The 69,790-nt window shown below is 43.1% G+C and overlaps 4 protein-coding genes across 4 annotated transcripts; all 4 read left to right on the forward strand.

The window, feature by feature from the left end:
- Positions 1-22,298: 22,298 nt before the first annotated feature.
- LOC306899755 (extracellular calcium-sensing receptor-like) lies at positions 22,299-25,446 on the forward strand (the record flags this gene model as incomplete). Its single annotated transcript, XM_079466226.1, has 6 exons — positions 22,299-22,507; positions 22,608-22,896; positions 22,981-23,736; positions 23,830-24,057; positions 24,273-24,396; positions 24,533-25,446. The coding sequence occupies 6 exons, from the start codon at positions 22,299-22,301 to the stop codon at positions 25,444-25,446; spliced, it is 2,520 nt and encodes an 839-aa protein (XP_079322352.1).
- Positions 25,447-28,042: 2,596 nt separating this feature from the next.
- Positions 28,043-31,175, forward strand: LOC306899769 (extracellular calcium-sensing receptor-like; the record flags this gene model as incomplete). The annotated part of the gene is made up of 6 exons (XM_079466240.1): positions 28,043-28,236; positions 28,337-28,625; positions 28,710-29,465; positions 29,559-29,786; positions 30,002-30,125; positions 30,262-31,175. Coding segments are annotated over 6 exons (2,505 nt in total), but the record flags the coding sequence as incomplete, so codon positions are not given.
- Positions 31,176-41,492: 10,317 nt separating this feature from the next.
- Positions 41,493-44,635, forward strand: LOC306899752 (extracellular calcium-sensing receptor-like; the record flags this gene model as incomplete). The annotated part of the gene is made up of 6 exons (XM_079466224.1): positions 41,493-41,701; positions 41,802-42,090; positions 42,175-42,930; positions 43,024-43,251; positions 43,467-43,590; positions 43,722-44,635. The coding sequence occupies 6 exons, from the start codon at positions 41,493-41,495 to the stop codon at positions 44,633-44,635; spliced, it is 2,520 nt and encodes an 839-aa protein (XP_079322350.1).
- Positions 44,636-57,394: 12,759 nt separating this feature from the next.
- LOC306899758 (extracellular calcium-sensing receptor-like) lies at positions 57,395-60,690 on the forward strand (the record flags this gene model as incomplete). Its single annotated transcript, XM_079466229.1, has 6 exons — positions 57,395-57,594; positions 57,703-57,991; positions 58,082-58,828; positions 58,923-59,150; positions 59,491-59,614; positions 59,777-60,690. The coding sequence occupies 6 exons, from the start codon at positions 57,395-57,397 to the stop codon at positions 60,688-60,690; spliced, it is 2,502 nt and encodes an 833-aa protein (XP_079322355.1).
- Positions 60,691-69,790: the final 9,100 nt, after the last annotated feature.

Genomic DNA, 69,790 nt, shown 5'->3' on the forward strand with positions numbered 1-69,790 from the left:
CGAGACGTTGTGTCGACAGAATGGGGTTTGACTCGAGAACCTACCTTCTCTGACTGACTTGAACAGGCCCATGAAAATTGGCGAATGAAATTTGCATGCCGGACTCCGCCCCCGGATATCCGGGTTTAAAAGGGAGCCGGCGTGCCGCATTCATTCACCTTTTGTGCTGAGGAGCCTGAGGATCTTGCCCCGACTGCTGCAGCGGGCGGCCAGCGTTGTGGCATGAAGGACACAACGTCTCGTTCCCTCCATCAGGGAACGGAGGTTACATACGTAACCGAGACGTTCCCTTTCTGTCGGTCTCTCGACGTTGTGTCGACAGAATGGGGTTCCTCGGAAAACGCCACAGCGCTGTGCCGCGTCACAATTCCTCGCGAAGCGACGTTGACTGGCGTTGACCAGTGGAAGGGAAGGGGTCCAGAGCTTTCCTAAAAGATGGGAGCCTCTTCCACCGGCCGTCACGGACGGCGGCCTAGTTCTCTTAACAGCGAGAAGCCGCCCGGCACCGTAAGGCCACTGGGAAGCGTCATTCCCCCCTGAGGGAACGCGCTACGGAGACCACTTCCTACCGCAGGGAGGAGGTTTGTGGAGATCCACAAACGGTCTCACCAGATAGGGGAGAGCACGTGGGAACATGCAGACACGAGAGGGTGTCGCGAGCAGGTGAAGTACACCTGGGAGAGGTCATGGGCCATCGATTGAGAGCCATTCATGAGAAGACAACAGACGGAACCGCCCTGTGGGGGGGTTACTACGTGTGGAGCACTAGGCCTTGTTTGAGTCACTGCTAGGGCTCAGAAACAGGCCAAGGGGGGCAGGGCTGCTCCGCCGAGCCCGCCGCCGAGGAGTGCTATCCGGGGGTGGAGTCCGGCATGCAAATTTCATTCGCCAATTTTCATTGGCCTGTTCAAGTCAGTCAGAGAAGGTAGGTTCTCAAGTCAAACCCCATTCTGTCGACAAAACGTCGAGAGACCGACAGAAAGGGAACTGAGGATCTCGTACAACAACAAAGAGTACTTTTTTAATTATGGCTATATATGTTATCCTTAAGGCATTTGTTTGGTTCTACTTTGACTGTATTTGATTTATATTTGTCGTAACTTGTTACACTTTTTGTCTAATTCCGTTTTGAGCTGCAAGTTTTAGTTAGTCGGTCAGATGACAGGATCACTGTTTAAATGGGGGATTTAACACTGTTATATGCTTTCTGACTTCATTTCAAATGTAAAACGTGCTGTTTTACAACACGCCCACGGCAAGGCGATAGTTCAACCGTCAAGCGATAAGAAGACCTGCCTACCATCAAGATGGCTGCGCTGCGTCATGATTGGCTGCGCTGTGGGGCTGCAGGTGCAACTCGTGACACTATCCATACGCTTTACGTCATAATAAACAAATTATTATGATGTCAAATGTAACAATCAATATAATAAAAATAATGTCTATATGAAGAGATGTGTGGGTTACCAGGTTGACTGTGAGCACTGTCAGTGCATACTCTTGTGTGCTGTCGCTGCATGGCCTGGGGTTTTATTTATAAAACTGTGCGTAGGATCCTTACTAAAAGTGTACATGCACCTGAAAGCCAAAAATGGCGTACACAAACAAAAATTGAGACTTATAAAACCGTGCGCACGCACACCTGCACGCAATTTTCCATTTATAAATCACAGTCTACCTGATAAATTGTGCACGTGAAAAAAATTGACATCCCGCACTTAACCCGCCCCTTTTCAACCATATATAGCCCATGCAAATCACGTCATGAATGGCCGTGCTCCTTAATATAAAGGAGCAAGAGGTTCTGTATGCGTAACAATAGCAGCAATGGAAACTAAGGGGAAAAAAATTAATTTCACAGACACAGAAATAGAGGTTCTTGTGACTGAGGTGGAGGAAAGGAAATTTATTATGTTTGGTAGCCATAGTATTGGCGTCACGAACAAAAAAAAAGTGTGGAATGGCAGCATTTGACTGCAGCTGTAAATGCAGTTGGTTCAGCTAACCGGACGGTTCCCGAAATAAAAAAGAAGTGTTCCGACTTAAAAGTGGGGGTAAAAAAAAAAGGCTCGCCAGTCAGAGTGTGTCTGGGACTGGTGGGGGTCCTGGGATGTCCGATCTGTCCCCCTTGGAGACCCGGCTGGCTTCTATAATTGGAGAAACCAGTGTGTGCGGTATTCTGCCTGACACGGAGGGAGACCTCTGTTACCTCTGGTTGACCTCTGTTACGAGGTCCAAAACAGACCAACAGTCGGTCAGATTTTCGTCATAAAGAAGACTTACGTACATATTCTTTTAATGCCCTGACAGTGCATGACAAAAATTGCCTTCGGTGATCCGCTTTCTCGTGAGGTGGAGGATGAAAAACGTTCAGAACTAAGGTCCTGAACACATTCCTAGGTACCTTAGGGACATATCCCGGTCTAGGGTGAAACATAGTCTTATTGCTGCCTGGAGCGAACTCCAAAAAAGATTGAGAAGCTGATTAAGCTTGAAGGTCGCCTACCCTCCAAAGAGAGGAAATGACTACCAAGAAGGCTAGCTTGAGGGATAAATGTTTGTCCCAGCTAGACTCAATGGGCTTAAAAGGCATCTGGGAAAGCCATTCTAGAACCACAGTCTAGAGCAGGAACTTTCACATGAGATGGAGGCCTCATCCTCAAGTTTCCATGCAGGAACCAAACAACTAAGGGATGTCTCCCCAGATAACCCTCGGGTAGAGGGGAGTGAAAGGCAGAGATAGCTGCCACATACACTTTAATGGGTATGTCGGACTCTTTCTAGAAGTCCTGGGAGCAGAGCGATCGGGGGGAAAGCATACAGATGCCGTCGTGGCAATGTCTGTACCAGGGCGTCCAGTCCCAAAGGAGCTGGGCGAGTAAGTGAAGCCAACAGAGGGCAATGAGATGTCTCTTGGGACGCAAACAGGTCGATTTTGGCTCGACCAAACCTTTACCAGATCTGCTCCACCACTTCAGGGTGGAGTCTCCTTTCCCTGAGCCTCAGCCCCTGCCTTGACAGCTTGTCTGCTCCCACATTCTGGACTCCAGGAATGTACACTGCCCTGAGCGATGTAAACTTCTCCTGGGCCCATAGGAGAACCTTGTGCGCCAGTCTGCAGAGAGGGCGTAATCTCAGGCCCCCTTGATGATTTATGTAAGAGAACTGTCGTATTCTGTTGTGACAAGAACATGATGGCCTCTGAGGACTGGGAGGAAGTACCTCAGAACTTGTAGTACAGCTTACATCTCCAAGCAATTTTTGTGCAGTTGGTCGGATCAACGCGCGCAAGGCTGCTGGCCCAGATGGCATCCCTGGTCGCGTACTCCGGGCATGTTCAGAGCAGCTCGCTGGGGTCTTCACGGACATCTTCAACCTGTCCCTCGCCCAAGCAGTGGTTCCAGCATGTTTTAAATCCACCTCCATTGTGCCCATCCCCAAAAATTCAAACCCAACGTGCCTGAACGACTACCGCCCGGTAGCACTCACACCAATTGTCATGAAGTGCTTTGAGCGGCTGGTCCTGGCACACCTAAAGGACTCTCTACCACCCACACTGGACACACTGGACTCGAAACAATAGGAGCACAGATGATGCAGTCTCCATGGCGCTGCACTCCATGCTCACACATCTGGACAATAAGGACACTTATGCACGTATGCTGTTTGTAGACTTCAGCTCTGCTTTCAATACCGTCATCCCTTCCAAGCCAATCATCAAACTTGGAAACCTAGGCATCAATAACCCTACCTGCAATTGGATTATGGATTTCCTGACGAACAGGCCTCAGCTTGTTAGGTTAGGCCCCATCTGCTCCACTACCACCACCCTCAACACTGGTGTACCACAGGGCTGCGTACTGAGCCCCTTTCTCTACTCCCTTTTCACACTCGACTGCAGGCCTGTGAACGGATCTAACTCCTTCATCAAGTTTGCAGACGATACAACGGTGATTGGTCTCATCAGCAACAACAATGAGACTGCATACAGGGAGGAGGTCCGGCACCTGGCCACATGGTGCACAGACAATAACCTGCTGCTTAACACCTCCAAGACAAAGGAGATCATCGCGGACTTCAGGAAGGCGAAAGGAGACACACACGACCCCATCCACATTAATGGAATGGCTGTTGAACGTGCTTCCAGTTTTAAGTTCCTGGGGACTCACATTTCGGAGGACCTGTCCTGGACCACCAACACCTCATGCCTGGTCAAGAAGGCTCACCAGCGTCTCTTCTTTCTGAGGACACTGAAGAAGAACCAACTGTCTTCAACTATCCTGGTGAACTTCTATCGCTGCACGATAGAGAGCATCCTGACCAACTGTGTCACAGTCTGGTACGGGAACTGTTCTGTTGCTGAGCGCAAGGCACTGCAGCGGGTGGTGAAAACAGCCCATCGCATCACAGGGACTACACTTTCTGCCATTGAGGACATCCAGAAGAAACGCTGTCTGCGTCGAGCTCGCTGCATTCTCAAGGACTCCTCTCACCCCGCTCATAGACTGTTTACTTTCCTGCCTTCTGGTAGGCGCTTCCGGTGCCTTCGGACAAGAACCAGCAGACTAAGAAACAGCTTTTTTCCCAGAGCTGTTTCATTATTGAACTCTGCCCCCCACTGATTCCACTACCTCTCATACCCTTAACTCCAATGCTGCTACAACATTGTTTACATTGCACTACAGGGCTGCATGCATGACTGAACTGTACACACCAGTACTTCATGTATCTGCTCTACCGGACTGTTTACACACACACAGCATCATTTGCACTCTATACTGCTCACTTGCACACCAGGAATATTTAACTGAATTCTCATTTGCACTAATGGACCACTTCCATAACTGCATTAACCCATCTACTGCACTGTAATTCTATTAACTGCATCTACTCTTCTATTGCACTGTAACTTCAATAACTGCATTAACTAATCAACTGCACGGTAACTCTATTAACTGCATCTACTCATCAATTGCACTATAACTTCAATAACTGCATTAACTAATCAACTGCACTGTAACTCTATTAACTGCATCTACTCATCAATTGCACTGTAACTTCAGTAACTGCATCCTGCATTAACTCATCTTCTGGACTGCAACCTATTAACTGCATTAACTCATATACTGCACCGTAACTTTAATAACTGCAACTTCAACAACTGCATTAACTCTTCTATTGCACTGCAACTTTAATAGCCAATGTCAATAAATTATGCATACCTAAGTCACTTGCACTATTTTAGTATAAATTATTATCTGTTCATATCCACCTGTACATTAATGTTCATAGTATATAGTCATCTGTATATATTGTTCATAGTACATACCTACTGTCATATTTTCATAGAACATTCCTACTGCAAAATATTTTTATAGTCCATGCCCACTGTATTATATTCTCACTATTGTATTCTGTATTTATTCTAACTGTATATCCTGCACTTGCTAACTGCACTTCTGGTTAGACCTAAACTACATTTCGTTACACTGTACTTGTATATGTGTAATGACAATAAAGTTGAATCTAATCTAATCTAATCTAATCTAATCTAATCTAATCTAATCTAATCTAATCTAATCTAATCTAATCTAATCTAATCTAATCTAATCTAATGCTGCACTCTACACAGCCCATTGGCTGAGTGACCTTCCACTATGTCCCCCAGCCTGTAAGTGACGCATCCGTTGTCACTACCCTCATGTGACATTACGTCCCCAATTGAGAAACCAAGGATTCTTCCATATAACCAGGAAACGAAGGCATCTGCGCGTTAACCTGATCATTCGGAACGGGTTGCCTCTCGAGGAAAACCTTTTGCCTTTTAGCCACCACTGTAAAGGTCTCATGTGCAGGAGGCCAAAGGAATCACGTTGGACGCTACAGCCATTAGACCAAAATATTTACCGAAAATGCTTGACAGTGTAAGCATGACCTTACTTGATCCTGGACACCGCTGTCAGGATCTATTCGACACATGCAGGGGACAATCGTGCCTGCATCGTGACCGAATCCTATACTACCTTTATTGAGGAGTTTAGTTGCTCTTTTTGCCATTGAGCCGTAACCCCAAACACTTTATATGGTCGAGAACGAGATCTCAATGTCGAATCGCCATCTTGTGAGACTGAATTAATATTAACCAGTTGTCTATGTAATTTAGTATATGGATCCCTTGAAGTCTCAATGGAGCAAGGGCTGAATCCATGCATTTTGTTAAGGTGCGTGAGGAAAGAGCGAGGCCGAATGGAAGAACTCGATATAGGTAAGCTTTGCCCCCGAAAGCTAACCTGAGAAACTTCCGATATTGAGGAAGGATAAGAAGGTGGAAGTATGCATCTTTCAGCACTATTGTGGTTAACCAGTCTTCTGATCTGATTCCGGCCACAATAAAAGGGAGAGTGAGTATCTTGAACTTGTATCTCTTCAGAGATTTGTTAAGATTCTCAGATATAAAAATGGGCCTCAGCCCTCCATCCTTCTTCTGAACTATGAAGTACCGGCTGTTAAAGCTGATCTGACTCTCGTGGGGGGGGACATATTCTATGGCCCCTTTCAGTACCTAAACTCTGGAATAGCCTTCCTGATATTATTCGAGGATCAGACACACTCGCCCAATTTAAATCTAGATTAAAGACGCATCTTTTCAGCCAAGCATTCATTTAAAGCAAATATGCTAAATAAATCACCAGGAGATGCTGACATTAGATATTATTTACTAGAATAATTTGATTTATTTTATAACACACCATGTAGTGTGTTTTACCCTTTCTTGGGTTTTTCGTTTTTCCCCTGTAAAGCTGCTTTGGAACAATTCAAATTGTGAAAGGCGCTATATAAATAAAATTGAATTGAATTGAATTGAATTTCACCAAGAGAGACAACTCTTACCCTTCTAACACCCTATTAGAAATTTTTTAAGCTTTCTCCACTCGTGGAGAAAAGTGTGCTAAGGGGTCAACGCCCTGAAGCGGCTGACCGGCAGGGAATGGTCGAACTGTTGTCTTTATTTGCAGATTCACTAGGTCTACAGCGTCTTCGGGTAGACTCTGATGATTCCATGTAACAGAAACTAACGTGCCTCGAAACGTCATGGACGGCGGGGTTAACGTAAAGATTTCCTGAGGACTTCTCGAAAGGACCGAACTTTTCAGTTCTCCAAGAGGGGGCGCCCTCGGATGTCCTGAAAACCCATCAGGACCTCTTAGCAGCAGCCTTCCGATTTGTGACTATAACATTCCTTAGATCTGGTTTCACCTGCCTATCAGGTTTAGGAGGTTGCTGCCTCGACCCCCAAGCTCTCTGAGGGGGGGTACGAGTAGCTACACTCTATTTCTGCTGCTGCCTATGTAAGGAGCTTGTAGATGGCTGGGGCTGTCCTTGGACTGCAGACCCCTGGGGATAAGAGCGGAGAGGTAAATATTTATGAAAAGCAGCAGCCTGCCGTTTTGTCTCCTGGAAACAGTCAACTACTGTCTTGACCGCACCACCAAAGAGGCCTTCCAAAGAGAGGGGTGGATCAAGCAGCACAGTCTTTTCTCTGCCTGATAGATTTATCCAAAGGTGTCTCTCTGTGGCTACCAGTGCTGACATGGAGCGCCCAACAGCTCGGGCTGTCTCCTTAGTAGCCCGCAGAGTAAGATCTGCTGCTGTTCTCAACTCGTTAAGCAGACCTGGATCTATGAACTCGCCCTCTTTAATGTCCCCCAGCAAGTCGGCCTGGTATGCCTGCAAGAGACCCATGGTGTGTAGGCATGACCCAGCCTGACCTGAAGCCATATACGCCTTGCCCACCAAATTTGACGTGATTCGAAAAATTTGTGGATGTGGAAGATATGCGAGAAGAGTAAGTTTTTTTCCACGATTTGGACACCTCTGAATGTAAATCGGGAAAGAATGGCAACCCCGAAGCTGAGGCTGTACCCGTCTTTTCAAGAATCTTTCATCTAATTTACTGACAGACAAAACCACTTGTTGTTCTGTGGGCCAGTCAATGCCAAGTCTGGCTACTGCCCGCTCAACAACTTCTAACAGCTCCTCATATCCAGGGGAAAGGGGAGTTTCATTGGGCTCATCTATGTCCCGTGTATGAAAACCAACACTCTCTAACTCCTCAGAACTAGAGCAGTGCATTGGGCTTCTGGATGGGGCGGGAGAAGCCGCCATGCGGGCTCCCAAATCCCTTCCAGAGGCGATGGAACTAGGGGGCTGAGAAAAGGCCGAAACCGTCTCAGCACCCTCATTAATTTCCATCTGCTAGCCCCACGAATGGAGACGCCGCGCTGCCTCGGCAATGGTGGGTCCCGATCCGTGAGGCTGGTGAATTTTGCCTGACTCATCAAACAAAGCAGCACAAGAGTTGAGTATTCTCAGTGATAGCCACAAACAATGTTCACAGGGATCCCCTTTAAGAGCTGCCTTAGCATGCTCAAATTCCAAACACTCAACACAGAGTTCGTGTGTATCCCCATCCGTAATAAAACGAGGACAAGGGGAAACACACGGCTTAAAGGTCTTTTGTCTACTCATTTCTAACTTAGTTTACTACAAATAACTTAGACAACGTTGTAAACAAACAGACAATACACTTCACAAACACACAGAGCGCTTTGCTGAAATGTCAGAAGCTGATTTGCACTGCGTCCGCTTCCTATTTATACCTTCCGGTACCGCGTCACTCGTGACGTCATATCCTTTGGAAGGGCAAACAAAGAAGCTTTATTTTTTCAACAAAACACCCAACATCTCCACAACATGGCTGCGCCCGCGACAGACTGGTACAATGAGAATAACAAGACCGCCCACCTTTCTTGTGTTACATTTGGGCGGTCTTAGTCAAATCATACCACGAGCTGACATCAATTTGCCGGGGTGTGGTCTGGGTGAGCATTCGCTTCTAGATAAAATACATATTTTGTTCCGACACTTAAATGTTTTGTATTTTACGTGTCTGTTGTTTCATTTAAGTCATACAATGCATTAAAGGTGTATTTAACAACAACAACGAAAAAAGTTTATGTAATTCGTTACTGTACTTAAGTAGTTTTTTGTGTATCTGTACTTTGTAATAAAAATGTAATATGTGTTTTCTAATATTTTCCTAGTGAGGTTAACACTATGATAATGTAACTTATGATTTGAGTCACCTGTAAATGTACAGTTAGTGTTAGGATCAGAAATCTGAGTCAGATGCGGGTTTCAGAAATGGTTGGTTTAATCAGTAAACAGGACAGCAGAATTTCAACAAAGTCAGAGGTGTCTGGAAAAACCCACCTACAAGGATCCTTAAATACCCCCAAAATAAAGGCTTGAGCGCTCAGCAAAAAACTTCAAAGGAATAATTATACACAACACTGTCCAGACCCGTAAGGTGAGAATGGTTGAAGAGAATGACACAAGTTCGTGCAAAGTCTTAGATCCTACTGTTCTCAGACAAGGGGTCTTTTAACCTCTCGAATGTGCATGAGAGGGATAATCCGTATTAGGGAAACAAATCCTTCTGAAGAGGGTTTGAAGGTAGAAAATGGCTGAGGTAAATGCCACAAACCCAAACGAGGTCTAGGTCCATGAAGAAGTGCAGGGTCTCTAGCCTATTGAATGTGCGTGAGAGGGATAATCCGTATACAAGAGGTGAGCCCTTTAGAGAAGGACTTGAGTCGTCCCTCCGTCCGTCACACCTGTGGTGAATCAAAGACTAGACGAGGTAAACAACAAGACTAGACAAGGTAAACAACAAGACTAGACGAGGTAAACAACAAGAGTAGCTTAAACTAAACTGATGCAGGGAAGCCTGTAGTCTAGCAGTCAACCACACAAACAAAGCAAACGATCTGACAACTGGTAGGAAAATTGGTTGAGGAATAAGTAGTGAAGGAAATAACCGGAAAAGTGAAAGCAGGTGCGCGTGATTAGTGAGAAGGAGCGTCTGGTGTGCAGAGACTAAGTGCAAAACACGAGGCCGGGGCAGAAACGGACACCACGGGCCTGTACCATGAAGCTGGTTTAGGTGGCTAGCTAGCTATGTTTCAGTTTAGTTTGTGCCAACCCTGGGTTTTAGGTACCATGAAAGTAGCTCGGCTTTAATCGGTGTTCGTCGCCATGGTATCTTACGCTGCATGGCTAACCTGCTCCGGGGCAGGATATGTTCTGGATTCAAGATCTCAGACTGAAGTTTGACCAATCAGCTGTGAGCAAAGAAACATATAGATGACGTAACTGACTCACAGTGCGTGTTAGAATGGCTAGTTATTTTTCATACTGTTTAATAAAATAAAAATATTAATATACAAATATAAAAATATATATTACAAATATAAAATCAAATATTGGTTACTATATAGGTAAAATCTGATTTTACAGATTTGCTGGCTTTCCCTTACACTCACATGAAATTCAATTTACTTACTTATATTCCACTTTTATTGTATCACGTGTATTTGCATTGCATTTTTTACATTCTTATCTGTGGTGCAGAACATCTAGGAACACTTTCAGTTTCACTGTATTAGGAAATTTTTCTTTGTCCTGAACCGTAGTTTTTATTAAGGCTTCAATGAAATTACTGACCTGGTTAATGGCGCAAAGACTAGTCTATTAAAGGTAGAGGCTTATGCATTCTGTTGTAAAAGCAGGCCGTTTTATTAAGTGTAATTCTTATATTTTCTTCCGCTTCTCTGTGTTGCAGAACACACCGCTATTTTATAATTCTGAGCTCCGTCTTCTTTCTGCAAAATAAAACTAGTTTTTATCATATCAGACTAAAAGGAGACCAACATGCAACCAGTCCGCGTTATTTTTTGGGGCAACTTGTTTGACATGCACCATCAGTACACGGTGCATGTTTCATTGATTTTAAACACGTAAGATGTCAGAGTTTCAATGCAGAAGCAGTGCGTGTCATTTGCCAGTCAAATTAGCCGTTTGCAGCTTTAACAAATTTGTACAGAAGTTCAGAAATATATGAGAATGAACTTTATTTGCACCCGACTCCTCTCATGTGTACTCGGAAGGGAAATGATGAAGCAGATGTAAGGTTAACTTTCTTGCTTCTGCTGCCTGAACGGATGTTTTTTGTCCGCGCGCAGGTTAAAATTGCAATATGCGGGAGCTTCAATGAACATTGTTCTAATATTTCTGTACCCATGCCTTACATAAAAAAGTTGCCCGCAAGGACACGTACCTTCCATCGAGGACCCCGCGATCCTGTTTGCCTACAGCACTACAGTAAATATGTGTACTATATAGTCTTGCGCATTAACGCAATCAGCAGTGTTTCTGAAACACTTCTCTCTTGCGTAGACAGCAGAAACATATCACTCCATGGCTGAAATTCATGTTTGTGTTCATATTGTGGAAATCGCTTTATCCATTTATAATGCGATTGGTTTAGCCATGCTGACCTCACTCGTTCATGTGCACGCTCGCGCAAACTGATCTTAGCTTCAGGATCAAAGCTTGAGTTGACAAAGAAACTCCATGAGCTGCTTCATGGTACCAACAAAGCTTGATCATGTTGGTTTGGTTTTGTCAACCCAAAACTAATCCAATTACCCTGAGTTTGTTCAGCTACATTCATGGTACAGGCCCCAGGTGTGATAAAAATAACGGAACACAAACACAACAAGAGGGGTTCAAACCCGAGTCCTGACAGTTAGAGGTATATTTCTAGTGAAGAAATCTACTAAATAGTCTGTTCATAAAATTACAAGCATACTTTAACTAGTAGTTTACTAAGAATACACCTTGAAGTGTTTTTACAAATGTACTACAAGTATTGATCTAGTTAACTATCAGTATATCGGCAGGTTCACTTAAAGTAACCTTACAAGCCTACTTGGGATAAATCAGTTGCTTACTGCGAGAAAACTTTAAAGTCGAATTTTATAAATGAAACTGTGCTACAAGTAATGAACCAGTGGACCTAAGAAAACGTAAAATTATACTGGGAGTGTACTTTCATAGACTAAACGTGCTAAAAGTATTAAACTAGTGAACGATCAGTATAGAGACAAGCTTACTTGGAGTATAGTTCTAGTACAAAAGAAGACTTAAATGTTAAGTTGTTGTCTTCTCAAAAGTTTACTACTGTTACGCTTTAAGTAAACTTAAAAGTATACTTTTATAACCTAAAAAGTGGGCCAATTTCCTCCCAAGCGGTATTCAAATAGTGCACTTTCAAGTATACTAGTCCATTGATGTAAGTTTAATTACTACATAAAGTATACTAAAACATATACTTTGAACTTTAGTCAAGTGTACATAAAAAAATGAACATCAAGTATACTTATTTTTGATAAGAGTGACACAACTTGCCACTTCTGCTTGTAAATATTTGTTTGTTTTGTTTATTCCTGGTGCAATAAGAGAACTGTGTTCCTGTCATGATTCTGCCTTATCATGTCAGGTTTCTCTTGGTCTAGTGGCAGGATCATGACAGAACCTTATGTTTAATGTGGAAGAGACATTTATGGTTCTTATGGCTTGCCATACACTCTCTCCGGTCTCGTATCTGTTCACGCACTTTCGTCTCCTCATTAGTTATTTAATTCCCTGCAGCTGTCCCTCTTGATTTGTTCCCTTATTTAATACCCCTGTGTCTTCTGTCTTGTGCCAGATCATTGTGTGATTTTGTCCTTGTCACATCCCACCCAGCACCAGACGTCATTTTGATGTCTTTTTTTGGGCTAAATCAAGTCGGCCCGCCCATGCCGTCTTTTAGCCCAAATATCGACGTCAAAATGTGGTCTTTTTTTGGTCCGTCTAAATTTGGTGCAAGTTTAGCCCTAAATATGACGTCAAAATGTGCTATTTTTTGTCTATCTAAATTTGGTTCAAATTTAGACGAAAATGGATGTCAATATTTTTATTTTGCTCCGTCTAAGGGTCAAAATTTAGACCAAAAATAGACGCAGAATCGTTTTATCTTTTTAAAAGGTTGATTTGTTGCTTACAATGTTTTTACACATATTGTAACAGATAATGTTAAATAAATATAAAGATATATTTAAACAAAGCGATGGCAAGTGCAAGTTAATGTCCACTATCACCAGCTAACTTATTTGCGTATCGTTGGATTGCTTTAATATTTGCTATAAGTACCGCAAATGGTATTTATCTTTAACATGTTCTCTGTATGGAACTTTACATCTGGGACCCATTTCAGAAAGCAGGGTAAGTGCAAACTCAGTGTTAGTTAACCCCAGAAAACGGGATACTCTGGGTTTTCTGTTTCAGAACGCGAGGTATATCAAACCTGTGACCGCGGGGTAAGTCAAGCCCGTTTCAGAAATCAAGGTATCTTATACTTAGAGTGAGTAACCATAGTAACCCACTCTGTGAACCTAACCTGGTCAGGAGCAGGTTTTATTCCACTAACCCGAGGTTTGTTACAATCTCCGCCCCTTTTAGAAGCGCGAGCGGTGTTGAAATTGCCTTCGCCGTTTGTTTATTCATTCGTTTTCCTTAATCGCGCACAAGTTACACCGACGTCCGTTCATTCAGAGAGAGTTACATTTACGTCGGGAGAGAATATATGGTGAAGCCCCGTTTGGATGTTTTATCATATCCGGAAGATTCTTTATTTGAGCGATACCGTTTTTCTTTACAGTCCATTAAATATATCCACACTCTGCTTCATCCTTACATCACAAACCTCACTCGTGGCCGCGCTCTTACATCTGAGCAGATTCTCTGTTACGTTTCTTTGCTAATGGAAGCTTTGTATATAACACGGGGGATGCAGAACACGTTAGCAAGGCAACTGTATGTAGAGCAGTAAGAAAAGTGTGCATCGCTCTCACGCACTTTTTATATATTTGTGTTAAGTTTCCTGTGAGAGCCATCAAAGAGGAGTTTCATAGGATTGCAGGTGAATGGTGAACGTCTATCTGAATTAGGCTAATCAAATAAATGTGGTCTTGCTGCCACCTCTGGAATTAGATAATAATTAAAATACCCTTTAGGATTTCCCATTGTGATTGGGTGCACATTTAAAAGGTCCCACTCGCCCACTTCTGCGCGGGCTTCGAACTGCCGTCGGTCCGAATGAGAGACGGGCGCTCTAACGAGGAGCCTAAAGACCGCAGTCCCTATTGCGTCTGTCAGTAGAGCGTCTCTGTTGTTCGGGGAGTGAGGATCACACTGCACAGCTCTTCACTAGCTGGCCTCCGTTACACATAGCTGGAGCAGGGGCGAGCATGGCCAGTTTTCTGTCTTCTACAGCCACAGTGCTCGGTTCTCAAAGAGCTGTTCCGACCGTCTGAATAGGGCGGAGCACTCAATGTATATTTTTAATGCTCTGACTGGGCAGAGCAGACTAAGCTCTGGGTCCCGCTCGGAGGAGGGGAGATCAGAGAGCGAAATAACCTGTGCTCTGAACGGAGTAGAGAGCACCTTAGGTACATAGCCATGCCTTGGTTTGAGGACGACCCTGGCGTCGTTAGGCCCAAATTCAAGACAGGATGGGCTCACAGAGAGAGCCTGTAGGTCACCCATACGCTTCACCAATGCTAAAGCGAGAAGCAGAGCGGTCTTGAGCGTTAATGAACGGAGGTCCGCAGATAGCAAAGGCTCAAAGGGAGGACCCTTTAGAGCCCTCAGGACCGTGGGCAGATCCCAAGTGGGAACTGTAAGAGGGCGAGGGGGGTGTAGCCGCCTGGAGCCCTTCAAGAAACGAACGATAAGGTCGTTCTTGCCCACTCCTTTTCCTCCGATGTGGGTATGTGAGGCTGAAATAGCTGCCACATAGACTTTGAGCGTGGAAGGGGCACGGCCGTTATCCAACAACTCTTGTAAGAATGACAGTATCAGCGATATGTCACAGGACACTGGGTCAGCGCGGCGTGGTTCACACCAGGAGGCGAAGACAGACCATTTGAGGGCGTAGAGACGTCTAGTGGACGGGGCTCTAGCCTGTGATATGGTGTTCAGTACGCTCTCGAGGAGGTCCGTAGGCTCCCGTCGAGAGGCCAAAGGTGCAGAACCCACAGCTCTGGTTGGGGTGCCATATCGTGTTCCCTGCCTGAGAGAGGAGGTCCCGCCTCAGGGGAATGGGCCACGGGGCTGCTACTAGCAGCTGGGAGAGATCTGCGACCCAAGGCTGGTTTGTCCACAGAGGGGCTACCAGTAGCACTCGGTGCGCTTGATCCCTGATTCTCCTGATCGTCTGCTGCAAGAGCGCGATCGGGGGAAAAGCATAGAGGAGCCGGTTGGGCCAAGCGTGGGCCAAGGCGTCCTTGCCCTTCGAAAAGTACGTCGGGCAATAAGTATTGTCTTCTGAGGCGAAAAGGTCGACTTCTGCCTTGCCGAAGATTTGCCAGATTTGCTGAACCGACATGGGGTGGAGCGTCCATTCGTCCGAAGGAACATTGCTCCGAGATAGCATATCTGCTCCCCGGTTCAGTTTGCCTGGAACATGAGTCGCCCTCAGTGAGCGCAGATTGGACTGGGCCCATTCCAAGAGATGAGATACTAGGGAAAAAAGGCGTCTTGAGGAGAGGCCTCCCTGGTGATTTATGTAAGATACAACCGTCATGCTGTCTGATCGGACTAAGACGTGACGATCTTTTAGCACCGGTAGGAAGTGGCGGAGAGCCAACCCTACTGCCTGCATTTCCAGGTAGTTGATATGGAGGCTTCTTTCCTGGTTCGACCAGAGGCCGAAGGCCGGTTCGCCATCGCACAGAGCCCCCCAACCCGTGTTGGAGGCGTCTGTCGTGACCACTTTCTGGCTGGATGTGGAGCCCATGGGCATACCCTGCTCTAGCCAAAGGGGATCTATCCACGAGGCTAGGGCGGTTACGCAGGCTTGGTTCACCAGAACACGCAGACGTCCAAGACGCCAAGCGTGTGGAGGAACTCTGGGCTTCAGCCAGTACTGGAGGGGGCGCATCCGGAGGATGCCCAGACTCAGCACTTGGGATGCAGAGGCCATAAGGCCCAGCATTTTCTGAAAAACCCTGAGGGGGCGTGAAACCCCGGGTGTGAATGAGGCCGCAAGCCGTCGAATGACCAGAGCTCGTTCTGGCGATATTCTGGCGGTCATGCGTTTTGAGTCGAAGACTGTTCCTAGGAACAAAATACGTTGGCTGGGTGACAGTGCACTCTTGGCAAGATTGATCCTGAGTCCCAGGCACTCCAGGTGGCTGAGGAGGAGGGATCTGTGGGACCTTAGCTTGTCCTCCGACTGGGCTAGGACAAGCCAGTCGTCGAGGTAATTCAGAATGCGGATTCCCTTCTGTCTGAGAGGGGAAAGAGCCGCATCCATGCACTTCGTGAAAGTGCGGGGAGCTAGAGAGAGTCCGAATGGAAGGACCGTGTATTGATAAGCAATTCCCTGGTAGGCGAATCTCAAGAATCGCCTGTGACGGGGGGCTATCTGAATGTGGAAGTAAGCATCTTCCAGGTCCAGAGAGAAGAACCAGTCCTCTGAGCGTATTTGCGAGAGGATCTGCTTCACCGTGAGCATTCTGAAGCGCCGTTTCATAAGGGCGCGATTCAGATGTCTGAGATCGAGGATGGGGCGGATGCCGCCGTCCTTCTTTGGTACGAGGAAGTACCGGCTGTAGAAGCCTGACTCGATTTTGGTCTGGGGGAACCATTTCTATGGCTCCTTCTCCCAGTAAATTCCTCAACTCTGTGCGCAGAACGTGAGAATTTGAGTCCTGTACTCGGGTGGGGACGACCCCGCGGAAGCGCGGGGGTCGACGAGCAAACTGGAGTGAATATCCTCGGGATATTATATCCAGAACCCAATTCGACACAACGGGGATGGCTCTCCAGGCCTTGGCCCGGGTGGCAAGGGTTTGGGTGCAATGAGGAGGTACGCCGCCTTTTGGGGGCTTTGCTCCCAAGGACAATGGAAGAGGAAGTTCGCTCTTTTTTAAACAATGTTTGTGTTTTATTAAACATTTTGCAGAATGTGGTGTGGGCGTTAGAAAAGGCCCCGCACTTACAACATTGCACATCCTCAACATATTTTTGCCGGCACCCGGAACTGAACGGGGTGACCGGGCAGACATGAGAGCGGTCTTTGAAGGAGTGCCAGCCGGAGCGGGCCCTGTAGCCTTCCTCTTCTTTGCATAATGCGGGTGGCGCCGTCCCGATCGGGAGCGTTGACAGCCGTCAGCTCCCGGAGCCTTCTGAGCAGCAGGGGTTCTCACCGGCTGTTGCGTCAGAGCTAGATTGGGACGTTGGGTCGCCACCGGTCTTGATCCGGGTCTTTTCGGCAGAAAGTGTTTCATGGCCTGTGAAGACTTCTGCGCAGCCGTGAAGCGTTCTGCAAAACCCTCCACCGCCGGTCCAAAGAGGCCGGTAGTGGAAATAGGAGCATCCAGGAAGGGGACTTTATCCGCATCCTTGATCTCCGTAAGCGTCAGCCATAGATGACGCTCTAGCACTACTAGGCTGGCCATGGATCTTCCTATCGCCTGGGCCGTGGCCTTGGTGGCGCATAGAGCAAGATCCGTTGCGCTCCGTAGCTCTCTGAAGAGCACAGGGTCAGGGTCGGACTTATCCATTCCTTGGAGGAGCTTGGCCTGGTACACCTGGAGCACTGCCATGGAGTGTAGTGCCGAAGCCGCCTGACCTGAGGACGCGAATGCGCGTCCAGCGAGGGCCGAGGTGGTTCTGCACGGCTTAGAGGGATGAAATGCCTTTTCCCTCCATCCGATGGCAGTGGGCGGACACAGATGTGCGGCCACAGACTCATCGAGGGGGGCAGGTTCTCATACCCTTTGTCCTCTGCGCTGTCCACGGAGGAGAGAGCGGAGGAGGAAGAAATTCGAAGACGGGCCGAGTAGGGGGCGCGCCATGACTTTGTGAGTTCGCCGTGAACTTCTGGAAAGAACGGTGAAGTTCTTTGATGAGGGGCCTGACGGCGCCCCAGCAAGAACCATTCGTCCAGGCGGCTGCGAGAGGGCTCCCCTGGGGGAGACCACTCTAAACCCAGCTCGTAGACTGCCTTCGTGAGGACCCGGAAGAGCTCGGAGTCCGCCCACGGCACGTGTCCGCTGGGTTCCGGAGACGGAGAGGGGGCGGGGTCATCTACCGAGCCCGCTAATTCCTCCCTGTCCGAAGCCGCTAACGACATGGTGTCGTCATACTCGAGTTCGTTTCCACCGAACGAGATCATGTCACTGGCGGCCGCCAGTGGACGCTGATCCGTTTGGGTGAAGCAAACCGGAGAAAGCTCTCTCTCTGGAGAAAACGAGGCACGCCGAGTGGGCGTGAGTTCTCGCTTCCCCGAGCGCTTAGTTCCTCTACCCCGCTGCGTCATTCGCACAGTGGCCTGTGCGGGCAGAGGCGGGGGGGATCGAGGGGCGGAGTCACTCTCTGAAAAGAAAGTTATCCGCGAGCGCAGAGAGGAGAGACTCATACTCTCGCAGTGAGAGCATTCCGTCTCTTTGAGCGCGTTCTCAGCGTGGGCGTGACCCAAGCATGAGATGCACTCGTCGTGCCCGTCAGCAGCGTGCAGGAAAACCCGACACGAGTGACAGGGACGACGCAGCATTTGTAGCGCAGTGAAAACTGCACGTAAATACCGCAGGAAATTTGCTCAGAAAATATGCTCTTTTAGCGTCGCCGGATAGCAGCAGGGAAAAGACCGTGCTGAGTAGCGAAACCGCTCGCTAGCGAAGCCGGCAACAGAATCCGCCGGAAGCGAAGCCGCTGAACGAAGCCGCTGGAGCGAAGCCGCTGAGCAGGAGGTTGAATCCGCTGCAGGTGCTCTCTCGACGGCGAAGCAGTCAGTCTCTCGGGAAGCGAAGATCAGGTCGTCGCTGAAGGAGAAGAGATCTGAAGACCCTATGGCGATGTGTCTGCTTATATAGCCATAAGCCCCGCCCATTTCGGCGGGTGCCATCGCCATTGGTCCGGCAGCTCCGCTACGATTGGTTTAAAGTTTTACTTTTTTCCAACCAATCACCGTGCAGTTTTCACTGCGCTATTGAATTGCTTCAGTCATCGGAGAAAAAGGAGTTTTCCCCATAGCGTCCTGCTACGCAGTACGAGTGAAGTATCGATAGGGAACTCAGAGTAGCGATTATCTGAGTAAATCAACTCCGAGTTCATATTTTAACTCAGCGTTGCTTGAACCTCCTCATTGAAACGGGTCCCCGATCTTTGTAAGTCCCGTTGTTATTCTTATTGTGTACTGCTAGTATACGTAGAATTCATGGGGGAATCTTCCCAAAATGCAATGCGCAATGACGTAGTTTCATGAACTCATGGAGCTGCAGCGCAGATTAATTTTTTAATGCGTTTACTTTTTTGGTCATTTGGTAGTATATCACAATGTTTAATCGTATAAATGTACAATAAAATATCCCAAAATAAAAAATATATTATATAAAAAACTTCTGTCAGAAGTTCTTGCTCGCATGCCCAGACGGCGAAGCTAGGGTCTGTGACCATGGTGACTGACCATCGCGCGCACACCGCCCTGACTGACTTCTCTGTTGACACCACGTACTGCCGTTTTTCTGAGGTAAAAATATTTTTACTTTATTTAAATTCATTCTAAAACATGAGCCCACAACTAAACAAATAACATATTATGTACAAAAGTAATAATAAAAGTACAAATTAATTAAGAAATAAACTCTCTTCTCTATTTTTTCAGTGACGATTTTCAAGTGGTGAACTAATCCTGCATTTTTCTCAGTCTGTTTCGCATGGTTTAATTAGCCTAACTAAAAATCGACACTAACACTGCTGCTCCCCAGTTTATTTCTAATATGCCTAAAAGATGCAGAAGATAGTGAAGTCAAAACGGCATTAATTGTTTCAATTTCTCTATTTATTTAAAATACGAGACAGTGTTCCACAAAATAACAAAACAGGAAAGTAACCAAATAGCTTATATTGTGAGTTGACGGAAGTCGCGGCTTACTTTTACCTAAAACAGAGGATAAAGACATTTCTTGTATTGGCTACGACGTAGAAATAAACCATGTATCAACTCTAATTACTTTTATGCAGTGAAAACAACACAAGTGTATCTTTGTCATTACAGATGCAGTCTGTGGGACAGCAAGTCCGCCGAACACACGATAACCAAAGCCGTGGGAGACCTTAAACATGCCCTGATGATCTGGCGGTTGTATTTATTTTGGTTTATAATCGATTTACAATTATTTGTTTGTAATAATAATAAATGTTTTGTTGTTGCTTACTTTTTTGTCAGTTGTCTTACTTTAAAATTATAATAATGTATGATGAAATAATGATTTTATGCTTAATTCAAGTCTAAAAAATACCACGACTTTACCTCGACCAAATAGTCTTAAAACGGACGTCTTTTTAAAGGCGTCTTTAACAGTCCCAGTTAAATAAAGATTAAAATAAATGAGTGGTGATTGAATTGTTTTTTTTGTAAACCTCTGTGTATGACTAGTCATATGTTTCAAGAAGGTGGAGGACCTGTTTCTTGTACCAGTTAACTTACTGTAGCTTCGTTTATGCCTCTAAAATAAGTTTGAATTTTATGTTGAAAAAAAACCCACAACAACCACATTTGGACTATATCTAGACCATATATAGAGGTCCTGTGTACGTCAATACTGGACGTTCAGTAGACGGTGAAAAAAAGACGTCATCTGGCGTCACAGTCTGCACCTGCAGGTAACCCAAATTGGACGTGCAAAAAGACGTACAAAAGACGTCGTTTAGACGTGTCTTTGCGCAGTGGGATGCCTTGTCTTGTACTGATAAGTAAGTCTAGTTTAGTTATTAGTAGTATTGCCTCGTATTCCAGTTCAAGTACGGCCGCAGCACTGAATTCCGTGTCCGATCCAGTCAGCCATCCAGTCCTTGTCTGTCGGTAGCAAGTAAGTATCAGCCGGCATCCAGTCTGTGGACTTGTTGGACTCTTGTGTTCCCCTGTTTTGCCCTTGTATGCACTTTCCCCCCTTGTGTCCCCGTGTACCCTTCCTGTCCTGTTGTTTTACCCCCTTGTGGGTTTTTGTTTTGTATTTATTATTAAATATCCTTTGTAAAAAAACCTTAACCGCTCTCTGCACTTGGGTCCTCTGTCCTTGCTCCCTCACTGTTCACGACAGTTACTGTGGTGCAAATTTGAATCACATATTGATCTAAGAATTGAAATGTTAATCCCAGGTGGCCTAAACTCATTGTGGTGCCTTAACGGGTTTGAGAGTGCTCGAGGTTTAAGTGGTTGGTTTTATATAAATTTTTTAATTTTGGTTTATTTAATGAATATTACTTGTTAATTAATTTAAGGCAAGTGGAAGCCCAGATACCCATATTTATTAGAGTTGATCTCCTGCCGGGGCTATGTCGAGGGGCAGGCCACCATCTGGTCCTCCGCCAGTTGAATGGCCAGGTCCAGCGACATTGGTCTTTGGCATTGGACCCACTTTGCAGTCTTCCTCGGGAGATGTGTTAATTGTTCAAGCACCAACTGGTCGATGTTTCACTCAACACTGGTTCCACCGGCCAGCATCAATCCTGAAAAAATCCTTAGGGCAGCTCCATTCTCTCTCTGGTTCCCTGCTGCTTTTCACTGATCTCCTCGTGCCACTCACCATAACGAGACAAAAGCTTCTGGTATTAAAGGGGAGGTCTGATGGAATTTCACTTCTTTAAAATGTGTTAGTGAGTAGAATAACTGTTTGAGCATAAACAACATCTGCCAAGTTGCAACGCTCAAAGTGCATAGAAATGTAAGATGTTTTCTTTAACAGAATAAAGACTAATGTGCATTGAACAGCTCGTTGTGACTACAACAAGCTACTTCCTGCAGTAGTTAGATCATGAGGGGCAAATTTGACTTAAACCCTTACCCCTGGAACATGGATAGGGTAATGGGCAGGACATCTCAACACACACTCTAAGCGGTACACAAATCACAAAAGACAGTCTCAGCTTCACTATTCAGACTATTACGGAAGGAGAGAATAAAACTAAAGCATAGGTGAAATATGTAATATAATGCATTTTTTTGAAGATCGAAACATGAGCACCTATTGTTTAGCAAATCAAAACATAATGAAGACTTTGAAAAAAGTAGGCAAAATAGGACTCCTCTAATAAGCTACTTGTCAGTCGCTTTGGATAAAAGCGTCTGACAAATGAATAAATGTAAATGTAAAGAACACATTTATGTTTAAATGTTTATTTTCCTTTCTGAAAAAATATAGTTATTATTCCACCCCTGATTGACATGGCTCATGTTCTGCCCCATGAGGTCATTGCGTATTTTGCGACTGTCTATAAAAGTACAACCATTAAAGAATCAGGGTCAATTGTATTTTGCACCTGCTGTGAGTTCAATCGTTGGGATGATTTTTTTTCTATACACACTGCTGTTGTTCCATCACCTTAATACACAGGCACAAAATACTGTGTGCCAAATGATTGGAGACCCTAAATACCCGCTATTTTCAAAGACTGGAGACGTAACTATTGGTGCGATTTTTGCAGTCCATGGTAAAGAAATATTACCTTCATTTGAGTTCCTTCAAAAACCCCAGCGTCTCTCATGCTCCAGGTTTGTTACTTTGAAAACTATTTAAAAAATGTTAGAGCAGACTATGTACAGTATTTATTACATGCTAATGTTTTACCCTACTTGTGTATTCTTTTTACAGTGTGACACTGAGAGATTTCCGGTTGGTTCAAATCATGATTTTTGCAATTGAGGAAATAAACAGAAATGAAACATTGCTCCCAAATGTTTCTATTGGCTATAGAATTTATGATACTTGTGGTTCAAGACTGTCTTCTATGAGTGCAACTATGGCATTACTAAATGATGAAGAGTTTACAGCAGGAGAAAAATGCAATGGACAGACTTCGGTACATGCTATCATAGGAGAAACAGAGTCTTCTGCCACAGTTATTCTGTCCAGAACAACAGGACCTTTTAAAATTCCAGTGGTAAGAGGCAAAATAGTCGAATTTAGCCAAAATTAAAGCAATCCAAACTCATGAGTCTTTTAAAATGTCCTGTAACTTTTTCAGATAAGTCACTCAGCTTCATGTGAATGTCTCAGTAATAGAGAAGATTACCCCTCATTCTTCAGGACTATTGCTAGTGATTATCACCAGGGAAGAGTACTTGCACTTATAGTTAAGCACTTTGGCTGGTCTTGGGTAGGAGCTGTGAACAGTGACAATGACTATGGAAACAATGGAATGGCCATATTTCTAAATATGGCCAAAAAAGAAGGGATTTGTATAGAGTACTCTGTTAAATTCTACAGAACAGAGCCTGAAAAACTCCAAAAAGTTGTAAACACAATGAAAAAAGGAACTGCAAAAGTGATTGTTGCATTTGTTTCATTTCTTGAGATGGGATTACTTATCGAGCAACTAAGTATTCAGAACATTACAGGTCTACAAATTATTGGTGTGGAGGGATGGATAACTTCGAAGAATTACATCACTCCAAACAGCTTTCATGTGATGAGAGGGTCACTGGGGATTGCATTGAGAAAAATCAATATAGAAGGGTTTTCAGATTATGTTATTAAATCATTTTGGGAAACAGCTTTTCCATGCTCACAAAAGGAAGTGAATTCTTTTCAAAATGAATTAAAATGCAGCAGATATCAAGATCTGCTGGTGCTGAGAAATAACAATGAAGATGTGCCTGAACATAGATATTCAAGTAATGTCTACAAAGCAGTTTATGCTGTGGCTTATGGACTACACAGTCTCCTGAAATGCAAGGAACAAGGCATCTGTGCAAATGCCCTGACAATAAAACCACATCAGGTAAAAATTGGAATGTGTGAAGAAAATGCATCCGCATTTCAGTTGTATTATGTTTTATGCAATTATAATGCTCAAAATCTGTATTTTCACTAGGTTGTTGAGTCTCTAAAAAATGTGAATTTCACTGTAAAGTTTGGAGATCGTGTGTGGTTTGACAGCACGGGTGCTGCAGTAGCCCAGTATGAAGTTGTGAACTGGCAGCAGGACTCTGATGGATCATTCCAGTTTAAAGCAGTCGGTTACTATGATGCCTCACTGCCCCCTGACCAGCGCTTTGTGCTAAACACTGAAAACATCATCTGGGCTGGAGGACAGCTGCAGGTAAAAAATAAATCAATCAATAAGAAGTACAGTGATAAATGTAAAAAGCACTTGTATACTGGACACATTACTACAGTGATTTTTCATTAAATCTGAGTCAATAATCCAGAAGTAAAACAGTATAAGGATTGCTTAATATTATTGGTATACATATTTTCATTCAATAGAGATGAATGGCAAAAGGTGCAGATGTTATGTGTTTCCATGTAACGTAGAAGCCAAGGTCTGTGTGCAGTGAGAGTTGTCCTCCAGGCACTAGGAAGGCTGTACAGAGAGGAAGACCTGTCTGCTGTTATGACTGTATTCAATGTGCGGATGGAGAAATCAGTAATGAGACAGGTAAACTTCAGCCCAAATCAAAGATTCAAAGGAAAACTGTTGTTTGCTGTTTCCTTTTACTGTTCAGGATGCAGTTTCTTATCAAAGGTGTTTGTTGAAGTAGAATTTGTCTAATCAGATTCTCTAATTCTTCCAGATTCAAATAACTGCAAGCAGTGTCCAGTGGAATTCTGGTCTAATGCTGAGAGAAATAAATGTGTTTTAAAGTCTGTAGAGTTTCTGTCATTCACAGAAGTTATGGGTATAGTGCTGGTCTTTTTCTCACTGTTTGGTTTAGGAATAACTGTACTGGTCACAGTCCTGTTTTACAGTAAGAAGGACACCCCCATAGTAAAAGCCAACAACTCAGAGCTGAGCTTCCTGCTGCTCTTCTCATTGACTCTGTGTTTTCTCTGTTCACTTACTTTCATTGGTCGCCCCACTGAGTGGTCCTGTATGTTACGTCACACAGCGTTTGGGATCACTTTTGTCCTCTGTATCTCTTGTGTTCTGGGGAAAACAATAGTTGTGTTAATGGCCTTCAAGGCCACACTTCCAGGAAGTAATGTCATGAAATGGTTTGGGCCTCCTCAACAGAGACTCAGTGTTCTTGCCTTTACACTTATACAGATTCTCATATGTGTGCTTTGGCTAACAATGTCGCCTCCTTTTCCCTATAAAAATATGAAATATTATAAAGAGAAGATCATTCTTGAGTGCAGTCTGGGTTCTACTGTTGGCTTCTGGGCTGTGTTGGGTTATATTGGCCTTCTGGCTCTTTTGTGCTTCATTCTGGCTTTTCTAGCTCGGAAGCTCCCTGATAACTTCAATGAAGCTAAATTCATCACATTCAGTATGCTCATATTCTGTGCTGTATGGATCACATTTATTCCAGCTTATGTCAGTTCTCCTGGAAAATTTACTGTAGCTGTGGAGATATTTGCCATTTTAGCTTCAAGCTTTGGTTTATTATTCTGTATATTTGCACCTAAATGTTACATCATCCTGTTTAAGCCTGAACAAAATACAAAGCAACATATGATGGGAAAAACACAAACTAAGTCCTACTGAGTAATGAACAAACATGCATTGTAACATTGCATTAAAACAGCCATGTTTAATTTTTATTTGTTTTTGTTTAGAAAACTACTATGAAATTATATAATATAAATAAAATAACACAAATTCACCCAAAAACTAATGGATTACACACAAATAATTATACTTTAATACTAAACATTACACAGTATTATGCAACTGTGTAAGAATCAGAGACTTTACTAAAAAGCTGTGCCCCCATGAATACAATGCCCCCCCTTTGGATCTAAATGAATCATTTGAGATTTCTAAAGAAAGACCCAGAGTTTTTGGGTGATTGCTGCTCTGCAGTATTTAAACAAAGCACTGCTAGTTAAAGAATATGTATATTCATTCGTAAGAAATTACACTGATGCACTAGTTCATAAACAAGTCATGCTCTAAACCATGTTTTTGAGCTACCCTGGTTTACTGTAGCAAACTTAAATAACAATTTATAATACAAGCTGCAAACAGTAATTAGGTCCTATCATATATACATACATATTTTGTAGGATGTCGGGCTAAAAGTTGTTTGATATATTTGACTAAAGGTAGAACGACTGCTAACACTTGAGAACGAATCCTTGGATCATTTCATTTGGATTACAAAATTTACTAATATGGCAAATTAAGTTGATTTTATGTACGGTATATGAACTTTGTGTGCATAAGAACTTTAAAAATTGTATTTCAGACACCTTACATTTATATTGTCTAAATATATATATAGTATAACTATATTTTATAGTTGTTTTGTAAAGGCAGGGTGTCCGATTTCTGAATTACGCTTGTTTAGACAAAGTTGGGCAGAGTACCAAAACAACCTTGTAGCCAATCTGCATTAAGGTGCACAGTGCACAGGACGGACATTAGTCAAGCCGAGCGCTGACGAAAGCGGAAGATGGGGTAGTGGTGTGTTTGTTTGTTTTTTGTGATTTCTCTTTAGCTTTATTGTCATTAGACAATTAAATGACACATTTCAATACAAATGATGTAAAAATAATATTATTAAACTTTAAAATAATTTTCATTGTATCATGGTTCCTTAAATTTATTTCTATGCATTTACTGTAAATGGCAGGCTTAGGGAAAGATTTACCAACATTTAACTAACGCCTCTTTTGGCATAAAAAAACGTATTTACTAAAGACGCGCAGTTAAAATTAGCATAGAATGGAGTAGACACATCTTTTTTTGCATATGCATTTGTAGGAGTTTAACAAGCAAATGTGGCTCTATTTTAACGATCTAAGCGCATGGTCTAGCATGCATAGCACAGGTGCACTCAGGGCGTGTCCGAATACACTTTTGCTAATTAAACGACGGCGCATGATCTAAAGGGGTTGTCCCAATTATCTTAACTAGTAATGGGTATTTTTTGGGCGTAACGTTCAGTAAACCAATCAGAGTCCGTAAGAATCATTGTTGCCATATTAGTTTGTAATAGATACTGCAGATGATGTGCGGAGGTATTTTCTTTTCGTGAGATTTGATTCAGCATTGCTCACCTGCACGGATGAGTCTGATGTTTTGAGTCGTATGTCACGTGTGGCCTGTGACAGTGCACCCGTGAGAATCTTCACTGTACATCAGTAGCTCATAATAAACATAAAAGATAACATGGCAGATGATATAACACGAAACAAATTTGAACACAAACAGACCCAAATAGTGCAAATGGATGCTGTATTGAAGTGTTTTGATATTATTTCGTATTTAGTTCTGGGTCATATCCATACCTGCCAACTCTCCCGTTTTGGTACTTCTCATGGAAACTCCTGTAATGCAAACCGGACAGAAGATACCCGAACGGTCTCAAATGTATATATATATATACATATTTAAAATATACGCAAAGCCTTGCCCTCATATCCAGGAAATAAATGATGTTTCCTTTCTGTCGGTCTGGTTGGAAATGTAAGATGTTTTCTTTAACAGAAATCACTTTTTAAAGACGAATGTGCATTGAACAGCTCGTTGTGACTACAACAAGCTACTTCCTGCAGTAGTTAGATCATGAGGGGCAAATTTGACTTAAACCCTTACCCCTGGAACATGGATAGGGTAATGGGCAGGACATCTCAACACACACTCTAAGCGGTACACAAATCACAAAAGACAGTCTCAGCTTCACTATTCAGACTATTACGGAAGGAGAGAATAAAACTAAAGCATAGGTGAAATATGTAATGTAATGCATTTTTTTGAAGATCGAAACATGAGCACCTATTGTTTAGCAAATCAAAACATAATGAAGACTTTGAAAAAAGTAGGCAAAATAGGACTCCTCTAATAAGCAGTCATTTTGTTTTCTAATTGAACTTTAAAAAGTAAATCAGCAATCAGTTGTTTGGTTTTGTATTATTTAGGAATGACAATAAATAACACATTTATGTTTAAATGTTTATTTTCCTTTCTGAAAAAATATAGTTATTATTCCACCCCTGATTGACATGGCTCATGTTATGCCCCATGAGGTCATTGCGTATTTTGCGACTGTCTATAAAAGTACAACCATTAAAGAATCAGGGTCAATTGTATTTTGCACCTGCTGTGAGTTCAATCGTTGGGATGATTTTTTTTTCTATACACACTGCTGTTGTTCCATCACCTTAATACACAGGCACAAAATACTGTGTGCCAAATGATTGGAGACCCTAAATACCCGCTATTTTCAAAGAATGGAGACGTAACTATTGGTGGGATTTTTGCAGTCCATGGTAAAGAAATATTACCTTCATTTGAGTTCATTCAAAAACCCCAGCGTCTCTCATGCTCCAGGTTTGTTACTTTGAAAACTATTTAAAAAATGTTAGAGCAGACTATGTACAGTATTTATTACATGCTAATGTTTTACCCTACTTGTGTATTCTTTTTACAGTGTGACACTGAGCGATTTCCGGTTGGTTCAAATCATGATTTTTGCAATTGAGGAAATTACCAGAAATGAAACATTGCTCCCAAATGTTTCTATTGGCTATAGAATATATGATACTTGTGGTTCAAGACTGTCTTCTATGAGTGCAACTATGGCATTACTAAATGATGAAGAGTTTACAGCAGGAGAAAAATGCAATGGACAGACTTCGGTACATGCTATCATAGGAGAAACAGAGTCTTCTGCCACAGTTATTCTGTCCAGAACAACAGGACCTTTTAAAATTCCAGTGGTAAGAGGCAAAATAGTCGAATTTAGCCAAAATTAAAGCAATCCAAACTCATGAGTCTTTTAAAATTTCCTGTAACTTTTTCAGATAAGTCACTCAGCTTCATGTGAATGTCTCAGTAATAGAGAAGATTACCCCTCATTCTTCAGGACTATTGCTAGTGATTATCACCAGGGAAGAGTACTTGCACTTATAGTTAAGCACTTTGGCTGGTCTTGGGTAGGAGCTGTGAACAGTGACAATGACTATGGAAACAATGGAATGGCCATATTTCTAAATATGGCCAAAAAAGAAGGGATTTGTATAGAGTACTCTGTTAAATTCTACAGAACAGAGCCTGAAAAACTCCAAAAAGTTGTAAACACAATGAAAAAAGGAACTGCAAAAGTGATTGTTGCATTTGTTTCATTTCCTGAGATGGGATTACTTATCGAGCAACTAAGTATTCAGAACATTACAGGTCTACAAATTATTGGTGTGGAGGGATGGATAACTTCGAAGTTTTACATCGCTCCAAACAGCTTTCATGTGATGAGAGGGTCACTGGGGATAGCATTGAGAAAAATCAATATAGAAGGGTTTTCAGATTATGTTATTAAATCATTTTGGGAAACAGCTTTTCCATGCTCACAAAAGGAAGTGAATTCTTTTCAAAATGAATTAAAATGCAGCAGATATCAAGATCTGCTGGTGCTGAGAAATAACAATGAAGATGTGCCTGAACATAGATATTCAAGTAATGTCTACAAAGCAGTTTATGCTGTGGTTTATGGACTACACAGTCTCCTGAAATGCAAGGAACAAGGCATCTGTGCAAATGCCCTGACAATAAAACCACATCAGGTAAAAATGGGAATGTGTGAAGAAAATGCCTCCGCATTTCAGTTGTATTATGTTTTATGCAATTATAATGCTCAAAATCTGTATTTTCACTAGGTTGTTGAGTCTCTAAAAAATGTGAATTTCACTGTAAAGTTTGGAGATCGTGTGTGGTTTGACAGCACTGGTGCTGCAGTAGCCCAGTATGAAGTTGTGAACTGGCAGCAGGACTCTAATGGATCATTAAAGTTTAAAGCAGTGGGTTACTATGATGCCTCACTGCCCCCTGACCAGCGCTTTGTGCTAAACACTGAAAACATCATCTGGGCTGGAGGACAGCTGCAGGTAAAAAATAAATCAATCAATAAAAAGTACAGTGATAAATGTAAAAAGCACTTGTATACTGGACACATTACTACAGTGATTTTTCATTAAATCTGAGTCAATAATCCAGAAGTAAAACAGTATAAGGATTGCTTAATATTATTGGTATACATATTTTCATTCAATAGAGATGAATGGCAAAAGGTGCAGATGTTATGTGTTTCCATGTACCGTAGAAGCCAAGGTCTGTGTGCAGTGAGAGTTGTCCTCCAGGCACTAGGAAGGCTGTACAGAGAGGAAGACCTGTCTGCTGTTATGACTGTATTCAATGTGCGGATGGAGAAATCAGTAATGAGACAGGTAAACTTCAGCCCAAATCAAAGATTCAAAGGAAAACTGTTGTTTGCTGTTTCCTTTTACTGTTCAGGATGCAGTTTCTTATCAAAGGGGTTTGTTGAAGTAGAATTTGTCTAATCAGATTCTCTAATTCTTCCAGATTCAAATAACTGCATGCAGTGTCCAGTGGAATTCTGGTCTAATGCTGAGAGAAATAAATGTGTTTTAAAGTCTGTAGAGTTTCTGTCATTCACAGAAGTTATGGGTATAGTGCTGGTCTTTTTCTCACTGTTTGGAGTAGGAATAACTGTACTGGTCACAGTTCTGTTTTACAGTAAGAAGGACACCCCCATAGTAAAAGCCAACAACTCAGAGCTGAGCTTCCTGCTGCTCTTCTCATTGATTCTGTGTTTTCTCTGTTCACTTACTTTCATTGGTCGCCCCACTGAGTGGTCCTGTATGTTACGTCACACAGCGTTTGGGATCACTTTTGTACTCTGTATCTCTTGTGTTCTGGGGAAAACATTAGTTGTGTTAATGGCCTTCAAGGCCACACTTCCAGGAAGTAATGTCATGAAATGGTTTGGGCCTCTTCAACAGAGACTCAGTGTTCTTGCCTTTACACTTATACAGATTCTCATATGTGTGCTTTGGCTAACAATATCGCCTCCTTTTCCCTATAAAAATATGAAATATTATAAAGAGAAGATCATTCTTGAGTGCAGTCTGGGTTCTACTGTTGGCTTCTGGGCTGTGTTGGGTTATATTGGCCTTCTGGCTCTTTTGTGCTTCATTCTGGCTTTTCTGGCTCGGAAGCTCCCTGATAACTTCAATGAAGCTAAATTCATCACATTCAGTATGCTCATATTCTGTGCTGTGTGGATCACATTTATTCCAGCTTATGTCAGTTCTCCTGGAAAATTTACTGTAGCTGTGGAGATATTTGCCATTTTAGCTTCAAGCTTTGGTTTATTATTCTGTATATTTGCACCTAAATGTTACATCATCCTGTTTAAGCCTGAACAAAATACAAAGCAACATATGATGGGAAAAACACAAACTAAGTCCTACTGAGTAATGAACAAACATGCATTGTAACATTGCATTAAAACAGCCATGTTTAAATTTTATTTGTTTTGGTTTGGAAAACTACTATGAAATTATATAATATAAATAAAATAACACAAATTCACCCAAAAACTAATGGATTACACACAAATAATTATACTTTAATACTAAACATTACACAGTATTATGCAACTGTGTAAGAATCAGAGACTTTACTAAAAAGCTGTGCCCCCATGAATACAATTCTCCCCCTACGGATCTAAATGAATCATTTGATTTCTAAAGAAAGACCCAGAGTTTTTGGGTGGATTGCTGCTCTGCAGTATTTAAACAAAGCACTGCTAGTTAAAGAATATGTATATTCATTCGTAAGAAATTACACTGATACACAAGTTCATAAACAAGTCATGCTCTAAACCATGTTTTTGAGCTACCCTGGTTTACTATAGCAAACTTAAATAACAATTTATAATACAAGCTGCAAACAGTAATTAGGTCCTATCATATATACATAAATATTTGTAGGATGTCGGGCTAAAAGTTGTTTGATGTATTTGACTAAAGGTAGAACGACTGCTAACACTTGAGAACGAATCCTTGGATCATTTCATTTGGATTACAAAATTTACTAATATGGCAAATTAAGTTGATTTTATGTACGGTATATGAACTTTGTGTGCATAAGAACTTTAAATATTGTATTTCAGACACCTTACATTTATATTGTCTAAATATATATATAGTATAACTATATTTTATAGTTGTTTTGTAAAGGCAGGGTGTCCGATTTCTGAATTACGCTTGTTTAGACAAAGTTGGGCAGAGTACCAAAACAACCTTGTAGCCAATCTGCATTAAGGTGCACAGTGCACAGGACGGACATTAGTCAAGCCGAGCGCTGACGAAAGCGGAAGATGGGGTAGTGGTGTGTTTGTTTGTTTTTTGTGATTTCTCTTTAGCTTTATTGTCATTAGACAATTAAATGTTTGTCTAATTTCAATACCAATGATGTAAAAATAATATTATTAAACTTTAAATAATTTTCATTTTATCATGGTTCCTTAAATTTATTTCTATGCATTTACTGTAAATGGCAGGCTTAGGGAAAGATTTACCAACATTTAACTAACGCCTCTTTTGGCATAAAAAAACGTATTTACTAAAGACGCGCAGTTAAAATTAGCATAGAATGGAGTAGACACATCTTTTTTTGCATATGCATTTGTAGGAGTTTAACAAGCAAATGTGGCTCTATTTTAACGATCTAAGCGCATGGTCTAGCATGCATAGCACAGGTGCACTCAGGGCGTGTCCGAATACACTTTTGCTAATTAAACGACGGCGCATGATCTAAACGGGTTGTCCCAATTATCTTAACTAGTAATGGGTATTTTTTGGGCGTAATGTTCAGTAAACCAATCAGAGTCCGTAAGAATGGCCTCATTGTTGCCATATTAGTTTGTAATAGATACTTCAGATGATGTGCGGAGGTATTTTCTTTTCGTGAGATTTGATTCAGCACTGCTCACCTGCACGGATGAGTCTGATGTTTTGACTCGTATGTCATGTGTGGCCTGTGATAGTGCACCCGTGAGAATCTTCACTGTACATCAGTAGCGCATAATAAACATAAAAGATAACATGGCAGATGATATAACACGAAACAAATTTGAACACAAACAGACCCAAATAGTGCAAATGGATGCTGTATTGAAGTGTTTTGATATTATTTCGTATTTAGTTCTGGGTCATATCCATACCTGCCAACTCTCCCGTTTTGGTATTTCTCATGGAAACTCCTGTAATGCAAACCGGACAGAAGATACCCGAACGGTCTCAAACGTATATATATATATATATATATATATATATATATATTTAAAATATACGCAAAGCCTTGCCCTCATATCCAGGAAATAAATGATGTTCCCTTTCTGTCGGTCTGGTTGGAAATGTAAGATGTTTTCTTTAACAGAATAAAGACTAATGTGCATTGAACAGCTCGTTGTGACTACAACAAGCTACTTCCTGCAGTAGTTAGATCATGAGGGGCAAATTTGACTTAAACCCTTACCCCTGGAACATGGATAGGGTAATGGGCAGGACATCTCAACACACACTCTAAGACACAAATCACAAAAGACAGTCTCAGCTTCACTATTCAGACTATTACGTAAGGAGAGAATAAAACTAAAGCATAGGTGAAATATGTAATATAATGCATTTTTTGGAAGATCGAAACATGAGCACCTATTGTTTAGCAAATCAAAACATAATGAAGACTTTGAAAAAAGTAGGCAAAATAGGACTCCTCTAATAAGCAGTCATTTTGTTTTCTAATTGAACTTTAAAAAGTAAATCAGCAATCAGTTGTTTGGTTTTGTATTATTTAGGAATGACAATAAATAACACATTTATGTTTAAATGTTTATTTTCCTTTCTGAAAAAATATAGTTATTATTCCACCCCTGATTGACATGGCTCATGTTCTGCACTGTTAGACCTTTCAAGGCATTTCTACAGTAAAATACTGGCAACACTGTTGCCAGCTACTTACTGTAATGCAGATTCAACAGTTATTAGCTGGCAACAGTGTTGCCAGTATTTAACAGTAACTGAGACTTTACGGTGACTAACTGGCAACAATTTTGTCAGTATTGTACTGTAAATCAAGAATAACAGCTAATTACTGGCAGGAGTAGTGGTGATAGTTATTTACTGTAATGCATTACAATCACAGTAGAATACTACATATACATTGTGCTCCATCAAATATGCTGCATTTTATTTGATGGCATTATCTTCTAAAAAGACAAAGAAATTCAAAAGGTTCAAACAAACATAATTTATTACTTTAGCATACAAAACACAAGAAAATCCATAATTACATAAGACAATTGAACAAACCTGAAAGTTTTTTCTGAAATATAACATCCACTGCTAGTGTATGGCAATGTATAAATCACATTAAAGGAAAATAAAGAAAACAATTACACTATATTGTAGATATGGGATATCAATGGCAAAGATTACTCAAAATGTTAACCAAATACATTCTATTTTCTTTTACAATATAAAAAATATAAATAAACAACAGAAACTGTGTCACTTATCAATTCATTAAACATTTTCAACACAACTTTGCAAATGAATAGTAGACCATAATTAATGTCACTAATAAACTAAAGTATTAACTTACAATATTACACAAACACACAAATACATAAAAAAGGCTATTCTTCAAATGCATCCCGATACAAGATCATTGATAACGATGATGGATTCTCATGAAAGATGGCATTTTGCGTGATGCATGTGCCATCCTTATATCCTCCATTACCTTGTCATCATGATCAAGCATTTTTGACTGGTTGTACTGCTCCCTCACCGATGCTTGCTTAAACAGAGATTTTAGGGTTTCTATAACTGGCACATAATGTCAAAAGCGATCTTTACCAGCTGTGTCACTGTCAAGTTATCAGGGTTTGTTTGCCTGCATGTCTGACCAAACTTGAAAAAGGCTCCAATCAACTTTAAGAGGGTGCATAGAATAACTCAAAGCATAGATTTCTTCATCATCAAATCAATGTATTATATGTTTCAATGAATATCTCAGATGATTAGCTTAATAACCTATAGGCCTACAGAAAACATAAATATATAAGTCACTGCACACAGTATTCAAAGATATTTTAAGTACAAACAACATTGTTAAAATATTTGCAGTTTATGTAGCAACTTAACAGCAATGTAAAATCAAGAACACTTCATAGCACACGTCCAGTTAGCATGCTAGGTGCTAAAACTACTAGCATAAACTACTCTCAAGCATCCAGTACACAACGAGTATTTGTCCTACCAGTAGCATCTCTAAGTTTATGAACACATTGTGGCTTTTCCCAGCAGTCTTTGGACAAACTCAATTGACCCAATGCTGATTTCCAATCTTGGGTAGGAGAAGCACATTCACTGCTCACAAAGATCTTTCAGCATGCTGGCAATCACACACATCTGGTACTTTGTGCCATGTGCAGTTCCAATGCAATCAGCTTCCTTGGTTGTTCCAGGTAGCACTGTGCTCATACCCTTCTTCTTCTTCTTCTGATGTTTATATGGCGGTTGGCAACCAACTAAAGGTGCATTTCCGCCACCTACTGGGTTGGAGTATGGAGCACGACTTGGTTGAATAAATATATATATATAAATATATATATCAATTATATCTTATTTACCAGTTCTGTATCCTTAATAAATTTTAATAATTTCTCGTGTATTTCATAATTTGTTCCTTCTCCTAATAATTCCTTTAGTGAATAATTGCTTACACCCCTATCCTTTAGTGACTGAATTAATTCGAGTCTTTCTCTATTGTATGCTGTACATTCTAGTAAAATATGCTTTACTGTTTCAGAATCTCCACATTTATTGCAGTTACCAGTTTCGTGTTTTCCTATTTTATGTAGACTTTGGTTTAGTGAAGTATGCCCAATACGTAATCTCGTAATTATCACATCCATTTTCCTGTTATTTATAGTTGTTCTTTCCACCCCCACGTTTCTTTGAATGCTATACATGTGTCTTCCTCTTATTTCATTATCCCATAAACTCTGCCACCTCTTTTTCATTTCAGTCCCGATCATCCCCTTAATTTCTGCTTTACTCATCTGAACTCTGATGTTGATCTCATGATCTTTCAAAGACTCCTTTGCCAGTTTATCTACTTCCTCATTTCCCTTTACTCCGACATGGGCTGGAACCCACAGAAAACTCACCTTTATCCCTAATTGCTTTATGTTATATAGCTTCTGTAATGTTTCATTTAAAATATCTTGTCTTGCTAAAGATTTCCCACTTTCTAGACTCTGCAAAGCTGATAGTGAGTCTGTACATATCACGCTACTGTTAGGCTGCTTTTCTTCTATCCATTGTAACGCCAATAACACTGCTATCAGTTCTGTTGTAAAAACAAATATATGATTTGTTGCTCTTTTTGATATTTTAATATTGTACTGAGGAATATATATTGCTGCAGCTGCTCTACCTGTTTCCGGATCTTTTGATCCATCTGTAAATATTTGAGTAATGTTGTTATATGCTTGAATAATGTGTTGTTGAACGATTTCTTTCGGTGGCAGATTTAATTCATTCTTATGTATCTCATTATGTATGAATAGGTCTATTTCTGGCATTGGGAATAACCATGGGGGTATAGATGAAATTGCTACAGAAGGAGCTACCTCTATCTCAGTTATACCTGTTTCCAGTGCTTCCTCATTTGCTACCCAGCCAAAACTCCTTATATTTCCATACTCATACTCCCAACAGTTTTCAAGCACCTTTTTTACTGGATGCCTTTCATCATGTCCTTTTACATTGATCCAGTATCTCATCCTTAACTTTCTCCTACGAACTTCTAATGGCATTTCTCCCATCTCTACTTGAATAGATGGTACTGGAGATGTTCTAAATGCACCACAGCTAATCCTTAGAGCTTGAGTCTGTATTACCTCAATCTTTTTGAGCCATGTTTCTGATGCAGAGCAGTATATTAAACTACCATAATCTATTGCCGGTCTTATTAATGCGCTATATATTCTTCTTAAAGACTGTCTACTCGCACCCCACTCAATCCCAGCCAAGCACCTCATTACATTTATTCCTTTTTTACATTTATCTATTAGCTTTTGAATGTGAATACCAAATGTTAATTTAGAGTCCATCCACATACCTAAAAATCTTAACATTTTAACTTGTTCCAATTCATGACCATACATTTTTATACTTACTCTACTATCTTTCCTCCTTTTTGTAAAACAAATGACCTGCGTTTTTTCAATTGAAAACCGGAAACCCCACTCCTTTGCCCAATTTTCTACCTTATTTACTGCTCCTTGCAGACTTTTTACTACAAATATTTCATTCCTTCCCTTTTTCCATAGTGCACCATCATCTGCGTACAGTGACCTCCCTATTCCTGAGTCTATTTGAGTATATATATCATTAATCATGATGTTAAAAAGTATTGGACTACACACGCTACCTTGGGGAGTTCCATTGTCTATTGTATATATTTGTGAATATGTTGTCCCTATTCTAACTTGTATTGTCCTATTCAATAAGAAGTCCATGATCCAATCATACATCCTTCCATTAATTCCCATTCTATCCAGTTTCATTAACAAACCCTCTTTCCATAACATATCGTATGCCTTCTCAATATCAAAGAACACTCCAACTACTACCTCTTTATTTACTTGAGCCTTCCTTATTGCTCCCTCCAGACTAATTACAGAATCCATTGTGCTACGCCCCTTCCTAAAACCACTCTGGTATTGTGAAAATAACCCCTTTTTTTCAATAAAATATACTAACCTTGACATTACCATTCTCTCCATTAGCTTACATAGGTTAGATGTCAGAGCTATTGGCCTATAGCTGCTTGGTTGCGCTTTGTCTTTTCCTGGCTTTCCAATTGGTACTATGACCCCATGTTTCCACTCAGAAGGAAGTTTCCCTGTTTCCCATACTCTATTAAACAATCCTAGAATTGTATCTAATGATGTTACTGATAAATTTTTTATCAATTCTACACAAATGTCGTCCTTTCCTGGAGAAGTTTTCCTTACCCCTGAGAGTGCTCTCTTCATTTCATACATTGTAAATGCTTCCTCTATTACATTACCTGACTGCCCTCTTTTTTCCAAAATTTTTGGATTTTCTCTAATGCATTCTCTCCTGTGTCGTCTCATTTCCTCAGTAATATTCTCATTACTATGCACCTTCATAAAAGTTTCTGCTAATACTTCTACTTTTTCTTTATCTGAAACTGCTGATTTTCCTTTATCTATTAAAACTGGAATGCTACTATAACTCTGAATTCCACTCATCTTTCTAATCATCCTCCATATTTTATTAATTTCAATATCTTCACCAATACTTTCACAGAATTTCCTCCAATATTTTCTCTTAGTTATTCTTATTACACGTCTCACTTTTGCTTGTGCTTTTTTATAATTTATTAAATCATTAAAATTGATACTTCTCCTTACTTTTCTAAGAGCTTTATTTCTTATATATACTGCTTCACTACATTCCTCATTCCACCAAGGAACCACCTTTTTCCTACACCCCGACTTCTTTTTCCCTACTGCTTCTACCGCTGCCATCCGAATTGCTCTACAAATATGTGTATTCAACTCATCTACATCATCTATTTCTCCCAGAAAACCCTCCAAATACACTTCACTAATCTCCTTGAATTGTTGCCAATTTGCTTTTTTAAATGCCCATCTTTGTATTCTCTCTCCCTTTTCTTTTTGAATATCTATTCCTATTTTGCATAATATTGGAAAATGATCGCTTCCCATATTGTTGTGATTTATTACCTTCCAAGTACTTTTCCTTGCTAAATTTTCTGACATCAAAGTTAAATCTATAGCTGACATCTTTCCACTTCCAATATCTATTCTAGTGCCCGACCCATCATTTATACACACTAATCCTCTTAATTCTAACATTTCTTCCACTACCAATCCATTATGATCTGAATATTCACTCCCCCACAATGTATTATAAGAATTAAAATCTCCACACCATACCATTTTTTGTCTACCGTTCTCATCTATTTTTTCCAAATCTCCTATATTTAGTTTCTTACATGGATTATAAAGATTCACTATTTTTAACCTTTCTGATCCTTCCCATATTTCAACTACTATTACCTCATGTTCCTCATTAATTTCTACAATCCTGTATCCTATATCTTGTTTTATGAAAGTTACTACCCCCCCTCCGTTTCCACCTTGTCTGTCTCTACGTATTGCGATATATCCTAATATTGTAAAATTAAGACATGGTTTCAACCAAGACTCCTGTACACATATTATATCTGGGCATCTTTCTTGTTTTAATATAAAGTTCTTAAATTCCTGTCCGTTCGCAATCAAACTTCTTGCGTTCCATTGTAATATTATTAAACCATTACGAGCCTCCACGGAGTGGTGTCTGGGTGTTTCCTACCTGTACTTTTAGTTTTTCATTGATCATCTCCACATTAATTCCCTCTATATCCAAATACTTTTCTGCTGCTCTCACTATAATTTTAATTCTCTCGGTCCGACTTTCCGTTTGTGCTGAGCAATTTACCACTTCAACCATAAATGCTACAAAAGACACTTTATCAATCTTCACTAGATCCCTCTCATTTCCTTCAATGTCTTTGTTCATTATCTGAGGTGCAGCTTTCTTAATTTCTTTTGTTTTTGTTTCCTGTTCCACTTTCTTCAGGGCCTCAGCATATGTTAATCCATCTTCCACTCTTACATTTTGTACTTTCAGGACTTTTTGTCTCGCTTCACATCCTCCGTACCCTGCGCTGTGCTCTCCCCCACAGTTACAACATTTGGGGTTTACTCCTTGTTCGCATTTACCGTAATCGTGCTCTCCTCCACATCTTGCACATCTTTGCTTCCCTCTACACACTGCCGCAACATGACCAAATCTTTGGCATTTAAAGCATCTTAATGGTGGAGGTACATATGGTCTAACCGTATAACTCATATATCCTAAATACACCCTTTCAGGTAATTTGTCCTCATCAAAATGAATCATCACAGATAAACTATCCTTCTTTTCTTTGTCTTTGAGATACTGTAGTCTTCTTACTTCCTTAACTTCTGCTCCAGAGATATTATTTTTAATTCTTTCTGTTGTCATGTCTACCGGGATTCCTGTTATTACTCCTCTTACCCAATTTTCCTTTTCAGGAATTGAACTTGTTACTTTTTTCCCCAGTATCGTTTTCAGTCCTAATGTCTTTTTCTGTTGCTTATTATCTTTACAGAATAATAACAACTTACCGCCTCTTAACATTTTTGCATTATCAATTGGCCCTATCTCGTCATTAATAGCTTTAGTTAATTTCAGCGGATTTATTGCCGAATCAGATTCAGATACGAATTTTATCATTACCTTATATTCCTCCTTTCTTCTCCTTAACTGATGTTTTCCCTTATCACTATCAGAATCTGACGACTTCCCCCAGTCTGATTTTCTTTTTCGATTTTCAACTACCTTCCATTTATTACCTCCATTTCCCACGCCTGACTCTTCCTCCTCCATTTCCGGATCGCTTCCAGAATCCCCTGCGCTTCCTACCATGCGCACTCCACTCTCAACCCAGCCGGCCAACCCGACCACCGTACCGACACTTCCGTTCCGTTCAACCCTGCCTCGTGCTCATACCCAATAGGCTTCACTCATTTTTATCTCAAATCTTTTTAATTTAACAATGATGAGTATATATATTTTCCTCTTTTTCTTCCATTTTAACTTTACCTTAACAGTCACTGCCCAGATATATTGGTTTTGGGGGAACAAAGTTGAAGTTCTTTTTGAAGTAGCTTTTACAACCTTCGTTGTACAAAGTTAACAGATCTTGTGCAAGTAATTCATCAATAATTTTGTCAATCTGCATGTGTGACCTTAATGAGGAGAATTTCTTACAAATACAAGGGCACTGAAACTCAAACTGAAAATTCGCACTGTGTTGGTGTTTTTTTAACATGTGTATAAAAAAGGCCTAGTTGGCGTAAAGGCAATTCTCACAATTCACATCTGTACATTGTGGGTAATGTGACTACACAATAAAAAATAAACAGGAAAAATAAAAAAAGAAGCGGTGGGGTGATAAATTATTTTCAACTCTAAAGGCTACTGAGAGTTGTAAGATGCTAAAAGCTAGCTAACAGGTAGCTTATGGAATCAAAAGATACAGAGCACATAATAAGAAATGATTAACTTATCTACGTTTGCAGTATATTTAACAAAAACCTTCTAAATATTTGAAATGTTTAATCACTCATTGTTGGGGATTTCATTTTAAGTTTCAAACCATGACAATCAAAGGAAAGGAACATAAACTCAATGATCACACACACCTGGCTGCCTTTAAAGTGGCAACACCTTTGCGTAAACAATTAAGCAGTCAGCGCACATATGTGTGTGTATGTGACAGTTTAGTAAAAAAGGCAGTATTTTACAGCTGAATATTACAGCTGTTCTCTGTAATGTGTTAATATAGTTATTAACTGTATTATATTATCTGAGCTACAGAAATGGACCTCATGTTTCAGTTAAATACTGTTTCCCAATGTTACTGCTAAATACTGACTATTTTAAAGTTATTTACCCTGTAATTTACAGCGAGGTTTAACAGTGTGCCCCATGAGGTCATTGCGTATTTTGCGACTGTCTATAAAAGTACAACCATTAAAGAATCAGGGTCAATTGTATTTTGCACCTGCTGTGAGTTCAATCGTTGGGATGATTTTTTTTCTATACACACTGCTGTTGTTCCATCACCTTAATACACAGGCACAAAATACTGTGTGCCAAATGATTGGAGACCCTAAATACCCGCTATTTTCAAAGAATGGAGACGTAACTATTGGTGGGATTTTTGCAGTCCATGGTAAAGAAATATTACCTTCATTTGAGTTCATTCAAAAACCCCAGCGTCTCTCATGCTCCAGGTTTGTTACTTTGAAAACTATTTAAAAAATGTTAGAGCAGACTATGTACAGTATTTATTACATCCTAATGTTTTACCCTACTTGTGTATTCTTTTTACAGTGTGACACTGAGCGATTTCCGGTTGGTTCAAATCATGATTTTTGCCATTGAGGAAATTAACAGAAATGAAACATTGCTCCCAAATGTTTCTATTGGCTATAGAATATATGATACCTGTAGTTCAAGACTGTCTTCTATGAGTGCAACTATGGCATTACTAAATGATGAAGAGTTTACAGCAGGAGAAAAATGCAATGGACAGACTTCGATACATGCTATCATAGGAGAAACAGAGTCTTCTGCCACAGTTATTCTGTCCAGAACAACAGGACCTTTTAAAATTCCGGTGGTAAGAGGCAAAATAGTCGAATTTAGCCAAAATTAAAGCAATCCAAAGTCATGAGTCTTTTAAAATGTCCTGTAACTTTTTCAGATAAGTCACTCAGCTTCATGTGAATGTCTCAGTAATAGAGAAGATTACCCCTCATTCTTCAGGACTATTGCTAGTGATTATCACCAGGGAAGAGTACTTGCACTTATAGTTAAGCACTTTGGCTGGTCTTGGGTAGGAGCTGTGAACAGTGACAATGACTATGGAAACAATGGAATGGCCATATTTCTAAATATGGCCAAAAAAGAAGGGATTTGTATAGAGTACTCTGTTAAATTCTACAGAACAGAGCCTGAAAAACTCCAAAAAGTTGTAAACACAATGAAAAAAGGAACTGCAAAAGTGATTGTTGCATTTGTTTCATTTCCTGAGATGGGATTACTTATCGAGCAACTAAGTATTCAGAACATTACAGGTCTACAAATTATTGGTGTGGAGGGATGGATAACTTCGAAGTTTTACATCGCTCCAAACAGCTTTCATGTGATGAGAGGGTCACTGGGGATAGCATTGAGAAAAATCAATATAGAAGGGTTTTCAGATTATGTTATTAAATCATTTTGGGAAACAGCTTTTCCATGCTCACAAAAGGAAGTGAATTCTTTTCAAAATGAATTAAAATGCAGCAGATATCAAGATCTGCTGGTGCTGAGAAATAACAATGAAGATGTGACTGAACATAGATATTCAAGTAATGTCTACAAAGCAGTTTATGCTGTGGCTTATGGACTACACAGTCTCCTGAAATGCAAGGAACAAGGCCTCTGTGCAAATGCCCTGACAATAAAACCACATCAGGTAAAAATGGGAATGTGTGAAGAAAATGCATCCGCATTTCAGTTGTATTATGTTTTATGCAATTATAATGCTCAAAATCTGTATTTTCACTAGGTTGTTGAGTCTCTAAAAAATGTGAATTTCACTGTAAAGTTTGGAGATCGTGTGTGGTTTGACAGCACTGGTGCTGCAGTACCCCAGTATGAAGTTGTGAACTGGCAGCAGAACTCTGATGGATCAATTCCGTTTAAAGCAGTGGGTTACTATGATGCCTCACTGCCCCCTGACCAGCGCTTTGTGCTTAACACTGAAAACATCATCTGGGCTGGAGGACAGCTGCAGGTAAAAAATAAATAAATCAATAAAAAGTACAGTGATAAATGTAAAAAGCACTTGTATACTGGACACATTACTACAGCGATTTTTCATTAAATCTGAGTCAATAATCCAGAAGTAAAACAGTATAAGGATTGCTTAATATTATTGGTATACATATTTTCATTCAATAGAGATGAATGGCAAAAGGTGCAGATGTTATGTGTTTCCATGTACCGTAGAAGCCAAGGTCTGTGTGCAGTGAGAGTTGTCCTCCAGGCACTAGGAAGGCTGGACAGAGAGGAAGACCTGTCTGCTGTTATGACTGTATTCAATGTGCGGATGGAGAAATCAGTAATGAGACAGGTAAACTTAAGGCCAAATCAAAGGAAAACTGTTGTTTGCTGTTTCCTTTTACTGTTCAGGATGCAGTTTCTTATCAAAGGGGTTTGTTGAAGTAGAATTTGTCTAATCAGATTCTCCCCAAATTCTTCCAGATTCAAATAACTGCATGCAGTGTCCAGTGGAATTCTGGTCTAATGCTGAGAGAAATAAATGTGTTTTAAAGTCTGTAGAGTTTCTGTCATTCACAGAAGTTATGGGTATAGTGCTGGTCTTTTTCTCACTGTTTGGTGTAGTAATAACTGTACTGGTCACAGTTCTGTTTTACAGTAAGAAGGACACCCCCATAGTAAAAGCCAACAACTCAGAGCTGAGCTTCCTGCTGCTCTTCTCATTGATTCTGTGTTTTCTCTGTTCTCTTACTTTCATTGGTCGCCCCACTGAGTGGTCCTGTATGTTACGTCACACAGCGTTTGGGATCACTTTTGTCCTCTGTATCTCTTGTGTTCTGGGGAAAACAATAGTTGTGTTAATGGCCTTCAAGGCCACACTTCCAGGAAGTAATGTCATGAAATGGTTTGGGCCTCTTCAACAGAGACTCAGTGTTCTTGCCTTTACACTTATACAGATTCTCATATGTGTGCTTTGGCTAACAATATCGCCTCCTTTTCCCTATAAAAATATGAAATATTATAAAGAGAAGATCATTCTTGAGTGCAGTCTGGGTTCTACTGTTGGCTTCTGGGCTGTGTTGGGTTATATTGGCCTTCTGGCTCTTTTGTGCTTCATTCTGGCTTTTCTGGCTCGGAAGCTCCCTGATAACTTCAATGAAGCTAAATTCATCACATTCAGTATTCTCATATTCTGTGCTGTGTGGATCACATTTATTCCAGCTTATGTCAGTTCTCCTGGAAAATTTACTGTAGCTGTGGAGATATTTGCCATTTTAGCTTCAAGCTTTGGTTTATTATTCTGTATATTTGCACCTAAATGTTACATCATCCTGTTTAAGCCTGAACAAAATACAAAGCAACATATGATGGGAAAAACACAAACTAAGTCCTACTGAGTAATGAACAAACATGCATTGTAACATTGCATTAAAACAGCCATGTTTAAATTTTATTTGTTTTGGTTTGGAAAACTACTATGAAATTATATAATATAAATAAAATAACACAAATTCACCCAAAAACTAATGGATTACACACAAATAATTATACTTTAATACTAAACATTACACAGTATTATGCAACTGTGTAAGAATCAGAGACTTTACTAAAAAGCTGTGCCCCCATGAATACAATTCTCCCCCTACGGATCTAAATGAATCATTTGATTTCTAAAGAAAGACCCAGAGTTTTTGGGTGGATTGCTGCTCTGCAGTATTTAAACAAAGCACTGCTAGTTAAAGAATATGTATATTCATTCGTAAGAAATTACACTGATACACAAGTTCATAAACAAGTCATGCTCTAAACCATGTTTTTGAGCTACCCTGGTTTACTATAGCAAACTTAAATAACAATTTATAATACAAGCTGCAAACAGTAATTAGGTCCTATCATATATACATAAATATTTGTAGGATGTCGGGCTAAAAGTTGTTTGATGTATTTGACTAAAGGTAGAACGACTGCTAACACTTGAGAACGAATCCTTGGATCATTTCATTTGGATTACAAAATTTACTAATATGGCAAATTAAGTTGATTTTATGTACGGTATATGAACTTTGTGTGCATAAGAACTTTAAATATTGTATTTCAGACACCTTACATTTATATTGTCTAAATATATATATAGTATAACTATATTTTATAGTTGTTTTGTAAAGGCAGGGTGTCCGATTTCTGAATTACGCTTGTTTAGACAAAGTTGGGCAGAGTACCAAAACAACCTTGTAGCCAATCTGCATTAAGGTGCACAGTGCACAGGACGGACATTAGTCAAGCCGAGCGCTGACGAAAGCGGAAGATGGGGTAGTGGTGTGTTTGTTTGTTTTTTGTGATTTCTCTTTAGCTTTATTGTCATTAGACAATTAAATGTTTGTCTAATTTCAATACCAATGATGTAAAAATAATATTATTAAACTTTAAATAATTTTCATTTTATCATGGTTCCTTAAATTTATTTCTATGCATTTACTGTAAATGGCAGGCTTAGGGAAAGATTTACCAACATTTAACTAACGCCTCTTTTGGCATAAAAAAACGTATTTACTAAAGACGCGCAGTTAAAATTAGCATAGAATGGAGTAGACACATCTTTTTTTGCATATGCATTTGTAGGAGTTTAACAAGCAAATGTGGCTCTATTTTAACGATCTAAGCGCATGGTCTAGCATGCATAGCACAGGTGCACTCAGGGCGTGTCCGAATACACTTTTGCTAATTAAACGACGGCGCATGATCTAAAGGGGTTGTCCCAATTATCTTAACTAGTAATGGGTATTTTTTGGGCGTAACGTTCAGTAAACCAATCAGAGTCCGTAAGAATCATTGTTGCCATATTAGTTTGTAATAGATACTGCAGATGATGTGCGGAGGTATTTTCTTTTCGTGAGATTTGATTCAGCACTGCTCACCTGCACGGATGAGTCTGATGTTTTGACTCATATGTCATGTGTGGCCTGTGACAGTGCACCCGTGAGAATCTTCACTGTACATCAGTAGCGCATAATAAACATAAAAGATAACATGGCAGATGATATAACACGAAACAAATTTGAACACAAACAGACCCAAATAGTGCAAATGGATGCTGTATTGAAGTGTTTTGATATTATTTCGTATTTAGTTCTGGGTCATATCCATACCTGCCAACTCTCCCGTTTTGGTATTTCTCATGGAAACTCCTGTAATGCAAACCGGACAGAAGATACCCGAACGGTCTCAAATGTATATATATATATATATATATATATATATATATATATATTTAAAATATACGCAAAGCCTTGCCCTCATATCCAGGAAATAAATGATGTTCCCTTTCTGTCGGTCTCTCGACGTTACATGAACGGTCTATTGTGGCAACAGAATGGGGTTTGACTTGAGAACCTATCATCTCTGACTGACTTGAAAAGGCCAATGAAATTGACCAATGAAATTTGCATGCCGGACTCCGTCCCGGGTATATCTGGCTGTAAAAGTAAGACGGCATACTGCATTTATTCACCTTTCACTCATCTGACCATTCCTCCTCCTACCCAGTCTTGCTCCTCAGCCACGTATTCGAAAGCAATGTATGATGATGATGATATGTTGCTTGCAGCATCAGAGGGTGACCTCTTGGCATCTGACCCTGACGATTCCTTAGAGAACCCTGCCTTGGGAGGTCGAGCCCAGGAGTAAGCAGACGTCAAAATGTTAACCATGCTCTCAACGGGCTGCCACGAGCATTGGGCTGCAGTGCACCGCCCCTCTCCCAACGATCGCGGTTGGACACTTAGTTCTCAGAACAAGGGGTACGAGGCCCCCCTCGTCACAGATTCCCTAGTGCACAGCTAGCCGTGGGACTAGCGGAAGTACGCCTTCCCCCCAGTGAGCCTCATTGCATATGTCCTATGCAAGGTCAGGTAAGAGGAGCATCAAGTGTAACTAGTTGTGCCATACTAGCCCAACCGGACTTGGTTCTCCGAGCTAATTTACTGGGTCCACTAATTGCCTAATTTTCGGGTCCGGTGACTCTCACGTGATCCCGAGACCACGGCCAGGCTACGTGACCAAAGTTCCCACCACGGGTCAACCAGAACGAGATCACCTCTTATCCTGGTATGGAACTAGACTCTGTTACCATGGAGGTGAGTCTCACAAGAGCACCCCCAGTCGATGCTGTGATTCCTGCAGTGGTCCCCCTGAAACACTCAGAGACTCCTGGGGCATATGGTGTCATCGTCAGCATCCATGCCACTCAGGTTATTTCATATGAGACCGCTTCAGCATTTGTCTTCAGAGTCAGGTTCCCTGGAGAGCGTGGCACAGACATGTCCTTCTCCGGGCTGGAGTCCTCGACGGTGAAGAAGCAGACTGAGGCGATTAAGCACATCCTGCCCCGCCACGACCAGGCCACCCCCGTCGGCGTCTGCACGACCTGGTCATCAGATTCCTCTAGGACGCAAGGAGTTTAAATCCTCCCTGACCACGATCCGTACCCTGTTGGGACCTTAATGTGGTTCTCTACCTCATCTCACGATGAAGATGGCTAGGGGCACTTGCCTCTATCAAGTGGGTAGGGGATCTACAGGCTCTCTCTGTGTCCAACGAGTGTCTAGAGTTTGAACCAGGTGACTCCCACATTGTATTGAGACCCCGCCAGGCGACATGCCAAATGTTCCCACCACTCCCTTCTGGGACCAGGTGGTGAATTTGCAGGCACTCCCCGTGGGGGTGGAAGACCCAACCCCTGCCTATTTGTGTCCAGTGCGCGCTCTGAGCAGCTCTTTGTTTGTTTTGGAGGACAGCAGAAAGGGATGGCGGCCCATATACCAAAGCTCGGTAGAGGCGAGTTTCCCTCTCAAGGTGAACCCTGTTTACTTAAGATGATGCTTCACACATAGTGACTCCCCCAAGGGGTCGTCCCATCTGATGTATTCCTCACTCTTGGTTCCCCAATAGTGAACCTGTGACCTTCCAACAGTAGACTCTGCTGTTCAGTGCACCCCAGTCGGGGTCGTAAACCATTCTCTCATGAGCTCTCCTCATTTGGCGAGACCATGTGTGTATTTCCACATGACAGCTCCCTTCGTTAGGATGTGGCCTCCATAGCGCATGCTCTTCTCTTGAGGTTCGAGGCAGTGCATGGTGTCCCGTGTCTCCTGTATGTCCCTCATGTCCTTTTGGTGTCTCGTGTCCTCTGTGTACTCCGTGTTCCTTGTTCCCCGTCGTTGCCGGGTGCGTGAATCCATGCTGGCTGCCGGCCGGCACTCATCAGAACCTGTGAGAGTATAGGGGAGACAATCATCAGAGACTTCAAGTTAAGAAGTCGTAGCTCACCGTGCTTCTTGTGCCGGCTGATATCAGCTCTTGATGACCGACAGCTGCACCTCGTTGATTCCCTCTTTTCCCATGGCGATGCTAATTGCATTATACATTTCGTTGCACTATACATTTTCGTTGCATTATACATTTCGTTGCAATACATTTCGTTGCACTGTACTTGTATGTGTGTAATGACAATAAATTGAATCCAATCCAGTCCAATTATGGGTGACTCGCCACAGTGCCTAGTCTATTTTTGACGGACGCCGCGTCCAAACTGCACAGCAAATACAAACTAAAAGTCAAACATTCATGTCAATTTTTAAATAAACACCCTGTTCAGACTCCCGATTGTATTTTACATCACATATCTCTGACATAAGACCATAAATGGACGACGAAAAGTCAATCCTCGAACAAAACCATGGTTATTCTGTAGTAAAATATTGTTTGACTATAATAATCATGTTTTTTTGTGTTAAGTGTAGTAAAACGTCTCGGTTACGTATGTAACCTCTGTTCCCTGATGGAGGGAATAAGACGTTGTGTCGAAGCCGACAGATGGGGTTCGCCCTTGAGAACCAATCATCTCTGACTATTTTGAAAAGGCCAATGAAATTTGGCGAATGAAATTTGCATGCCGGACTCTGCCCCCGGATATCCGGGTATAAAAGGGGAGCCGGCGTGCTCATTCATTCACCTTTTGTGCTGAGGAGCCTGAGAGCATCTCGTGACTGCTGCAGCGGACGGCTATTGTCGTGGCAAGAAGGACACAACGTCTTGTTCCCTCCATCAGGGAACAGAGGTTACATACGTAACCGAGACGTTCCCTTTCTGTCGGTCTCTCGACGTTGTGTCGAAGCCGACAGATGGGGTTCCTATGGAAAACGCCACGGCCATAGCCGCGTCACAATCTCCAGCGAAGCGACGTTGACCGGCCTGGGCGAGCCACACGTGAGCGCTATCGCGAAATTTGTAACCTTCCAGTGGGCAGGCAAGGGCTCCCAGAGCTTTTGGCAAAGATGAGTAGCCCCTGCCCTCTGCCAACTCAGACGGCCCCATTGGCGAGGGCCATCCAGTCGTAGGACCACTGGGTAAGCGCTGTTCCCTCAATGTGGACGTGCGCTACGGAGACCACTTCCCACCCTAGGGGGGAATACAGTGGAGACACCAACATGGTCTCACCAAATAGGGGAGAACTCATGGGAGGTATGTGCGGTATGCCGCAAGGTGGATGTCCACCTGGGGAGGTCATGGGTTGCCACGCGGGGAACCATCTCATAACGACATCTCAGACGGAACCACCCTAGTGGGGGGTTACTACGTGTGGGGCACTAGGTCCGGTTAGAGCTATATGTAATAACTCAGCTTGATACCCGGCCATAGGCGGCAGGGCTGCTCCGCCGAGCCCACCGCCCTGAGTGCTATTGATGGATGGACGGACTGCCTATTCTTCACCCTTGGGGAAAGAAGGGAGGCAGCCCATAGCGCACTGGTCCACCTCAGAAGGGGAATGGCGCTATGCGCAGGCGTACGCCCCACGACTGCTGGTCTCACCTGCTGGCAAGACTCGAGCTGCCGACTCCCCACGGAGGTTGCAAGCCTCTGCGAGGTATAGCGTAGCCCAACCCGCAACTCTACAGATGTCTGCCAGAGAGGCGCACTAAGCCGATGCCCACAAGGAGGTCACACCCCGAGCGGAGTGTACCGTCACTCAAATGGGCACGGGCTAGGATCGGCACGCCGTAGTGACGGCGTGTGCGACCCAGCGCTACAACTCTCCTCGGATACAGGACTCCCGTTGCTGACCTCCATAACAGACAAGAGCTGCTCAGGGCCTTGAAGCCCTCAGTGTGGTTCGAGTAGAGGCGCAATGCGCTTACTGGACACCCCACGTACAGGTTGGGTCTTTCTCCCGGTGTGGGAGCGCCTGCAAGTTCACCACCTAGTCCCAAAGGGGGGCGGCGGAACTTTGGGCACGTAAGTCGGCCGGGGTCTCAGGATCACGTGAGAGTCACCGGGCCTGAAATTTGGCAATCGGTGGACACGGAATGCTTGCAGGTGCCTCACCCTCTGGATGGACTCGAGCCCCAGCAGGAGAGCCAACCCCCCTCGCAGAACGAGGAAGGGGCTCTCGGCAGGGCCCGAAAAAAGGGGACCCACAGGTCCACCTTAAGGTCCCAAGAGGGTACGGGGCGCGGACGAGGCCTTAGCCCCTCGCGCCCTAGAGGAACCTAATAATCAGGTCATGCCGCCCCAGAGGCTCACCAGCAACTGGTACGTGATAACCGCGACAGCGGGTACCCACGTTCCAATGTGGAAGGGGAGATTACTCCCCAGCCTCTCCTGCAACAGGACAGCACGTTCCTGAGCGAGCAATTCCGCGGGTCTTCTCCTCGAGAAGAGCACCAGGGCGAGAAGGGGCGCCACTTAAAGGCATCCAGCCTTGTGGGCATGGCCCTTGCCTGAGTGACAGTCTCCACCACTGAGGGGGGTAGGTCATCCAGGAACTCCTCGTCCCATCCAGGAGCCAGACCCAGAGGTCCGGCTCGAACGCCACAACGTGTCCATCCCCTGCGAGTAGGCCCTTCGCCAGGGGATTTGGCCAGGGGGAGTTGTCGTCAGGAGTATTAGCTCCGAGGACCAAGTGTAGTTGGGCCCGTAAGGCGCAACTAGCAGCACTTGATACTCCCTTCCCAGACCTTGCACAGGACCTGCGCAATGAAGCTCACTGGGGGGAAGCGTAGTTCCGCTTGTCCCGCGGCCAGCTGCGCGCTAGGGCCTCCGTGTCGAGGGGGGAGCCTCGACCAGGGAGTGCCCAGCGGCACTGGGGGGTGTTCAGGGAGGCAACAGGTCCACCTGTGCCCGCCCAAACCACACCCAAGCCGGCCGCAGTGGTGGAGTCGTCACTTCGCACGAGGTGTCAACTGACGAGAGAGCGCTTGGCTGTCTGGTTCAGGACACCCGGTGGGCGCGTGACCTGCAGGGGCCTTGCCACCTGCTGTCTCCACCAGGGGTGGAGTCGTCACTTCCCACGAGGCGTCAACTGACGAGAGAGCGCTTGGCTGTCTGGTTCAGGACACCCGGTGGTCATGTGACCTGCAGGGGCTTTGCCACCTGCTGTCTCCACTGGAGGCTGCGCGCTAGGGCCTCCGTGTCGAGGGGGTCCTCGTCCAAGGAATGCCCAGCGGTACTGGGTGGTGTTCAGGGAGGCGACAGGTCCCCCTGTGCCCGCCCAAACCACACCCAGGCCAGCCCGCAGGGGTGGAGTCATCACTTCCCACGGGGTGTCAACTGACGAGAGAGCGCTTGGCTGTCTGGTTCAGGACACCCGGTGGGCATGTGACCTGCAGGGGCTTTGCCACCTGCTGTATCCACGGGAGGAGGCGTTTTGGGCGAGTTGCGATGACTGCAGCGAGCGAATGCCACCCTGAGGTTTAGTACGCTACGCCGGTCGTGCTGTCCGGGCCAGTATGCTGGGTCTGCACGAGAGGCCGGAGCCTCATCAGTGCAAGCAGGACAGCTAGCAACTTGAAGGCAGTGATCTGCCAACGCAGGCGGGGGCCCGTCCAGCGACCCGACACTGCGCGCCCATTGCACACCGCACCCGCACCCCGTAGGGAGGCGTCTGTCGTTCCACGACCGGCCTCAAGACCTGCTCGGGGTTAGGATGCGACGGCAGCAGGCGTAATGACGATACGCCTACTGCCAGTGCGCCACGCTCTCCAGGGAACTCATCTCTGTAGTCAGTGCTGTCGCGGTCCCATGTGCGTCAACCCGAGGGGGACAGGCCACCCCCGAGGACACCATGCCCAGGAGCCTCTGAAACTGATTTCAGGGGACCGCTGGCTGCTGCCTGAAAGTTCAAGCAGCTCAGCACTGACTGTGCGTGCTTGTGAGCGAGCACGCCGTCATGGAGACAGTGTTGAGTTCTCTACCAGGAAAAGGGGGAGCTCCGCGCCAGGGAGAGCTGCTCTCTTTTTCCCGGCTGACCCGTTACTGACATGCCAGCCCCTCGACAGTGCCGAGGGAACTGTACATGAGAGTATGCGGTCAGTTGTCATGAACCACTCCTGGCGTCTGACAGACACCAGGACGCGCTTCTGCGCCTCCCGAACGGCACCCTTGCAAGGTGCTGCTCAAGGTATGCAGCGACCCCTGGTTTTGGGGATGATGAAGTGCGGCTGTCGAAGCCACTGGACATCTCGGCCGAGGGGACGGTTCGATCGCCTTCGCCAGAGGGGTGGCAGCCCCGGCCTGGAGCACAGGAACATCCCTGCCTCTGCTGAGGTAAGAGGATGCCTGAAGTCCGGCGGAGGTCTGGCGAGCTGGATCGAATGCCGAGACGGACCACACTCCCAGCCACCGTGATGGTTTGAAATGCTAACCAAGCACCCAGAGACCTCACAGGGGGGGCTGCGATCTACTTCATCAACCCGCGGGGGTTGGTTCAATGACTAGCAGTGCTGTTCCCCCCGGGGGGAACGGCTCCGCTAAATCACCTGCAAGGCGATGGCGCAGCTCGACGCACCGTCGAAGCGAGAGTGCTGAGGGCTGCTTTATACTCGTCATTGCGTGCCGCAGAAGGTGTTTGGGACGCGGCAGGGAACGCCCCAGTCCGACCATCCAGCAACCCAGGCTGGGTCGGGCCCGATGGTTCAATCTCTCTAGGTGGTCCTTCTCTCGACGTCTTCCTCCGGGGGGCCACCTGCGGGGGCACCAGAACCGGAGTCGACGCTGGAGAAGGCCAGGGCTGCTGGGGGCAGACCACGTGCGAGACCTCGACGGCCGAAAGGCGGCCGGGTCACAGCAGGCCGGTCTGTTTCTACACTGTCAAAAAGGCTGCTGGAGCAGTCCTTGACAGCGCCACCAATCAGCCGACCTTGCGAGAGGGGAGTCGGGAAAGTGGCCTTTCTCGACATCGCCCCCCTGCGCAAGACTGGGTCCGAGGCATCTTTCCGGGCCACTGATGTGGACATCGTCCGACCCAGCCTGCGCTGCCACCGTGGTCCCCGGAGGGCCAGTCGGCGGCGGCACTACTTGGGTCGGTCTTACCCCGTGGGGCTCTCTTTAGCGCCCTGGCCTGCAGGAAGGCCATGGCGTAAGAGTGGAGGCAGCTTGGTCCACGGCACTGCCAGCCTCAACACCAGAGATGTCGAGACCTTACATGCCCTGGACGGTGAGTCTAGGTCAAGCCCCCCAGGTGGCCGCCGTCTGCGGATACCCGCGACTGCATGCTCCACCCAGGGTGCATTGACATAGTCCCTAGCTGCCTCCCCGCCCCGAGGGAAGAGAGGGCGATAGAGTCAGCTAGACGGAAGCGCGCCGAAAGGGACGCTCCAGGTCTTACTGAACTCCTTATGCAGCTCGGTAAAACTTGGCACTTGAGCCGGGCACGGCTTGGAGTCGCGCCCGGGCCCAATGTGCGAAGTACCCAGCCGCGAGCACCAGGGCTGCGGCGTACCGCAAACCGGCGCTCGCGGTGGTCCGAGCGAGCATGGCTGACATCTTGACTTCTGCTCTCACCTGTGCTCGACCTCCCGAGGGAGGGAGCTTCAGGGAATCGCCAGAGTCTGATGTCAGCAGGTCGCGCTCCGATGTTGCAAGAGACACCTCATCTCCACGGCTCGTGTCCGAGCGCATGGCTGAGGAATAAGATGGCTTAGGACCATCCTTGGGGAACTGCTAAACAAACGAGACGGGGCGCGAGCGGTCCGCGAGCCGCAGCTGACGGATTAACGCTCACGATAATCCCCACATCACCCTCGCTGCTCGCCGCCGCTGACGGCAGGGCCGTAGCCGCTGCGGTCACAGAACGGGAAGCAAACGAGGTGGTGGCTTGCTCTTGACAGAACATAGCCACCGTGACGCAACGTCTGAATATCCATCCGCCCGCAGTGACGCAACGTCTGCCTAGACATCCGCACGCAGTGACGCAACGTCTGAATAGCCATCCGCGCAGTGACGCAACGTCTGACTAGCCATCCGAGCGCAGTGACGCAACGTCTGAATAGCCATCCGCGCGCAGCGCGGGCAGGACGAATCCACGAGGCTGCCACAGTGGTCGGACCCCCGAACACTTGCGGCAACCACCGTGTCCGTCCCCGTCCTCGATGAGTGTACTGCACCCAAGAGATCAGCGGGCAATGCCACGCTGAGGAAATTGCTCTTTTAGAAAAATACCTCAGGAACTGCCAGGACGCCCAGGGGAATCTCCGCTGCACCGCGTCGTAGAAATCGGCAATTCGAAGAATGTCATCAGATGCGAAGGCTCCGAAGCACAAAAGGTGAATGAATGAGCACGCCGGCTCCCCTTTTATACCCGGATATCCGGGGGCGGAGCCCGGCATGCAAATTTCATTCGCCAAATTTCATTGGCCTTTTCAAAATAGTCAGAGATGATTGGTTCTCAAGGGCGAACCCCATCTGTCGGCTTCGACACAACGTCGAGAGACCGACAGAAAGGGAACCAGGGTTAATTTTCGTAAGGGAACAATACATGACTTATGCAATAAACAACAAAATACCAGACAAACTAAAAAACAAATTCAGCCAACTTTCTTATGGTATAACTCCAAAACATAATGAAAAAACACGAAAATTAAGAGAAACATCGTCGTCTTGCGTGGAATTCAGCCACTTCGCGTTTGAACGTTTCTGGTGAACATTGGCACGGAACAAAACCTCGATGGAGCCATAACGCAGGGTCACAGATGGAATTTTTTTACTTGGGGGACCAAGCTGTCAGCAAATGATTTCAACTCAGTTAGTTACTTTGCGTAATTTGGGCTATGGTTTTCACTAAAAGGCCATTGGAGTATTCTTATTTGAGATCATGGATAAACAAAATGAACAAAGGCCTACCTGATCGACACTAGCAATGCATGATCAAAGTGTTATTTGTCTAGTATCAGCCACCAAAACTGAATGCCTTCTGCAAAATATGTTTTATTGAAACATGTAAACATAAATCAGTAAATTTACCTCAAATTATTGTTGTAAACATGGCAACTTCCTGTCCCTCAGAGCGATTTACATTCCGGGGCATATGAATGTGGGAGCAGACTTGCTGTCCAGACAAGCTGTGACAAATGGGGAATGGAAACTCTACCCCGAAGTAGTCAATCAAATCTGGAAAATATTTTACGAAGCAAAAGGTGGACCTCTTTGCTTAACAGAAGACAACACAATGTCCCCTCTACTTCTCTGTGACTCCTCCAGCTCCCCTGGGTCTTGACGCGAAGGCCCATACGTGGCCCAGACTGCGTCTCGCCTCTAATTGATCCACTAGAAGTTATGCACTCAGATGGCGTGTTTTTGAAAGGAGGTGTATGACAAACCATGCAGACCCAGTTCACTGCCAGATTGTTCCAGTGCTGGAGTTTCTGCAAGGAAAACTGTCCTCAGGGACATGTCCTGGTACTCTCAGTGTTTATGTGGCCTCCATTTCAGACAAACTTTCAGACAAAGTTTGGACTTAAGGGGTAATGTCCGTTTACATGTTTTTATAGACCTCAGGTGTGTAATTAATCACCCATCAAGGTTATTTAAGCCAATTCTTGGCATGTTTGGCACACGTGCTTCACAACTGGTCGAACAAAGAATGTTCCCATAGCTTTTTGAAATGAAGCATCTCGTTCCAACTTTTTCAGGGAACAGGGTTATTCAAGTAACCCGAGAGGTTTTCTAAATTCCGTTAAACAGATTTGTTGCTTTAGGATAGTTTTGCTTTATGTCTGTTATACTAGCCATCTGTAATGTTAATGAAAACATGCCAGCAGTTTTTAATTCCGCCAAGCAATAATTTGATGCAAAACTTCTGTGCTGTGATTGGCTGGATTAGTTCCAGGCACACAAAACAAGATCACTTGGCAATAATATCAAACAGCTTTGAAAATATTGTAGCATCTGGGATAGCTCAAGACAGGTCCAGATGACGATGCACACCTGCTTATACTTAATGAGCTTCAGCGACCGAAACAAGCACCGATTTGGTCGAGATCCAGAGGTTTTGTCGCAGACCTTAGAAATCTGTCTGCGACAGCAAAAACCAGCCAAGAATGACGTAGTGTGAGCTTGCCATTACTCTCATTCCGTACAAAGGTGGAACCCTGCGCGGAATGATTTATACGTGATTTCACTACTGAAACTTAGCAGTGTGTTCCATTGATAGTTTATCAAGAAAATATGTCTTAAATCTAATTTTGCTTTTATCTTAATTTTGAAAAATGTATGTTAATGTAAAAACTGTTTAGTTAAAATTTCTGCTTTATGATTCTGCTATGTTTATGCAAAACAAGACAAAACATTATTTGTTGCAGTGCACTTTACACTTTAATATATGAAATTAGGCACTATGACTATTGTTGGTGTTGCACATATCAGGAGAGGTTCCCCTTCCCGCTTTTAATACTTGTAGTCAAGTAAAATTTCATCACAGTAGTAGTACTTGTATTTTAGTGTAACATTTTTGTACTTTTTCCACCTCTGGGACAAACAGCAACTAGTATGCATCCAGTCATATATTCATAATTGCTCATTGCCCTCCAAAAAAGTAGACCGTTATTGCATACCTGTTTCAATATATAAAATTGTTTTGGATTACTAAAGAATGATAAGAAATAATGCTTATTGTCATGTTTTTTTTCAATTCTTAAAAGAAAAAATGATTGGCTGAAAGGTACACAGACAACTATTCCCCTGCTGGAATTGGCTCGGCTCATGCTCCGTCCTAAATGAGGTCATTGCCTACGTATTATTCATCCATACTGTGTCTATAAAAATACAGCCATTACAGACTTAGGGCCAATTGCATTTTGCAGCTGCAGATGAGCTCAATTTTTGGGATGCTTTTTTTTCTGTACACACTCCTGCTTTTCCATCACCTTAATGCAAACACTCTTTGTCGAATTATGGGAGACCCTAAATACCCGCTGCTGTCAAAGGATGGAGAAATAAATATTGGAGCAATTTTCCCAGTTCACACTAAAGAAACATTACCTTCATTTGAGTTCAAACAAAAACCTAAATTTGTATCATGTTCCAGGTGTGATACATTGGAAATGGTTTAAGAAACATTAGAGCTGATATTCTATTCTATTTATTATAATACAAATGATGTTTTAAAACCTTAATGGTTTCATGTTTTTTACAGTGTGAGTGTTAGGGATTTCCGGCTGGCTCAAACCATGATTTTTGCAATTGAGGAGATTAACCAAAATGAAACTTTGCTCCCAAATGTTTCTATTGGCTATAGAATATATGATAGCTGTGCTTCAAGAATGTCTTCTATAAGTGCAATTCTGGCAGTGATGAACGATCATGGGTTTGTAGCAGGGGACAGATGCAATGGACAGACTCCTGTCCATGCTATTATAGGAGAAACAGAATCTTCTACAACAGTTTATCTTTCCAGGACCACAGGACCTTTTAAAATTCCAGTGGTAAGAAGGAATAAAAGTAACATTTTAATACAAGTGCCAGACTGATAACTGTTTCACTGTATCTTGTGATTCTTGTGATATCCTTTTCAGATAAGTCACTCATCACAATGTGAATGTCTCAGTAACAGGAAAGATTACCCCTCATTCTTCAGAACTATTGCCAGTGATTATCACCAGGGCAGAGCACTGGCACTTTTGGTCAAGCACTTAGGCTGGACTTGGGTTGGAGCTGTGAACACTGACAATGAGTATGGGAATAGTGGAATGGAAAATTTTCTAAAAGCAGCAAAAACGGAGGGCATTTGTGTAGAGTACTCTGTGAAATTCTACCGAACAGAGCCTGAAAAACTCCTAAAAGTGGTAAAAACAATGAAACAAGGCACAGCAAAAGTGATTGTTGCATTTGTTGCATTTTTTGAAATGGAATTACTTATTGAGCAGCTAAGTATTCAAAACATTACAGGCCTCCAAATGATCGGAGTGGTAGGATGGATAACATCAAAAAATTTATTCACCTCCAATACTCTTAATGTGATGTGTGGGTCGCTGGGGTTTGCAATGAAAAGAATCAATATAGAAGGGTTTGCAGATTTCGTCAATAAATCATTCTGGAAAACAGCTTTTCCATGCTCAAAGAATTCTGCTCAAGCTGAATTAGACTGCAGTAAATATCATGATCTACTTGAGCTAAGAAATTACAATGAAGATTTGTCTGAACATAGATTTTCAGGCAATGTCTATAAAGCAGTATATGCTGTGGCAAATGCACTACACCGTATACTCAAGTGCAAAGAACAAGACATTTGTGCAAATGCCCTGACAATACAACCACATCAGGTGAAAAGTTCATGAGTGAAAAATAAATCTCCATTTTAATTATTATATGTTAAATTGCAGCAATGATAATGTTACAATTATGCCCCTTTACAAGGTGGTTAAGGCTCTGAAAAGGGTCAATTTCACAGTAAAGTTTGGAGATCGTGTCTGGTTTGACAGCACTGGTGCTGTAGCAGCACAGTATGAAGTTGTGAACTGGCAGCAGGACTCTGATGGATCATTCCAGTTTAAAGCAGTGGGTTACTATGATGCCTCACTGCCCCCTGACCAGCGCTTTGTGCTTAACACTGAAAACATCATCTGGGCTGGAGGACAGTTGGAGGTAAATTACATGTTTATCCAAACAGATGGGTTGAAATAAAATGCACGTTCGTATTAGACAAACAGGTCCCAGTAATAGGCTGATTTGACAGAAAAAAACACAAAGCCATTTCTGAATGACATTTAATTCTGAATGACATTAAGAAATAATGTAGTTTTTGCTGACTAGTGTAGAAATATAATACTGAAACATCCTTCTTTAGGGACATTAGCTAAACACTGAAAGATGTATTCAAGTGTTTAAAACACAATTTCAGCTTCCATTGTGTTTTTTTTACTTTATACTCTAAAGATACAATATCCTAATCTCAATAAAACTACCTATGTATGTTCGCATGTAGAAGCCAAGATCTGTGTGCACTGAGAGTTGTCCTCCAGGCACTAGGAAGGCTGTACAGAAAGGAAGACCTGTCTGCTGTTATGACTGTATTCCATGTGCAGATGGAGAAATGAGTAATGAGACAGGTAAACTTCAGCCCATCTCACAGATACAAAGAAGAATGGTTAGTTGTTCTTTTTGTGTTCTCCTTCTACTGTTCAGGATTCATTTTCTTGTCAAAGGAGTTTATAAATGCAATATATTTCCTGTATGTCTCTAACTGTAGTGATTATAATCTTTCTTTCCAGATTCAAATAACTGCATGCAGTGTCCAGGGGAATTCTGGTCTAATGCTGAGAAAAATAAATGTGTGTTAAAGGCTGTAGAGTTTCTGTCATTCACAGAAGTTATGGGTATAGTGCTGGTCTTTTTCTCACTGTTTGGTGTAGTAATAACTGTGCTGGTCACAGTCCTTTTTTACAGTAAGAAGGACACCCCCATAGTAAAAGCCAACAACTCAGAGCTGAGCTTCCTGCTGCTCTTCTCATTGATTCTCTGTTTTCTCTGTTCACTTACTTTCATTGGTCGTCCCACTGAGTGGTCCTGTATGTTACGTCACACAGCGTTTGGGATCACTTTTGTCCTCTGTATCTCTTGTGTTCTGGGGAAAACATTAGTTGTGTTAATGGCCTTCAAGGCCACACTTCCAGGAAGTAATGTCATGAAATGGTTTGGGCCTCCTCAACAGAGACTCAGTGTTCTTTCATTTACATTTATACAGGTTCTTATCTGTGTGCTTTGGCTAACAATATCGCCTCCATTTCCCTATAAAAATGTGAAATACTATAAAGAGAAGATCATTCTTGAGTGCAGTCTGGGTTCTACTGTTGGTTTCTGGGCTGTACTGGGTTATATTGGTCTACTTGCTGTCTTGTGCTTCATTCTGGCTTTTCTGGCTCGGACGCTGCCTGATAACTTCAATGAAGCTAAATTCATCACATTCAGTATGCTCATATTCTGTGCTGTGTGGATCACATTTATTCCAGCATATGTCAGTTCTCCTGGAAAATTTACTGTAGCTGTGGAGATATTTGCCATTTTAGCTTCAAGCTTTGGTTTATTATTCTGCATATTTGCACCTAAATGCTACATTATCTTGTTTAAACCTGAACAAAATACAAAGCAACATTTGATGGCAAAAACACAATCTAAATCATATTAAAGTATATTAAAATATAAAGTCATTTTATTTATTTATATTTTCTAACAGTTACAACAGTTAACAAATAAGTGTTTTGCCTTTTGGCTAATACTAGCTTAAGTTTTCCATTCAAATATCTGAACAAATGCAGAACACTTTTGAATCCATGCATAATTCAGCCTGAAGGTGGCACTCTAATGTTGATCGGCAGGCTCTATAATTACACATATATATACACACCGCACAGGAAACTCAAATGTTTACAGGCTATTCGTTTTTTGTTTTTAACATTTTTGTAAGTATATATAGGTTATTATTTTGTAAATGTTTTGGTGTCTAGAGTGTTAATAAATAGTAATATACAAAATACCTACAAAATGTTTACAAAAGTACATTCAAACTGATAGATTTAAACTCTCCCTGATGTGATGCCGACCGCATTTTCATTCAAATCAGCGATCACTTGTTAAAACTTTTACCAATGCATTTCATTTAAATTAACACGGTTTTATACTATATTCATATTTTTTTGCTAGAGTAATACCATACCTGTGTAGTTAAACTGTACAAAAATCGTAATCAATTTGAAAAATAAATGTCTACACCTTTACTAAAATAAACACCCTCATTATTCAACTCAATTTTATTGGCCTGGAGATCTTCTACCACTTGGTATGTTCACAATATAATAATCTGCTGAACTGATGCAGACTGATGCCTTATACCCAGCTAGCCAAAATACGTGACTATTACATAACGTCAATGGGGGGCTAATGGTTAGAGAGTCGGACTCATGACCATATTTTTGCCGGCTCGATTCTCAGGGCTGGCAGGTAACGACTGAGTTGCCCTTGAGCAATGCACCTTACCCCTACTTTCTCCCCAGTCGCTGCAGTGATAGCTGCCCACTGCTCCCGTTGTACGTTTTTTTTCACGACTTTTGGTGTGGTGTGTGTTCACTAATCATTGGATGGGTTAAATCCAGAGGTCACATTTTGGGTATGGGTCACCATATCTGACAAATAGGTCACCTCACTTTAAAAATGATCTTTTCAATTTTAAAACTCCTCAGCTTTCTCAATAAACCTTAACGTTGATAAGCCTTTTTAAAAACATTATCTGAATGCTTATCAAATTTAAATTGTGCATCAATCTCTGTACTATTCAACTTCCTCTCCATGAACTAGCAAAGGTTCACAAAGTTATTAGCCCCACAACACATTTCTATAATTTTGCAAATCCCAGACAATTCTAGAGAAAAGTTTTTAACAAACTACTCTCTCCATGCACTTACAAAGCATAGATGTACAGTAAGAGCCACTGGTCCTTAGCATATTACTTTTTTTGGCAGTGGAATGATGGTACTTTCTTTCCAGACCTGAGGTACAACATTACCGGTCTCTAAACGCTATTGACACGATCTTCTCGACGAGAAGCTTGGGTTCAGGGGGACCTGCCTGCCCTGACGGAACGTTTGCAGCTGGCTACACGATGGACGCCTGGGAGAGATGGCGGATCGTGTGTCTGGCTCCTCTTTCCGTGGAGGACATTGAAGATGTCTACCTATTCGGAACCATGATAACAGGTATTATGCTGATTGGATTAGGCTGTGCCGTTTGTTATCGAGAAATTAAGAAAACGGTAACAGCTCTCAAAAGTCTCACAAGGCTGCCCGTTATGATGGAAGTCGTGGGAAGAGCGGTCGGCTCTGGAAATGAGACTATTAACCGCAATATGGATTCTATCACGGAGAAGCTCACGACTTTGCAAAGGAAAATTGATACTCTTGGAGACCATTTCGGACAAAGAGAGTAGCCGTGTAGATTGGAATGCGGTTGCTCGCCCAAAGACCAAACATTCAATCTTATCTCTTTCGACTCCCCCGTATCAGCCTTGGCCAAGGCTGCTGCTGAAATTCAACCCTGAGTAGAGCAGTACGGAGAGACGCTCTTGTCCCTCCCTAATTCTACTGAAACACCTGCATAGACTCTTACACACAGACTTTTCCACACAGACACAAACATAGGCCGCACCCAGATCCAATGCCTTCGTCGCTTTGACCCGCCAGCCTGACAAGTGGGTCTGCATGCGGCGCCATCATGGCAGCAGAATGAGATGCTGCTTGTCAGAACTGGATTACCTATCCCTGTTGCAAGTCTTGTCTTTGGTGTATTGTGTACATGTTTTTCTCCCCACCTTCCCCATGTTATGCTTTATCTTCTTCTAAAAATACATTTCGTTGCACTGTACTTGTATGTGTGTAATGACAATAAATTGAATCAAATCAAATCAAAATACAGTCAAACGTAGGGTGGCCATTTCCATAACACCAAAAAGGAGGACACTTTGCGGCATTTAGTGAGGCAAGAATAACTGCATCTGGTGTACCCGCAAATATAATACAATTTTGGCTATCATATCTATGGTATCATGATACAGTGATTCTGAAATAGCATACTCTATTCATTGCCAGACAATTTGATCAACAAAATATCTTGATGTAGACCTATGTGTGTTTGTTCACAGTATTTGTATTTATTCAAGACACTCCTGTATGACTGGTAATGCTTGACTGCATGATAGACTTTACAAAGCTCTGCTGCGCAGATTTTGTCATCCTGAGGTGATGTTACCTCTCGAAATTTAGACCTAAGGGAAGACGGACCAGCAGCTCGTCGGTTACCTTTATATTTTTCAGTGCTGGCATGTCGGTCAATGGCGGCTTTCCCTTTACTACTAACGCCCACTTCACAGCGACATAGTGTGCAAAATCCATGGAAAGCATCTCTACTGCTTTTTGATATGAATTTGTGGTCTTTTGTCCATTCCGAATTAAATTATGTCGGACGTTTCGGCATGTTAACGTTATGATGTGACGTAGCCAGTACGTGGACTCCACCTCAATTCGTGGAGGCTTGTTTACGTTTTTAACCAATTATATATCAGATATTTATTTGACACCTCTTTCAGCCAATCATTTGTTTGACCGGAGATCTTACGGTGTCAGACGCTATGCTGCTGCGTCCCAATAAAGGTTTTAAAGCACGTTTTTTAAGGCCGATTCAGCGCAACTCTGAAAAGGAGGACAAATGAGTGTCCGGCTTGAGGCTGCTCCGGACAGGGCTTAAAATCTGGACTGTCCGGCCAAAAGCCGGACGTATGGCCACCCTAGTCAAACGGCAACTGAAAAAGCTGTCAACACTCACTTAAGCTGTGTTGCACACTCTCTCAGTACCTTTCCCTTTATTCCATCCGCCGCCGTTGTCTTTTGGGTTTTCACTCGTGGTAAAACCTTTTTACGCCAAAAGAAAACACTTACCTTCATAATCAAACTGGTACTGTTCAACAAAGAATTTACATCCTTTATCTAGCTCTTGATCTTATCGTTAGCAACATGTCATCTAGCCGTATTTGTGGTAGCTATGCAAGGGGGTAAACTCCATTCTGAGGCGCAAGCGGAAGTAATGATACACTGCTTTGCGGCAGAAGGGAAGATGCGTGACGTCATGTGAAAAGGGCCTATAGCAGTAACGTAAATGATTAACATGATTTCACCTGCAGCTGACTGGACAGATGTAATATTTCTTATGGCTCAATGACACATTTGGATTAACGATATTGACTTACAGCAATAGTTTACTTTCTCTTATTTAAAAGGTTGCGGTGGAACGTAACAATGTTGCAAACTGCATTGAACTTACAGTCAGATAGAATGCTGTAATAAAGATCCATAGAAGGGAAGGAAGGAGGCGGGAACCGGCGGACATTCAAACATTAAACATTAAAGTACAACTTTAATTAAACAAACAATAAACACGGAAGTAAAGACAAACAAACTTATGCCATAAAACAAACACAAACTTAACACAATGTCCAGGTCCTCTCTCATCAACAGTCCTGCCGGTCCTCCTTTTAAGCTCCCAATCTCCTCCGTGAGAGATGCGGCACCGGCCCCGCGTCACGGCTCCCCTCCCGCCTTCCTCACCACAAATGCTATTTGCAGTAACACGTAAGCATCCGTTTTGTCCACAAATACAACTTGTCATTGATAAATGCGAAAATTGCCCCACCCTTCAATACTCACTTATATTGGCGATCCACAGCGATCTACGACTATAGAGCACACGGTCTGAATCATACCCGATTTCATATCTAGATCACCATAGATCATTGACTGTGGGATAGTAAATGCGCAAACAACTGGCTGATATGATACATGAAGTGGGTTTTACTCTGCTATTGAACACAGGCAAGACTGTTTTGAACACTTACATCTTCTAAATATGGATTTTGTTAGTGCTTTGGAGCATATTAGTTTAAGCTATTGATTTCCTTTAAGCCAAGATATAAAAAATTATGAATATTTATTGTGATTGCAGTGTGTCTTTAACACGTGACAGCCACCACAAGTTTCTTCTCCATCTTTGCAGTCTCAGGACATTTCAAGCAACTGTAAAAGGCCTGCCTCTTCATTTGATTGGTTATTAAATAAATAGAGCAACAAGCTTCAAAATATAAAACCACGCCCACCAGGGTAAACAATTCAACCCGCTCCACTGACTTTGTATTGGGAAAGCCTCCTTCTTGTCATTCCTGAATTATAACAACTAATAACTGCTATATGACAAGGTATACAGTAAACAAGATAAAAACCCAGAACTAAATTTAAGCTGTTGACTCCCCAAATACCGATTGTTTAAGGACACAAAAGTAAAGCGTAACGTACTCTGTTATTAACGTAACCTCGGTTCCCTGAGATTTCCCCTATGGGAAAACTCCTTTTTCTCCGATGACTGAAGCTTTTCAATAGCGCAGTGAAAACTGCACGGCCACTGGTGTGAGAAAAGTTAAACTTTAAACCAATGGCAGCGAAGCTGCACGGACCGATGGCGATGGCACCCGCCAAAAGGGGCGGGGCGTATGGCTATATAAGCAGACGCATCGCCGTTGTGTCCTCAGGTTACTTCGACTGAAGCGACGACCATATGCAGCTTGTAGCACGGCCAGGAACGCAGTACTCGTTCCTGTTACGTTAGTAACCGAGTACGTTCCCTATCGATACTTCACTCGTACTGCGTAGCAGGACGCTATGGGGAACCAGTATAATCACGCCGTGCTACAAACGGAACGAAAAACACCAGTTAGTCCCGGAGCCTTGGCTCGAGGGACAGGGTATGGAGCAGGGAATCCCTGCTGAAGGCGGAAAAGACCAAGCTAATAGGTGGCCTAGTCCGGTTGATTGTCCCAACAGTGTGCTAGGTGCTGGTATGGTTTGAAAACCGAGGTCCAGCAGCCTAGTTTAAGTAGAAAGGACCCGGGCCTGGAGGGCCGGAATGTCCAGACTGTGGAATCTGGTAAATGTGGACGGCGAAGCCCAGCAGGCTACCACACAGATATCCTTTATGGAGACACCGCTAGACCAGGCCCAGGAAGAGGCAATACCTCTAGTGGAAAGGGCTCTAATTCCTGTGAGACATTGAAGGCCCACAGAAGAATATGCCAGCGCAATAGCCTCAACTATCCATTTAGACAGTCTATGCTTCGAGACCAGAGATCCTCTGGTGCGGTCAACGAAGCACACAAAAAGCTGATCCGACCGCCTGAAGGGGGCGGAACACTCAATGTAAAATTTTAACGCTCTGACTGGGCAGAGCAAGTTTAGCTCTGGGTCCCGCTCGGAGGAGGGAAGCGCAGAGAGCGTAATTGTGCTCTGAACGGAGTAGAGAGCACCTGAGGTACGTAACCATGCCTTGGTTTGAGGACAGCCTTGGAGTCGTTAGGCCCAAATTCAAGACAGTAGGGGCCCATGAATCGTCTGTGACGGGAGAACCAGTCCTCTGGGCGTATTTGCGAGAGGATCTGTTTCAGCGTAATCATTCTGAAACGCCGTTTCATAAGGGCGTAGTTCAGATGTCTGAGATCAAGGATGGGGCGGAGGCTGCCGTTCTTCTTGAGTATGAGGAAGTAGCAGCTGTATAAGCCCGACTCGGTTTGGTCTGGAGGAACAGGTTCTATGTCTCTTTTGTCCAGTAAATTCCTTATTTCCTTGCGAAGAATGTGGGAATTCGTGCTCTGCACTCGAGTGGGGATGACCCCGCGGAATTGCAGGGGGTTGACAAGCAAACTGGAGTGAATATCCCTGAGATGTTATTTCCAGAACCCAATTTGAAACAACGGGGATGGCCCGCCCGGCCTTGGCCCGTGTGGCAAGAGGTTGGGTGCAATGAGGAGGTACGCCGCCTTTTGGGGGCTTGACTTCCGATAACAGTGGAAGAGGAAGATCATTATTTTTTTGACAATGTTTGTGTTTTATTGATTTTTTTGCTATGCGTTAGCACAGACCCTGCACTCACAACATGAAACAAAAACACCTTTTTGCCGGCACCCGGAACTGAATGGGGTGACTGGGCGGACACAAGAGCATTCTTTGGAGGAGGTCCAGCTGTAGCGGGACCTGTTCCCTTCCTCTTCCTCACATTGGTCTCAGGAAGGAGCCAGGGTCCAGCGTGATCTTAGGCCGGGATCCCTGTTGTTGCGGGTGTGGGAAGCATCTCCCTGAGCGGGAACGTTGGCATGTCTCAGCTCCCGTAGCCTTCTGAGCAGCAGGGGTTTTCACCGGCTGCTGAGTCGGGGTTGGCTTGGGGTGAGCTGCCGCAGGTCTGGATCCCGGTCTTTTAGGCAGGAAATGCTTCATAGCCTGAGAGGATTTCTGCGCTGCCGTGAAGCGTTCCGCGAAACCCTCCACCGCCGGTCCGAGGAGGCCGGTAGTAGAAATTGGATCATCGAGGAAGGGGACCTTGTCAGCTTATTTGATCTCTGTGAGCGTCAGCCACAGATGGCGCTTGAGCACTACGAGACTGGCCATGGATCTGCCTATCGCCTGGGCCATGGCCTTGGTGGTGTGTGGTGCTAGATCAGTTGCGCTCCGTAGCTCCCTGAAGAGCGTGGGGTCAGGACTGGACTCATCCATTCCTTGGAGGAGTTTGGCCTGGTACACCTGAAGCACTGCCATTGAGTGTAGTGCTGAAGCCACTTGGCCAGAGGACAAGAATGCGCGTCCAGCGAGGGCCGAGGTGGTTCTGCACGGCTAAGAGGGATGAGTTGCCTTCGCCGTCCATCCGATGGCCGTGAGCGGACACAGATGTGTGGCCACCGACTCATTGAGGGGACTTCTCGTGGCCTTTTTCCTCAGCGCCGTCAATTGAGGTGTGAGCGGAGGAAGAAGAAGGTCGTAGACAGGCCGAGTAGAGGGCGCGCCATGACTTTGTGAGTTCGCTGTGAACTTCCGGGAAGAACAGTGAAGTTCGTTGACGAGGGGCCTGACGGCGCCCCGGCAAGAACCATTTGTCCAGGCGGCTACGAGCGGGCTCCTCTGGGGGAGACCACTCCAAGCCCAGCTCTTCCACAGCTTTAGTGAGGTCCCGGAAGAGTTCAGAGTCAACACCCGGCGTGTGTCCCCTGTGTTCTGCAGACGGTATGAGGGCGGGGTCAGACACTGAGCCCATCAGCTCCTCCGCGTCTGAAGCCGCTAACGACATGGTGTTGATCAGGCTGGGAGAAACAAACCGGCGAGATATCTCTCTGTGGAGAAGGCGAGGCACGCAGTACGAGTGAAGTATCGATAGGGAACTTCATAGTCTCTTGTTACGGGACAAAAGGACTGTCACAGGAAAGCCGTTAAAGAGAGAGTTTATTAATCACACAGTGAAAAAACTAGCAGAAAAGGGGAACTTCAGGCACACAGCAGTGAACAAAAAGTAATCAAACTCCAGAAACTCGTCATGACAGCACAAGTAGCCTCAACATGGTGGGCAGAGGAAATTTCACCGTACAAAACCAAAAAGTCCAATTAGCTCTCTCTCGGTACAGCCTCACCGTGACAAGATGTGTGGTTTAAGAGTTGGATGGTGACTCCTGGGTGCATCACAAAACATACACTGATGAGACCAGGGGCCTGTACCATGAAGCTGGTTTAGGTGGCTAGCCAGCTATGTTTCAGTTTAGTTTGTGCCAACCTTGGGTTTTAGGTACCATGAGAGTAGCTCGGCTTTATTCGGTGTTCGTCACCATTGTATCTTACGCTGCACGGCTAACCTGCTCCTGGGCAGATTATGTTCTTGATTCAAGATCTCAGACTGAAGTTTGACCAATCAGCTGTGAGCAAAGAAACATATAGGTGACGTAACTGACTCACAGTGCGTGTTAGAATGGCTAGTTGTTTTAATACTGTTTAATAAAATAAAAATACTAATATAAAAATATATATTACAAATATAAAATCAAATATTGTTTACAATATAGGTAAAATCTGATTTTACAGATTTGCTGGCTTTCCCTTACACTCTTACATGAAATTCAATTTACTTACTTATATTCCACTTTTATTGTATCACGTGTATTTGCATTGCAGTTTTTACATTCTTGTCTGTGGTGCAGAACATCTAGAAACACTTTCGGTTTCACTGTATTAGGACATTTTTCTTTGTCCTGAACCGTAGTTTTTATTAAGGCTTCAATGAAATGACTGACCCTGGTTAATGGCGCAAAGACTAGTCTATTAAAGGTAGAGGCTTATGCATTCTGTTGTAAAAGCAGGCCGTTTTATTAAGTGTAATTCTTATATTTTCTTCCGCTTCTCTGTGTTGCAGAACACACTGCTATTTTATAATTCTGAGCTCCGTCTTCTTTCTGCAAGAAAAAAAAACGAGTTTTTATCATATCAGACTAAAAGGAGACCAACATGCAACCAGTCCGCGTTATTTTTTGGGCAACTTGTTTGACATGAACCATCAGTACACGGTGCATTTATTGATTTTAAACACGTAAGATGTCAGAGTTTACAATGCAGAAGCGGTGCGTGTCATTTGCCTGTGAAATTAGCCGTTTGCAGCTTTAACAAATTTGTACAGAAGTTCAGAATATATGAGAATGAACTTTATCTGCACGCAGCTCCTCTCATGTGTACTCGGAAGGGAAATGATGAAGCAGATGTAAGGTTAACTTTCTTGCTTCTGCTGCCTGAATGGATGTTTTTTGTCCGCGCGCAGGTTAAAATTGCAATATGCGGGAGCTTCAATGAACATTTGTTGTGATATTTCTGTACCCATGCCTTACATAAAAA

Source organism: Barbatula barbatula (genome assembly GCF_947034865.1).
Source record: "Barbatula barbatula genome assembly, chromosome: 10".
Classification (NCBI taxonomy): Eukaryota; Metazoa; Chordata; class Actinopteri; order Cypriniformes; family Nemacheilidae; genus Barbatula; species Barbatula barbatula.